The sequence below is a fragment of the Poecilia latipinna genome, unplaced genomic scaffold (assembly GCF_001443285.1).
Source record: "Poecilia latipinna isolate Pla-1442-1.1 unplaced genomic scaffold, P_latipinna-1.0 Scaffold264, whole genome shotgun sequence".
Lineage (NCBI taxonomy): Eukaryota > Metazoa > Chordata > Actinopteri > Cyprinodontiformes > Poeciliidae > Poecilia > Poecilia latipinna.
Genome location: NW_015112880.1, coordinates 205,148 through 271,956, shown reverse-complemented (window position 1 = coordinate 271,956; position 66,809 = coordinate 205,148). Strand labels below are relative to the sequence as shown.

The 66,809-nt window shown below is 37.5% G+C and overlaps 3 protein-coding genes across 9 annotated transcripts in view; 2 read left to right on the top strand and 1 right to left on the bottom strand.

The window, feature by feature from the left end:
- The window catches only part of tox2 (TOX high mobility group box family member 2), a 122,737-nt gene extending 118,555 nt beyond the window's left edge, over positions 1–4,182 (top strand). For all 7 annotated transcript variants that reach the window (XM_015033327.1, XM_015033332.1, XM_015033331.1 and 4 more), the window contains 3 exons: positions 121–525; positions 621–769; positions 2,160–4,182. In XM_015033327.1, the coding sequence (XP_014888813.1) occupies positions 121–525; positions 621–769; positions 2,160–2,202 (597 nt within the window). In that variant the 3' untranslated portion in view covers positions 2,203–4,182. The remainder of the gene's footprint in view (positions 1–120; positions 526–620; positions 770–2,159) is intronic.
- Positions 4,183–16,920: 12,738 nt separating this feature from the next.
- snta1 (syntrophin, alpha 1) lies at positions 16,921–50,680 on the bottom strand. The gene is made up of 8 exons (XM_015033326.1): positions 50,284–50,680; positions 41,879–42,064; positions 22,592–22,787; positions 22,119–22,308; positions 20,921–21,051; positions 19,948–20,144; positions 19,204–19,391; positions 16,921–18,097 (listed from the first exon to the last, which is right to left on the bottom strand). Exons 1-8 carry the CDS (start codon positions 50,564–50,566, stop codon positions 18,005–18,007), a joined length of 1,464 nt encoding a protein of 487 aa, XP_014888812.1. The 5' UTR covers positions 50,567–50,680; the 3' UTR covers positions 16,921–18,004.
- Positions 50,681–61,151: 10,471 nt separating this feature from the next.
- The window catches only part of cbfa2t2 (CBFA2/RUNX1 partner transcriptional co-repressor 2), a 48,449-nt gene continuing 42,791 nt past the window's right edge, over positions 61,152–66,809 (top strand). Inside the window, exon 1 of the mRNA XM_015033322.1 lies at positions 61,152–61,173. Within this exon, the coding sequence (XP_014888808.1) occupies positions 61,155–61,173 (19 nt within the window). The 5' untranslated portion in view covers positions 61,152–61,154. The remainder of the gene's footprint in view (positions 61,174–66,809) is intronic.

The following is a 66,809-nucleotide window of genomic DNA, read 5'->3' as shown; positions in this document are numbered from 1 at the left end:
AAAAAAAAAAATTTTTAAAAAAAAAAAATTTTTTTAATTTTTTAACCTTTTTTTTTTTTTTTTTTTTTTTTTTTACAGTGAGATTAATTACTGTTTTGATTTGTCCTGTTTTGCTTTTAGACGTATAACGACCCCGGGGAGAATAAAACTGCCCAAACCAGCCAGGCCTCTCATATGATGCCAACCAACCCGCTGTACAGTGTGCCACCTGCCCCACAGTCGTCATCGCCATACCTGGGACCCGGGGCCTTCCCTCTAACCGACCTGCAGAGCTACGCAGGCCACGCCCCACGCCACGCTCTGTCACAGACCCTCAGCCAATCCCCAATGCTGCCCAGCATTAGTGCCTCCCCACCTTCCTCCTTCCAGATCAGCCCGCCGCTTCACCCCCACCAGCAGCTCTCCCTGCACCAGAGCTCGCTCCTCAACCAGCCCATCCGCATGCAGCAGGTCCAGTCCCAGCCAATCATCTCCCACCAGATGGGGCTACAGGCCTCTCTTCACTCTCCACCTCCAGGGCAGCAGGTACAGAAATAAACTGAGACAAATCGGATGATGAGAGTGTAATGAGGCTTCTGCTCAGGGGTTTTGCTTATTTTTTCCTGATTTATCTCCTTTAGGGTTTTTCCCACCTCCAGTCAGAGTACCAGAAGAGCATTGGGGGTTCCCAGTCACCAGGAGCTCCTGGCTCTGGGCCCGGTCCTGGAGTGGCTCAGACCCACGAGTGGGATGGAGAATACTGCAATCGGGAGTGCGGCAACCACTGCAGGTCAGTGTATACACGGTAATTGATCAAAGTTATAGTCTTACAACGATCCACTTCACAAACATGTTTTATACTGCGGCTTAACATTGTTTATTGGAAACATTTAAGTTGATTCATGTTTTGTGTCAGATTATTGGACTATAGGACAAGTTGTAAAACCAAGTCTGTTAAAAATATAGATACATTGCAATAACTAAGAACATTATTGAAAAGGTAACGCAATAATTCAACTCAAAAAGTGAAAACTTTCATATTATATAGACTCGTTACACACTGTGAACTACTGCTTACAGCTTAATGAAAACATAAAGTTTAGTTTTTCAGAAAATTAGAATGTTCCATAAAAGCAAATAAGAGAGACATTCAACACTTAGAGCTGCATCCGCCTCAAAAACCAGAATCAAATAATTGAGTAATTTGTAGATTGTAGAAGTAGGTAATGTGCTAATTCAGGCTCCAAGTGCTGATGACTGGAGTTGAACTACACATGGAACTGACTTTACACTCTCCACAAAGAGGATAAGGTGAAATAGGTGAAATTCTCAAAGAACCTGGAACTTCATAAAGGATGATGAAGAATGATTTTAATAGAAAGAACGAAAAAGTATTGTAGAAGGAGGTGCAAACAGCCAGAGCGAGCCCCGAGCTGTTTGAGGATTGAGAAGCAAAGCCTGTTCAAGGATTTGAACAGCAGTCAGGTCTTCAAGAGTCGCCACACACAGACACATCCAAGACGTCGGCCACAAGTGTTTCCGTGTCCAGTCTTGAAACCAGAGCTCTGCCAGGAAAAAAAAAAAATAATCACGACTTCCAGCTTTTCTTTTCTAACAAGACTTATAGAGATTATTTCATTTTCAACAACACTTGGCCTGTTCTCCAACTGCCAAAAGCACCTGTTGACCTTTCTATCACTGGGTTTATTGATCCTAGCTATCAAACAGTGCATTAAGTTTAGCTGATGATTCAATTGGTTTAAAAAGTTTTCTCTCCAAGGAAACCCAGGGGATTGCAGTATAAGTGTGACATGTTTCACTTTTTGAATTGAATTACTGAACTAAATTGATGATATTGTAACTTATAAGACAAAAGAAAAACTAAACACTAATATAAAGAAATATTTATAACCTCAGCATTTGTACTTTGACAGGGTTTGAAGCTCTGCTTCTTCATAGCCAATTTAAAATCCATACTTTCTTATTCTCATGAAATCTGATTTTTTTTTTTTTTTCATCTTAAAGCTTCAACTTAACCAAAAAGTAGAACAACCAAGTCCATGATAACGAGACACAAACATATTTTTACATTCTTTTGATGTTTTATTTTTGTTAATGAAGTCCGCAATTTTTTGTGTGTTTAATTGATCTTCTTCCTTCTTTTGTTCTTATGTTAACAGTGGAAGCATGATAGGCAGGGACAAGCCCCTCTACCTCACCTGAAACTGAAGATTTTCCTCTGCTGACAAATGACGACACCGAGGAGTCTATTCTCATCCCGCTCTGTTCTCCTCACCCAGCCCCGACCTCCTTCCTCTTACATCATGTGTACACTTTACATACAGCCACACACAAACACATTCAGATTCCTGAAACTGTTATCATCGACCTGTTTATTTTTCATTGTTAATGTAATTATTATTTCTTGCAGTTTCTAGAGTTTGTGACCAGTTTTTTGACTAGATGACTACTGTCTGTACCACTTATTGTATTAACAGTCTTCTTGCTGTTTAAATTTGCCAAGCACTTATAAAGTCCCTCCCCCATTTTCCTTCTCTTCCTCCTCCTCCTCTTCTTCCTAGTCATCCTCCTCCTTCTCCTCATCCTCCTCCTTTTCCTCCCTCCATGCCTCCTCAGTTATATGTCTGAGCCCTCTCTGATCTGGGCTGTGGAGTGCTCCTCTTGTGTGTCACCATCAAAAAGACCCCTTAGGGATCCCATTCAGCTTTAAGTAGAAAAAAATAAGTGTTCCTCCTTATTTTTGTAGTTTTCTTTGCTTTTGTTGGTGTTTCTGTCTTATTTATTTCTTGCTGGCTATTTTGTTTCTCTCTCTCTCTTTTTTTTTTTTTTTTTGCATTTTTTTCTAGTAGGCCCTGTATCATAGAGAAATATTAACTCCTAGTATGTTGAGCATAGGCCTTGATGTTATGGTAGCTGTGCTTACGGGCCAGAAGATTAAAGGCTTGGTGGGGAATGAGACAGAAAAACAAAAGCAAATCTTTTTTATTATTAATAAAGACCTGTAGAGGTCTACTGAGCTGTCACAGTGTGATTGTAAATATCACTTTTGTGGAATCAAATTGGGAATTAAAAGTCCAAATAGATTTGTTCCTCTAAAAGTACATGTATGTTAATGCGTGTGTGTGTGTGAGTGCGTCAGGACGTTAGAATGTACCCCATTCATGGCGTGGTATGAGTGTGTGCAAGCAGAGGACTAGTAAGTGTGACTCTCTCGGTGTTTGAGTCTTTCCTGTGAATTTAACAATCCCGTGCAGCTGGATTTCGGAGGAGTATTTCACACTTTCACTCTCGCATTAAATCTGTGCTCACTCGTGTGTTGTTGTCTTATTCAGACAAAATTCAGTCTAAAGCCGATTATACAATATATGTCCTGCAGACCATTAAACAGAAAGAGCAAGGTGAGAGACGGAGAGCACAGAGATGGAAAAAGAAATGCTGTGAGATAAAATGAGATGTAAAATTTCAGATAGGGAAGTAGGGGGTGGGATTAATGCCTCAAAATGCCCACCCCTCCCTTCTTTTGTTTAGCTATCTGACCAATATATCCATGTTGTCTCCTCACCACTCAGGAGGGGGGGAAGGGGGAGACCTGCAACGTGAACATACACATCACAAGTAATTTTTATAAGTTTCTGGTTCGTGTTTGGTTGTGTTTTTAACTCGTGTGATTAACGGAAAATGCATTTTGCTGACAAAGACATCTCGTTTTTATCTCCTTTTGTGTAGCAGAATTTCAGTTCTAGTCGCTGCAACACAATAACATTTTAAGTTGTGTAAAAAAATACAAAACAAACAAAAAAAACTGCCAACTGTAGTTATATTATTTGTAAAACAAGTAATGTTAAATATTTGAAATGGTTATTCCTACATTGTTCCTTTTTTTTTTTTTTTTTTTGCTAGTTACCCATCAGCTGTTTGACAGGTTTTCTTATTTATAAAAGAAATGAGATCAATTTTGCTTCTTACAATGGAGGTGTATTTTTATCCTTATTTTATTATTCTCTGCTTTGGTTTGATAAATAATGATGATGACGATCACAAGGATGATTATTTAGTTATTTTTTTTTATATATTTTGGATGCTGCTTTTTTTTTTTCTTTCCTTGCCAGCAGCATCACTTTCTGTCATAATGCTTCTTTTATTTCAGACCTGCATAATAAAGAAAAAAAGTTCAAAAAGTGAGCTTGACACATGTCATTTCATTTCCCCATGGACATATTTTCATCTTCTGTCGTCTCCTCCAATTAGACGATCACACCTTTTGTTGAAGACTTTATAATAGCTATCGTAAAGACAGAGAAACACCCCCAACTTTCTCTTCTGCACTTTTTATCCACACTTTAGAGGGGTCACATGTTTTGTTTCCCGTATTTATATTTAGCCCCAGTGGCATTAGCTAATTAACCATGGATGGATACAGTGTGCACCAGCCAGCATGGATATTGCCAGTAAACTATCTCAACGAACAGAGGAGCAGATGCAAGGAGACGGTTTGCTTTTGCTTGTGAAAGTAGTGCATCGTAGGCGTCTAGTGTGAGATAAAGAGTACAGGGAAAAAAAAAAAGAAAAAAAAATCCAATGCGCATACAAACTCAGGCAACCGTCCAAGTGCTGATTTTACCCCAATTGCAAACACGTCTTCTTAGAGACTTCATGAAAGAAGTCTAGAAGAGATTGAAATGAAACTGTCACGATCCTCGCATTCGATGTTTTATTCATTTAACGCCTGCCTGCCGTTTCTTCTACGGTGGCATTGAATTGGCAAATAGATCATTATTGGACAATTGGAAAACCTGCCACTTTGTGATATGACACACATTATACGAAAATCACAGTCATACATTCTTAATGCAGTGTCAGATAAGAGGGAGTTTGGGTGCAGCCGCACCGTCTTGGCTCTGTGCCTTTTGTGTACATAAATGAATATCATCCTATATGAATCTGAGTGTGTGTTTTCTGTGCGTAGTGTAATCTCTGTTCCTGAGCTTTGTGCTTACAAAAACAGTATTGTGACAATGAGATCTCCCTTATTTTACAAAAATATAAATCGAGCGCACTCGACCATTAGACCTTTATTGTCTGTAGTAATTCTGTCATAAATACTGCAAGGGGGCAGCATCACTTTGACGCTCCTGTTGGCACCTTTTATCCTATTCCTCATCCCCAAGTTGAAGTCAGGAGGCCAACGGTCATGAAAAAGGGGCAATTTATGGTTGTGGTTTTCGATGTGATCCTGTGAAACACTGACCATTTTAATTTACATAACTTTACGTTGATTGATTTAGTGGATTACAATAATAAAAACATGTCTAAATCTAAACACATGCAACACATATCTGTCCAAGTCCATACATTTTTTTACACACTGGCTTGGATTTATCAGATTTCTAAATGTGTTGATTCTAACTGTTGAGCAGCATTAAGAGCCAAAAACATTGTGTCACTAGACTTTAATTAATATTGACGGAAAACGTAAGTGTTCAGGGACGCATAGCTTGTGGGTGTCATGAGCGCTCAAAAGAAGTTAAATGTCATCAGCCAGTTTTTCTAAACAGGTTTTCTGTTCCTTTTTAGCATGTCTAGTCAGTGGGTGGTGGTTGCATACTGTGCTGTGCATATGCAAGTAATGTAGGAAAATGCTGACACACACTTTAACCAGCTAATGACACTAAAGTTTGTCTCTCAATTTCTGCTTCCAATTTGGCACTAAACTAAAGAACTTTATCACTGTTTCCAAGGCATCTGCACTGCCATTGGTTGTCCCTAGTTTAAAATGTGAAATACCCCCATTAAACCTGAACTGTGTGGTTCAAACTGCACTACGTGACATCTGAACAGGGTACAGAGGTTATTTAAAACAATTTGGGATTCATGGAAGCTTTTATTTCTATTTCTGAGAACTGGAAAACTTGCAAAAAGGACCACTTTAGATTGAGTAGGAGAAACACATTTAGACTGGTCAAACCTGGACATTTCCATTACAAGAGTAGTTAATGCATGCAACATCTATGCACTGGGCAGTAAAATAGGTCTCATGAATTTGTACTGCTTTTGACACACCTCAGTATTGTTGATGATTTAAGAAATTTTTATATTTTATGTGACCAGAGGAAAAAAAAAAAACAGCACATATGATTTCAGATATTGTGAGAAAATAGTTACACATCTAACCCATAATGCATAATGTAAAAATACAAGCGGCCATTAAATTGATCTTGTTGTTATAACCTTTTATAACCTTTTTGGCAATAACTGCCATCAAGCAAAAATACTTTTATAGTGTTAGGAAAGCTATTGCATTACTCTTGAATTGTTTTAAGTCCACCACATTTGAGGATTTTCAAGAATGATCAGACTGTTTAAGACCACAGCAGAGCATATGACTGTGGACATCAGGGCAATGCTAATACAAGAGAAACCGACCAACCCAACTACTTCCTGTTAGGAGTAGTATTTCTATTATCTGTAAGACTTTATTATCCGCGCAGCTAAATGTTGATTTTAGGTGACCAGTGTTAAACCTAACTCAACTACATGCTGTGAACTCTAAATGCACCAAAGCTGCCGCATTCACTCAAAACCTTCCAGTTGCAACTTTGATGGCGCAACAGAGAAACAAACGGCAGGAAATGTGGGCGGTTTTGACAAGAAACGAGTTTCGCTTTGTCTTCAGAATCAGTTAAGGTTTCTTTTTTTCTGCTGACTGTACAGCACTTCATTTATCAATTCCTCACTGAATGGTCCAGATGCTTTCACTCTGATTACATTTAGTACCTTTTTTGCACGGTGTTAACTAAAATACCATAATCATTACAGGATTATGGCATTTCAAAAAAAATATAATAATAATGACAATGAATTGGTGGAAATCCCTTTTATAAAGAACAAACAGCAATTAATTATTTATTGGAATAGTTTTACAGTCCTTGTGCACATGCACCAAATAGTGTAGTAAACAAGCAGAACATAACAAAATATATCCTCAGGGCCGTGCCGTGTGGCAAGCAGCACTGTGGTTTCACACTTGTAGATATTGACGTAATCCAAGGTACCTGCGATGTAAACTTTGAAAACCATTAGTTGCTGCGTGCGGTGGCCAAGCATAACCAATTTCCTGTTTTAGTGATGGAGCTAACAAATAACGTACAAACTTGTTGCTGCACCTTCATGCAACAGTCTGAAGTTGTTCTTCTCTGCTTATAATTCTCCACGTGAATCATTGTGAAACATCAGGTGATGGAGAATTTCTCTCTATGACTCCATTAAACCAAATTTAAATGTCTCAATATCAAACTATCAACAGTGCAAGATGAGTTCAAAGAGTGTATAAAGTAATGTGTTTAGAGTCAGATTTCTGATACAACATGTGTGAAGATTTCTCAGTACAAAAATTGTTAGCCAAACACATCCGAGTTCGGCTATTTTTCTGACATATTTTATAGGATGTTTATATACCATGATGTCAGTTTCCTCTCTAGAAAGACCAAGCTGTAAATAAATTCAAATGTTTTTTGAATTTCTTGTTGACTTGCGAAGGTTGTGGATCTGGGCATTAAAACAATGGTGACACAAAGATAAACTTCTTAATCAGAAGTGAAGCCCCCCCCGCTCCCCTTTACTCACATGACCCCTCAAATTTGCCTGGCGGCTTTATGGGACATGTGTCCTCATCCCCACAGAAAACCTTTTTGACTAAGAGCTAAAATAAAGAAGCCGCACTTTTCTCACACCTCAGCAGTTCTTAAATCTTGACTTGAAGTGCAGATGAGTCAAATCGAGAACCACACATATAACCATTTTCTCATAACCCCCTTCGGTCGTCTGTGAAAGGCAGGTCTCGTTATGCACTGGATCACCTCAGAGTCGAGCCACAGAAACACGACCGGCCATACGTAGTCATTTTAGATGTTTGTTAAACACCACAGCTGCTCTGTTTGAGCAATATCGCCCACACACGCTGCACCTCAGATCCTCTGATAACTGCGTGATGGAGAGAGTTTGTGAAACAAACGGTTCTGTTATTGAAATGAGGTTCTGCTCCAGATGTCTGGGATTTAAGAGTTGTTATGAGATAACATTGTAGTTACTTAGGAAGTTAGGTATTCGTCTCTGTCATGCATGTGGCATGTAACAGTGTTTGAATTAGCCTGAAGATCAGATTGGGAACAGATTCAACTGAATGTAGTGCAGCATGTTGGCATGTTGTATAATAGACAGTCCTACCATTTGGCTGGCAAAAAAGGTCCTTGTTCTTAAAAATCAGTACCATAGCAACCAAGCTGTGGAACAAGCTTTGCCAATATACAGCAAACATAACATATCAGTCGCACTCACATTACTTTTAATTCTAGAGACGCTATTTGAAACAGTGCCGATTAGATGTTCTTCAGTATTTTTTAAAATGGTACACAGTAAATTGTTATTGAAATTGTTTAATTCACCAGATGGAATTTTAGATGTTACACCAACATAACATAGCACATCATTGTGGCATATAATACACCAAGTTCTCCCTTCTTCATTGATAGCCAAACCAAACATAACATGACTTCTACCATAGGCATAGAAAACATGGAAAAATGTAATTACTGGCCAGTGTGTGAAAGGTCCACACTTCTAGAAAAATATATGAAAAAGAGCTCGCAATTTGATAAAGTACCAACATGTCTCACTCATGCCAATGAAAAATGATGTTGTCAAGTGTCTGCTAGAAAGAGCCTGACCTCACTTTTAAAAAGGACAGTATCTGTCAATTGTTTGCGTGTTAACAAAAAACAACCTTTTTTGTCCCTTTTTTTTATTTTCCTGAAAAGAAGGGTAGATTGTCTTTGCTAAAAAAGGGCCAGGATGGGAAATCAAGGCAAGGACTGCTCCTAACTAGTGTAAGACACAAGAGACTACTTGAACGTACAATCAGCATTTTGACCTCTCGGGTCGTCTGCAGCAATTTCTTGATTACTGAAACTAAAAGACCATCTCCAGCAGACGAACATGGGGAAACTTTCCATACATCACAAGTTAGAGATGAGAGAAACATCCTGTTCCACACTTTACAGTTGATAATTGAAAAGTCATTGTTAGTCATTGTCAGTGTTCCTTTTTACCTTTGTTTTCATGTATTAAAACGTATTATGCACATTAATCATAATGAGTTTTGCCACTTTTTTGCAAATGTGCCAGAATAAATATGGAGACTAAATCTCATATTTAGCTCCTTGTAGGCAAACAACATAAAATAACTACTTAAAAAAGAGAAAGAAATATAACATCATTTTGTATAAAAGAATGATGCAGTATCTAGGGAGAATAAACTAGATTGAACTTCTGACAAGCCTACTCCGATAGACTCCAACCATATTTTTCTCTGAAAATTGTTTCATATTTTGTTATTGCTTTGCCAAATATCACAAAAATAAAACCTTTCATTTCTGATTTAGGTTTGAACTCTCCCAAAGTTAAAGTGCAAACAAACAAGATTGTCTTGTTTGGTCATTGTGAGCTCCATTGTTTCTGACACACGGTATGTCATGCTCAAGTAGTTTTCCTTCCTCATCAATTACAGTGTTTATGTACCTGCAGAATCCAGAATGCTCGGTGCATGATTGTAATTTTCATATTTCAAATCCAATAAATTGCTTCATCTTTAAAGCCCCTCATCTTCTATTTAGGTCTTCTTTTTCCCTCCCATGCGACATTTATTTTCGTCAGATGCATCTGCATTCATTAGAATCAAATCTACCTGAGTGTTTTCCCTCTCTTTGGTTTAGTTTTATCCCTGTCTGTGTCTCTTCTAAGTAATGATACTTTCTATCACTCCAAAGTGTTTTCAATCAGTCTCCCTGGTTTTAGAGAAATTGACTTCAAAGGCATGGAGCGAGTGAAAAATGAGGATTGAATTCTAACTTGGGATTAAATTTAAAAAAAAAAAAAATCATCCTGGTGAAAGTCATTCACGGAGAGCTCCAGGTGCCTCCATACAAATCCTGATGAAGGTTACACTGTGAAAACTAGGTTGCAAGAGCGAATGTGATGAAAGTGCTTTACTTGTGTTTTGTCAACGTTGAAGTGGATCCCCTCAGCATGTGACAGGTTGGGCGATCATTTGCAGCAAGAGCAAATGAGAAGATGAATAAGATTTTTTGTTTTGTTTTGTTTTGTTTTGTTTTTATTAAACATTTTTCAATATATTTTGGTTTGGCTGACATCTGAGAGAATTATTTTTGTTTTGGCCTTTTTCTTGTGAGGAAGAGGCTAACGGGTTTAGTAAAGTTACAGTTTGTATTGTTTGTTTGGATTTGAACAAGAAGCAAGTATTTTCTTTTAATATTTACAGGGAGATGTAAAGCTCAAAGTTAAATCCAAATCATGGATTCGTCTAAATATAGTGTTTTATGGCATATAAAGTATGTCCAAATACTGGTTCCATTTATGGCAGTTATGAAAACTAATAAAATCTTGATTTTCTTTTTTCAAATTATTTGTAACGCTGCTCTGCTTTTTGATTTGACATAGGCATTTGTTGAGTTAAAGTCTCAAACAACTTAATACGATTTTATGATTAAGGTTTTGCAAGGTTTTAAACAGTACACAAAGTTTATTTTGAACACTGAACAAGAAGATTAAGTTATTCCGAGTTTTTATGCAAGAAGAAGAATCTTTTCTCCATCGATCTCTGAATGACACATTAATTTGCGATAAACCTTACATTTTCTTCTCCTTCTTTTCACATAGCTTGAGCCCTGGTGAATCCCAACCCTCCCACTGAAATGCATACATAACAGGAACATTACACTTTGTCGAGTAACGTGAACCGAATTACTTTTATGTGCCTTGTCAAAATATGCACACTAACCAGAACAGACAACAATAACAGTTTTTTTTTCTTAATCCATTAAACTGTCTTTTTGTTACTAGAGCAAATCTAATTTGAAAAAAAAAAACAGATAGAAATTACAGAAAAGACTACCGATTTCAGTCATAATAACAGATATTCTGCTAATATGTAATTATTACGGAACTGAGCTCACTTATCCATATGGACTGTTTTAATCTGAAACACTAATTCACATTACTGCTCCATTTTAAATCTTCATTAGTAAGTTTAATTACATTTGTTAATTATGAGCCATGTAATGACTTAAATCCCTTTTTCCCCCAACATCCACATACATGCAGCCTGCGGCCTCTGCATTCCCTGCTTGTCAGCTTCAGATAAAAATACAGGAGAGTTTTCAGGGGATGGGGTGGAAGCCCATTTTTCATCTATTTCTTTTGAAAAATGGATTATAATATTAAAGGAAACTGCTCAATAACCACTGCAGAGAGGAATGCTTCCCACTTAATTGAATTAGGGTTTTTCATTTCTGTGATTTCTGTGTTTGTTTTTTGGCAGCTGCCATCTGTTTGCCCGGGACCAGCTCTATTAATAAGCTATTCAGATTGAGAAAGGGGCTTTATTCCAGCAACTGTTTCTCACCTCCTCTCTCTCTCTCTTTTGCTCTCTGTCTCTCTCCCTTTCTCACTTGCTCACTCACTCAAACGATTGTCATGGAAATCATTAGAGGTGCCAAGCCGCAGACAAAAGAAAGAGCTCTAACACACACCTGAGCCAAAAAGAACAGAATTGTAGTCTAATTATGATGGGAACAATTAAGACTGTGCATATTTATTGACAGGGGACTTCACACAGTAGCATATGCTCATGAATACTAAAAAAAAAAAAAAAAAAAATCAGTCAGGGAGGGGAAGGATGGCTGATGGTGCTGAATCTGAATGCCTATTAAAAACTGTAACAGCATCGCTACGGAGCAAAGTAAATCTATATTTAAAACAAAACTACAGCTTACTTACTTAGGACTGTGAAGACAATTTGGTTAAATGTAATTGAAGTAAACTGAAGAAAGAGGGAAAAAAATTAGGAATAGTTGTCATTAGCCAAAATAAACACAATTTCTTTCTTTCTCTCTTTATCCTCTCCTGTCTCCTTTTCGATGTTCCAAGAAGAAGAAAGTCCAATGTAGTCTTTGTTCTGTATTCTGATCACACGTCTCACTCCCCAAGTAATACAAGTCTACTTTAAAATTCATAACTACATTTGGAAAGAATAAAAGGGTACCCTGATGGAATATTTCCAAGGAGCTTACTTGAGAGGAAATACTATTCGCTTTGGAATATTTAATAACCTTAACCTAGTCTTTAAGACATACAGCAGTAATAACATTTAAAAAAAAAAAAAAAAATTGTGGTGACTGGAAAATAAATAAATAAATCAAACTATGGCTTAGCATGAAATGAGCAGCTATAATTCCTGCCTGCAGGCAGACGATGAGAGAAAAAGTGAGAACGAAAGTAGACAAAAGATGGTGAGAATCCTTGTCAAAGTTAGAGAGTCGGCTCAAGTCGACTCTCATTTTCTGCTTTGCTTTTCCTCTCCCCTCTTCTGCCTAGGAGGGAGTTTGAATTGAATCAAACAACCTAGATTGATTAAGCTTGGAAGAATGACTTTCCAATGACACAGGACTCAGCAGCAGCCTCAGCCCATCCCTTCTGTACAGATTTGACATGGTTCTATTGAGAAAGTGATACAGGAGTGATTGCAGTTTGTTCCTGTGGATTCTGTGTGAGCCTGAAATGTTTTCTCATTGTACTAAGTGTTGTCACCACTGTGCGGTTCCTTAAAGGTCCCATTTGATTCATGTTGAATCCTGCTTCGGCTTGAATGCCTCTCCGGAAAAGGAGCACAATGGATGAGTGTGAGAAAATAGATAACATGCTTCTCCAGTTGGAATATGAATTGCTCTGAGAGCGCCTTGGTATTAATCTCTTGTCCTCTTTCCTTTCTCTTGTTCTTTTGTGTTTGTGGAGAGGGTGTTGGGAAGGCGGGGTACAGTTAGGGATATTGTGGGATGTCCTGCTCGGGATTTAGTCAGAACCAATCAACGCTGTAATGTTCTCAGTCTCTTTTCTCTTTTCAACACCACCACTGTTTAAAAAAAAAAAAAAAATTCATTGTGGAGACACAGAGACCCCTACTGTCTGTAAAACACAGCAGCAGCACTTTTCCTCCCATACCTGATACTCTACTGCCACCTGCCAGCTTTAAACATAATGTGATGCACCAGTTCAGTCTATTGTATGGTCATGATGCTTCAGTTGATGTAAACTTTACATACCTAAACATAAAAAAAAAACGTGAATTATATGAATGGGTGCTCATTAAAAATCTACGCTACACATGAATGGGTTTTCAGCGTGAATTAGACGACTAAATGCTTACAAACTGTGTACTTTTTCTATCACAACAAAACAAAAGGCTTTGTCCCCGTGATTTTATAGCTTGTGGGACTGCATTTATGGGGACATAACTTATGCTGTCGACTGCATGAGATTACTCTGTGGAGACATTTTATCCCACTCGTCCTAAATGAAGTTTAAATGCTGAAGTTTGCAGTTATGCAGAGTGTTATGAATATCCTGCCCACACAAGTTTGGTGAAATAGTCACATTTGTTTTAGCCATTAACAGATCTTTTTTGTTCATGTCTTACTTATTTAAACTGCTGAAAAGGGCTTCACATTTATATTAATTATATTTAATTAATTAGAAAATGTTAGTAATGAAAATGAACTGCTTAATTGTCTTAGAAAAAAAAAAACAGTTAAGCGGTTTTGGCTTAACTGTTTTGGTATGCTTGATGTTTTTAGAATAAGATTAAGAGTAAAACAACAACAAAACATAAAAAAAAACAAAAACAAAACGTGGATATCATGTCATGTCATTTCCAATCTGTAAATTTTGGGTGAATAACCCAAGTGTTATCAAAGTACACACAACCTTTATTTTCTTTTCACACTGCACTGTCTGATATTAGGTCAGTCTAAAACCTTTCCAGTTTTTAATAAATTGGGATTATCAAAATTATTTCAAATACCAAAATAAGAAAAAAAAAATATGTGAAAGGATCTGAGAGATTCTTTTCACTTTATTTTAATTCAAGCTTTGGAAGCTTCTGATAGAAAACTTCACAATATTTAGTTTTCAATCTATGTCTTTGTTTATTTTTAAGCAGTTATGAGAAACGGTGGTGAAACCTGAATCTGCTGCTGTGCAAGTTTCCCATCGGTTGTTGCTAGGTAACCAGACAGCGTGTGAGGCAGTTGATGCCACCCGTCTCGCTTAGCTCATGTGAAAGTTTGAACAACTAAATCCTTTCCGCTGATTACATCTACCAGAGTGTTGCATGGTTCTGGATCGGAGTTCAGTGAATATTCTACATATTGAATATTCCATCACTATTTGTAGTGATCATGTCTAGTACAATACATATTGTTATTGATTTACTGTCCAGCCCTAGGATCTGTGATTAATCCTCGGGAACAATCTTCAAATAACTGAAGATTATATCACAGTTATATCAGGAGACAGTTCTACATCCCAGAGACGAACATGTTTTGGTGTGAGACGCGTCCAATAAGCTCAGAAGAAAAGCGAAAGATCTGCAAATACAGCAGACTTTGATCAGACTTTCATGAGTTAAAGAGATCAAGGATATTTTGTTCATAAACATAATAAGTTACAGCTGATATAATGAAATTGTCTAATCTGATCCCAGGAAAACAAGAAGTGGATCTTAGAAGCATAATTATGAAAATAAACCATAAGTGTTGACAGCAGTCAGAATATTACAGAGAGCTTTGAGGGGCAGATTCTTTCTCTGAGAACTAAAAACAGTCTCAGGTGTTGCCTCAGTCTCTTTTACAATAGAGTGCACTTTATACTGCTTACACTGTGTACTTTACACTTTATTTGCTCATTCATTTCTTGAGATTTTATTTAAATTTATTTACATTTTTGAATGCTTTGGTGGTTCTTTTACAGTGATCTGTTATACACATTTATGTCTTTGTATCCGTTTGAGGATATGTTCAATTTAGGTTTAAGACATGGTGACTGCACTACATCCAGTCATTCACTTTTTTGCACATATATTTACACGCTGGTGGTTGCAAGCTACTGGATAAGCGAATGTTCTTATTGAACACATTTATATAACCATGACATTAACAATGAATATCTAATCTCAATGACAATTCCATGGGAACAATATGCCACACTTTGAAACAATAAATGGGTTGAACAACAAAAGGCAATGCAAGGTCATAAGACACATGGATGCTTTACATTATTGCTAAATATTGACAATATTATATTCAGCCTATAAACATATTTTTAAAATTTCTGTCTGCATGTGAGGTTTTTTCATGCAGAGGTTTTGTTTAAAGTCTGTCATTGCCAATTAGAAAATATATGTTCTCAGTCTTATTTAGTAATATATTATTAGCTTCCCAGAGTTCAACAAAAAAACAGTCCCAGCATTTGTGCAATTTCATGCAACATCTTTGCTCCTTCTCCCACAATGAGCATCATATTTTGCTATATTTTTCTTCCCTTCGTCTCCGTCCAAAGTACCCTTCCACTCCTGTTAATCAAAATATATTCACACTGTCTCCTCCCCTCATACCAAGTGAAGCTGAGGGGCTGATTGGCAATTTCAACAGCAAAACCATAGTTCAGTGAAAAAGAGATGGATGCCGTGAGGATGAGTGTGCCCTGCTGTTACTATGGCAACATTTCAACAAGAGGGTGGGGGAGAAATGAAGAGGGGACATGATCAAATATGAACACAGTATTCTGATTTGTTATCCAGCTTGTGCTGATATTACTAGGCTACCCTGCTCGTATTTGCTGTTGTGGCACACACAAACGGAAACAGGCGTTTTTTGTTTTTTTTGTTTTTTTTTGTTTTCTTTTTTTAAGCACACACAAAGGCTGACACAGCATCTGCTCCTTGCTGATAACACTGCTTAATGACAATAAAAAGCACATGAGAGCATAGTCTTTGTTTGCTCCTTTTTCCACTGGCTAGCAGCAGGTCTAACTGTTCCAATTACCATCCCTGCTGACTTAAGCATCACATCATCACAGTCATCATTGCTGTGCTCTGTCCATTCTACAGATCTGTCTGGACTTTAATGAAATGAACGGAGCACCAACTGGGACTATTAAATAAAGACAGCAGGCATCAAGATCCGCTGCTTGAAGCACCACCGGAGAACCTGATTGAAATATTTTGATGTAAAAACTCACTTCTATAGTACCTTTAAAATGTTTTCATACCCTTCATATATCTTCACATTTTGGCATAATGGAACCACAAAGTTCAGTGTGTCTTAGGGGATTTTAGGTGATAATCTCTTTTTGGCCTGAATGCAGAACGCTGTGCATGTTGGAACACCGCATATCACCCTGAAACAACCAACATGGTGGTGGCAGGATCATGGTATGGGCATATCTTTTAGAGTTAATGGTATGACAAATGGAGCAAAAATACAGTACGATTCTGAAAGAAACTGTGTTTGAAGCCGCAAAAGACTTGAGACTTTAGCGGAGAGTTACCTTCTGGCAGAATAATGACCCTAAACATGCAGTAAGAACTGCAACGGAAAGGTTCACATCAAAGCATATTGTCTGGTTGGAAAGGCCCAGTCATACTCCAGACCTAGATCTAGGAGAACAGTTATAGAGACATTAGAAAATTGACATTCCTAGAAGGTCTCCATCCAATTTGATTAAGCTTGAGTTGCTTTGTAGAGAAAATCTAGCAGACTATAAGTCAGTTGTAAAAAGGTTTTGGAGACATAAACTCCACGCCCCCAAAAAACACACTTTACACACTTTTCTTTCTTCCACTTCACAGTTATGTGCTAATGTGTGATGGTTCGATAAAATCCAAATAAAACACATTTGAAGATTGTGGATGTAATGTGACAAAATACGAGAGTCAGCAAGTAAGAATTATTTTGTAAGAATCTACAAAAAGAGTAGAGGCCTGTAAATTACAAAGGCAAATGCATCGATAAATAAAAGTTAACAAAGTTTATTACATGTTTATATACAAACAACCTTGCAAGGCACACCTTTGTTTAAATAATATACAATACATAAAATTTCTTGAGCAAACAGGTTTTAGAACATATATTACTATATGTGGGTTTAGTGTTCAGATATTTGATATTAGAGAAGACCTCAAACTACAAAAAAGACTTAACATTGATTAATAAAATAATCACACACTTTAGGATGTAAACGCATTTTTATATTTTTAATTCGAACTAATAAAATAAATTTTGAATATGTGACGTAAAATCTGTCTTTCCTGAATATAAATAAAAGTTACTGTGGCATTAATATTAGATTTTTTTTTTTAACCACTGGGATTAAAGGTTGCAATCTCTTTTATTTAAAAAAAGAAATTAGATTTTCAGCTTGTAACATTATAAAGATATACTTATTTCTTTTGATAGGCCATAGCACATTGCTAAAGAAGACAACTAAATCCAATAGGTTGATGAAAAACTTTGAGCAAACAGCATGTCGGTTTAGCTGCTCTGTTCAGCACAGGCTATTGATCACGTTACAATCAGCCACGTCAATCTGTCACTCCTCTGATACTGAAAAAATGTTTGTCCAACATCAATCAAGAAGCAGAGACTGAAAGATGAAAAGATGCTTATGACAAAAGCCTGCTGTGACTCATAAAATCAAACTAAAGAAAAAATGGTTGCGACTGTAAGCTTAAAAACATTAAGAAACAGGCTGTCACATTCTTACAGTTTCCCCATCATGAAGTGGCCTGACCTACTTAGACAGCTTTGACAGATACAGACCCCTTAAATGATTGGTGACCTTAAGTATATGTAAAAACATCTTTTATCTAACTACAAATAAAAAAAATGTCCATCAGTGTTCCAGTTTTCTCTTCATTTTTTTCTTTTTCTTTTTTTAAAAAGACGAGAGAGCCTGACCAAAAACGATAAGGCTTTTTAACGGCTGAAAAATGAGCCTATCAGCTTCACTTCCCCGGCTCTTTTGTTGAAGGTCTTCTGGGGCTGGTGTGTGTTTCACTGAATATTCCTATTTTGATGTTATGGATAGCTGGCCTTTATCATGCCAGGAGGCCAAGTCGCTTGACCTTAGCAGAAAGGAAAGAGTGGATGATGAACACTAAGGTCTTTGGGCAGCAGCGAAGGTCCAGTTTCTAAGAGCAGAGAGAAATGAGAATGAATCAGGATGTTTGTATATCGATAGCTCTTTATAGGACTTCATAAAATACAATGGTTAACATTAATCCTTTATCCATCTACTACATGATGACCTTGCTACCAAAAAACAAACAAAAAAAAAAGTATGTTTAAAGTCACCGCTAAACATAATTTATGATCTCTCTGTTGTTATTGGCACCCTTGGTAAAAGCAAGTTAAAAGTCTATGTAGTCAGCAACCTCTCTGGATCATCCAGAATCTTGGGTCTTCTCTTTTGCTTGTTTATTTTTAACTAACTCCTCTTTTTTTCCGATGACTATTTCTGTGTTGATGTGGCTGCACAGCGGTGCACTTGGTAGCAATGGAGCTAGGAGGCCCTGGTTTGAAATGCCACCCTGGAGTGGGTTCTCTCTAAGTTACGTAGCTTCCTTCCACAGTCCAAACACATGACTGTTAGATTAATTGAGCTCTAAAAATGGTGTGTGTGTGTATGGTTGGTTGTTTGTATGTGTGTTTCTCTGATGGACTGGTGACTGGTGACAAGGCTCTTAGATATAGAACAGATCTTATAGTTGTGATGGTGACTTGATGACTCCAACATGCTCTTTGGTGCAGTTTGTTGAGAGTTTGGAGATAATTTATCTTCTTTAGAATCTCTGCTGACTGAGCAAAGACAAACTTTAATCCTTGTAAACAGCTTTAAACTTTTAGTTGTTACTCTCATTGTAGATATTTTTATTCAAGTAAGATGTTTCTTCTTATATACATATCCTAAATGCTTGTGAATACATTAGTTGGAGAACTTACTAAGACCTGACATATTTTTCTGAGTAATTATGATTAATTTCCAGATATATTTTACAAAAAAAAAAATCTGTCTCTTCTTGTATGTTTTTTTTTTTTTTTTACCTTGTTGCTTCCTTGCACACAAAAGGACAATTCATTTGACATGCACAACTTTTCCATGTCTGTTAATCAATTCAGCAGACTGTCCCCAATCACAGTCCTGCTTTCATGTTTGACACATTCAGTATATCCTCCCACACACAGAACATTTTTTTTGTTAGTAATTATTTAACACAACCTATAAAGTGTTTCTTACAATTTCAGCCTCCGGGCCTCCAAAGTCGAGGAACATCATACGGACTCCATCATCTGAGGACATTCGGAGGCGCTCGAAAGGCTGCTGGAGGAGAATATTTTTCCTGACACCCATTTCATCTGTGAATAGCGTGAAGCCGTTGTCGATGTGCACTCCCAGCATGCACTCTTTTCCATTCCAACTACAGGCTGCACACACACAAAAAGGTGGTTTAAAATCTGACCAAGTCGAGGGAATGTTACTACTGGACAGAGATTTAAATCTTTCCAGTAGTCTTTTTTGACTGTGACGCCTTAATGTGGTGACATGACAAAAGAAGCATTCAAGTTTTTTACTCCCATGAAATCAGAATTTTTCTAAATTTTACCTGATGTAAACATGAATTTACAGATGAATTGAAAATCCATGTCTTAAGGCTTTCTGTTCCACCTAATGTTACCACCAGATGGCAGTGTAATACTACTACTTCATCTGGTGATGGAACGCAATGTGCTGACTGTGCATTAGGGCTCCATTCAATAAGTCAGTATCACACTTAGACTAGAGCAGCGAGGGTGCTTTATGAAACCTTAACCAAAGTAAGAAATATAATTTAACTGTGATATGTTAATGTAAGAACCAAATCAATGAATTTCAAACCCACAGCAGTGTCATACTTTTACTTTAGAAAAGATCAGCGACTGCTCTTTACTTAGCAACTATAAAAACAGACATTGGTGTATAAGGTATTTTGGATCTTTTTACCTGCTGTGACCTCCTTGATGAGTTCTGCAGCATTGTGGCAACCCTCGACCAACAGATGAGTCCACGTGGACAACTCCTTGGCCGTGTCCACTCTGAACACATGAGTCTCTACGCCCTGCTTGGTGCCTGAACGCAAGCCGAATGACAACTCAGAGTCCAACAGAGAGGAACTCTTTCCAGGACCAGAGTACACCAGCCTTTGGGGAGAAAAGAAGAAAATATCACCAGAATGTGGCTGAAAAGATTGTAATTAGGAATTATAGGATAGGCTGTGGCTAAAGATGGAACTGCTACCTATGTGGAAAACAAGGTGCGGAATCCACAGCAGAGAGAGTGGGGGAAACATACATGACTCATAGGTCCTATGAGGACTAATGTTTTCCAACTAAAGCTATGGAAGTTATGACACAAACTGTTCATTGGTTCAGTTATGGAAAGAGTGAGCAGGAGCTCACAAACCACTGGAGAAAAAACAAACTGATCAGGGCGAGGCACAAAGCTTGAAAAGTGAGGATTTGATGTGTGCGATGTATGAAGAGAAGAGTATTCTAAGGTTTCTGCCACATGGGCCAAAATCAGCAAGTGAAGGGGACATTATTGAAGATCTGAAACATAAAAAAAACAACAACTTTTTGTTGGGATATTGGTCTTGGCTCAGAAACCTCTGCTGCGCCCAATTAGTGTACCCAAATATGTTGTTGAATAAAAGCTGCTGGGTGTCTGTGGCTCCATTTACTATGTCATTAAAATGAAAGACGTGTGGTTAATAAAAGACAAACAGTCTGATGGACCCAACATTTTCTATTTAAATATGTGCTTAAATAGAAAATTTAAATTTCACCCTATGGATTAAAAATATGTCTCCATCTCCACCAAACAACTGCATAAGGGCACCAAATTTGAACTAAGAGTCCCGAGTAGCCCCCAGGATGCACTCTGGGCACCTCTGATGTAAAGGAATTCGGTTTTTAACCTGGTTGTGATGAGGGTGTGACTCTTGGAGGGGTTCCTTAGGCTCTCTTTGCTCTCAGGAAAGGAGGAATACAGAAGCAGGTCCTTCTCTGTCAACACTGCAAAAAGAGGTTTCTCTGGACCCTGGAACATCTGCACACACAGACATTTATATCAGAATGAAATTAAATGCCCATCACTCTTTCATGGTACATACAGTAATCCTTAAGTTAAACTGAACACCTATTAAAATCACTTTTACTACCTTCTATTTTTTTTAAACATCACAGAACTTAGTTGCAGATGTTGATCCGTGTGACATATCTAACTCACGAATCACCATTTCCAAGTAACACCCAGAAAGGAGACAAAATATTTGACAGATTTGCGGGGCTGTGGAAACTTAGGGCTGCATGTATTTTTAAATTAAAATATCTTATGCTATTAACTCCGGTAATGAATATTGGTTCCAGTAGTGGCATTACTACTAAATTACAAAAGTTAATTTTTAAATTCATATTGTGGTTAATTGTGCAGGCAACCCAACAGACGCGCTTCTCTGTGAAAAAACGGTGCATCAAAATTACTTGGATGGCAGATTCAGCACCGAGGGTTAAGTTCACACTATCCAAGTTCACCAAGTTCTTTTCTATCAGATCTATTTTGATCAGCTGCAGGGGTGTGAGGTCGTGGAGGAGCTGTAGGTGAACCAACCGCCTCAGTAAACTCTTTAAATGGTAAATGATTCCATCAACAAGCTGTTTTAAAAAAAAACAAACAAAAAAAAACTGCTAATCTGGTTATGTAACCAGTTTTGTCTTTGCCACATGTGAATGGCGTTGCAGTATCAGAGCTGAGGGACATTTCATTATTTACATTATTGTGAATAACCTGAAGGAATTTAATTAGTCTTAAAATGCACTGTATTTATGACATTTGATGAAAACATCAAGTTTTCGAAATGTTTAAACTTATCTTAAAATTTAAGACCGACTATATCTTCTAATTTAAGACTTTAAGATAAGTCTTACATTTTTTTGCTAGCTTGTCTAAAATGTGGAAAATCTAAGAGTTTTCCACAAACAACAACTATATCGAGAAAACTGGAACTAGAGAGTAAAAAGGGCAACTGAGTACAAAAAAATACAATTAAAAGATTTAGAAAAGAAGAGCAAGTCCTTTGACTCTTTTTTCCCATGTACCCCAGCATCCCTCCATACCTGCTCTATAAGCCAGCCCAAATGTTTGACATCCATGCCAGGTTGCATGCTCTTCATCTCCTCCTTCACTTGTGGTAAAAGGCTGGCAGCAGCAGCTTGGATGGCATTGTACCACGACTGAGCCATGGCTGGGTCTTTTGCCCGCAGGAACATTGAGTTCTTTCTGTTGGATGAAATCACCTCGAAATACCTGGCAAGTGTGATTAAAGGAGGCGGGGGAGGGAGGAAAAAAATGGGAAAAAAAGGGTCTTTAAAAAAAAACAAGAAAAACCTCAAAGAGAGCAAAGCTTCAGGCTGAAGAGGAAGTTTCACATATTAAAGAGAATATCAAAGTAAGACATAAAAAAAAATCCCTTTTGCGATAATCTTTCAAAGTAATTTGTAACTTGTCAGTCAGCCTCAGCTTGGTTCTGAGAAATATATTAACTGAATTAAACATGACATTTAACTGATAGATGTTTAACATGTAGTACCTGTTCTCTGTGTCTGGGGGGCACTCTTTCCGTGACACCTGGCACATCTTCAGTGGGATGATGCGAGGCCCATTCACCTCGGCGGGGAAGACCTCATTGGTCCTCTGAGGTGTAGAGGGGGGAGAATCCCAAGGGAGGTTTGCTCCAGGGGAACCGGAGCTTTTAAAAAATGCAGACATTTCCTTGATGTATTTCACTGTAAAAGAGCCAAAGCAGAGAAGGGAGAATTGGGTAGTGAGTAAGATGAAGCACCGTAAAAAGAAACGATAAAGATTTTTATTTTTTTCCCCCCCCCCGAAACGGATCCTTCAGGTTTGTTAAAAACTAAAAAGTACCACACATAGGAGCTGTTTTAAATAGTCCCTAAACCCATTTTTGACCACTCATAACTGCAGTTTCTTTTGTAAAAACAACTTAAACATAATGAAAAGTAGATGGTTTTATCTTAATTTTCTCCTTCTTATAATTCTGGAAGGAGGACATTCCTTGAGCACCAGCTGGAAGCATAAAGGGTACGTAATCCACTTTAGTGGTACACCAGCACAATGCCATGGGTCACCAAGCACAGCTGGTTCTCTTGGGGAAGTCATAGACCATAGGGACAGGAGCAATAACGAGCATCTCAACACTACACCCAAGATTATTCACTCCAGTGGACAGGTGCCAAAAGGCTGCAGTCACTTCACACCTCTTTAGAGTCAGTTAAGCTAAAATCCATATGGGAAAACCAAAGCAGAGAAAACCATAGCAAGCATAGGGGGAAATACAGATCTATGTGCAGTATAGAGTGCTGACAGTAAGTCTTTGATGGCTGACAAATGTCTTCTGTTTTTTTTTTTTTTTTTTTTGCATCTTATGGCCTCATTTAATGCTTTAAATCAGGATATTCAACACCAATCCTCAAGGCCTGGTGTCCAGCAACTTTTAGATGTGTCCCTGGTCCAACACACCTGAATTAAATGGCTTGATTAACTCCTCAGTATTCAGTCAAGTTCTAATTATTTAATTCAGGTGTGCTGAAGTGAAGACTGGGGTTGAATAATCCTGCTTTAGGTCGACAAACATAGATGTGGAGGAGGTTTTGCCCTTCTGCCTCCACAGATTGTTTCCCAAAAGCCACATTAGGATAATCTCGCTCAGGACTTTCTGCTGGACATCCTGAAGCAGCAAAGTAGCCCAATACAACCATAACCATATATATATTTATTTATTTATTTTTTTGTGACACACACCTTCCAAAACAATCCACTTTTGCCTCGTTAGTCTGCATAGCATATCTCCAATAGTTACGGGGATCATCAAGATTGGCAAATGTGGTTCCAAGGCAGTAACTCTGGCCTTGGAAGCATCCCACAGATGCAATTTTTGCCCAGTTTATTGTGAAATCTGCACAGTAATTTCCCGGTTGGGATGAATAAAGTACTTTATCTATCTATGAACACTGCAAGATTTTAGATGTTCAGTAATCATGATAAAATAATTCATAAATTAACAGAAACTGCTTTTTCACATGGGATCAAAGTTAATTGGATAGCTTTTTTTTTTAAGAGTGCCTTTTGTAATTACTCAGGTTCTACTGGCCTATCTGCTGGGAGATGTATATAAAAGGCAGACAAATGAAAAGACCCAACAAACTGTGGGTTAATTAAGTCACCCCTGTATTTGGGGATTTTTTTAAGCTTCCATCTAGAAAGCAAAACAGGGCAGTAAATGCAACCAAGATCACTTATAAAAACCCACTTTTTCCAACGTGCAATAATGCTACTCAACTGTTGACCATTATTGAGATATAAAGCTGTTGTTGGTTTGAAACTTTATGTTGTAGCAATCCGTTTTATCACATATTGTGAGAGTTTTTAACCACAATCTGAAGCCAAAGGACAGTGAAGTTTATTATTATTATTATTATTATTATTATTGCCAATATTAAAATCTGTTTAAAGATATAAAACATGTATTTATGACAAAAAATAAGAAAACTTTAAGCGGGGAAAATATTTTCTCACAGCACTATATACTTCACACTGCAGGTACCTGCATAGTACAACACTTTTTAACACCCCACTGTTGGTTTGACTTTGTTTTGTGATTTTATCTTCTTGCTTGTGTTCCACAGCTGAACAATCAATTACCCTTTGAGAACAGACACAGTCGTTCATTGACTTAATCTGATTTCACCAGCACGGACCACACCACAACAATGTGAGTCCACTGTTTCAATCAAAGAGAAGAGAGGATAAGAGAGGTCTGCTGAATAACTGTTTGACACAGTCAGCAAACGACATGGTAAACCCCTTGAGATGGTGCCTTTGGAAGACAGGAAAGTACGAATTGCAAACAATACACACAATGGACATAATGGGGAACAAGAGAAGACTATTGAAAGAACGGAGTGTTGTTAAAACAAATTTAATTGTCACTTGTGGTTTGGGTACAAGCAGCAGAAAAGAGGCCATAAAAGAGAGATGTGTAGAATGAATAGGATGAAAAGGTTTGTAAAAATCAATTAATGAGATGGAATAAAACCGAGGTGTAGAAAAGAGGCGGTTTGGTGAGGAAATAAGATGAATATGGATGAATTTCAGGAGGGTGGGCTAAAGAACCCCAGTACAAAGTGTGATACATGGGTGAGCCAGCTCTAATAGCTTGCCAAGCGATTAGAGGGGCAGCACAGGATGGTCTTGGTCCTCAACTTAAATCCCCTTTCAGGTCATCTTGACATTCTTTAAATAGATTGCATGAGACCACAGGTTTCAGTCATGCCTTATACCTAAAAGTTGCTATAATTTTGTGACCACCTGATCAGAGGCAAACAATGATGAATCCTCATACCATGTGACCTTTTAGCTGATTCAAGATTTTCACTTCACTATGTTCATTAATACCAACAATTACATTGTTGGTATTAATAAATTAACTGATCAGTCAATTAATCTAAGTTCAATTTTTCTCAATTGAATTGTTGACCTTGAGATCAACAATTGATCAAAGAGGATCAACTGACTGACTGATCAGCATGTTGTTTAGTCAATGTAAGTAAGTTAATTAATATACTTACATAATATATGACTACACTCAGTTTTTGGATGATAACATAATTTGAAAAAATGCTACAGGGTCCTTTAAAATCTTTAATTCGTAGGTATTTTATGTTTCTCATGAGACTATATCTCATGATCACCAAAACCATAAACTAAATCCTTGTAATGTATATATATATATATATATATATATATTTTATAATTAAGTATAAGCAAATTCATTTTAGAAGCAATTCTATAGACACATTTTGTTACAATTAGTTCAGCCATACACCCATGCAGATACACCTACACACCACCACCACCACCACAGTGCAGCTCTGGCTCAGCAGGCTGTGGTATGGGTTCAGCAATTGTAGCCTCTGCTTGAGTAAAAATAGCCCAAAGGACATGGCAAGTCAGGAGGCTGAAGGTAAGGCTCTGGTTTCACTGGGGAAGTGTGAAGTGCTCTCTGTGCACAGTACAAGAGGCAAGCAGCCAGAGGGCAAGCAGAGGAGTCACAGCGCTGGACAAGAGCAGACAGAAGGGGGCTTCCTGTGTTTAAACAGAATGTGTGAGAGCCCACAAGCCAGTTATACATTAATGAGTGTACTGTATCTTTTTTTTTTCTTTTTTATCTCAAACAATTTTGTAATCAATTTTTAAAAAGATCCATCTCTTTGACTTAGATATCATTATGTGGTTATGTTTGATATCACCTTAAATTTAGCTATGATGTGTGATGTTGGCAGATTTGTGGAGTAACAAATTGCAAGTGTCACTATGTTACTTCTGGAATAAGCAGGTATTCAACGTTAAGCGACCTGTGTCTCCGGTGGGGACAGAAACATTATCAGGAAATTCTTACAAAATAATTGAATGAAAACATGATGAGGTTGCTGAAAGCTCTTGGGATCACATCCTTGAATCAACAATGCAGGGGGAAAACGGCTTTTTGCATAATCCAAACAGCTTTCATTTCACCTACTGCTGTGTGTCAATTAGCCTACCTCAGCAGTTTGGGAGGATAATTGTGTTCATTCTCGGTTTTAGACTTGCTTTCATGTAACTCATCAAAGGTATTCTTCCCACTGGATGCTCAAACAATGTACTGCACAAATAAAGGACTGTGAATTACAATAAGGTGGAAAAACTGTGGGAAGAGTTGATCAGTGCAATTCAGTAAGAACAGGCATGGATAGTTTTTGCTTTAAGGTTTATGTCACAGACTGATACCTAACTAAGTCTTTGGTCAGTCAGCTGTGTGCTGTGGCTATAACATTGAAAAATAAACCTCTGCAGTTCCAAAATTATCTATAAAAATGTGGGGTTGTGAAATGTGATTATGAATTGCTCATAATTTCTGAATCTCTTTAAAAAGCCTTTCTGCTCTGTTTGTGATATTCTGGTTCAATAAATTGTATAATGTTTTTTTTTCTTTTTCTTTTAAAGCTCTTTATGTTTTACTGATAATCCGGTTACTTTTATTTCATTGTGCTGCAGTTGCTTATATTTCAGTTGTACGGCAAATGTATTTTTAGATCTGCTCTACGAATGAACAAATAATGTATTTTGGCAATTATCTTAGAATAAAGTTTGTAAATGTATATTAACATTCAAGTCCATTCATTCTGAATGGAGCGATATATCGACTTAACTAGCACAAAATGTCAAAAATGACTTAAAGTTTTCTAATCTTAAAGTGACAAGTAAGAACTTATCCAAAAAATATTTTTAAAACTGATCATAGGAATTCAGACGGTAACTCATATCTGATGATATAAGGAGTAGACTGAGGAGAAAAAACTGTAACTGACAGTAACTCCTCCTCAGACAATGCTCAGTATCATCAAGTCTGAATCTATTATTCCTTAATAATAATGTTCCAGATGCTCATTTTGTCGCTGATCTTAGTTTCTGTCTACCCACTCATAGCTGAGAATTATGTTATAAAAAAGGAAGAAGAAAAAAAAAACATTACTTCCACTAAAATGCACAAAGAATAATTTAAAAAGATTATTCCTGTTCCTCCTTTGGTTGTGGAATAATTTCCTGTCTCACTGATTTTAAAGGATTTTTTTTTTTTTTTTATCAAAAACCTTCTTGCAACATAAAATTCATATAAAATTGTGATTTTTCAATTTTGAAACTCCTCTTTTCAGTGTTTTGTTAAAGGAATAGGTTTCTCAAAGCATAAAACAGTAAAAGTTTGCAAATGATACTTTAATATCCAGCATATTGGAAAAATACTGTGCAGCTCTATAAGTATTTTTCTTGTCATCATTTTGCACTGAAATTATAAGAATTATTTTTTATTATTTTCATGATCTCGAATTCTTCTTAATTATTTACATGACTCAATTAAACTGAGCAAAAGAAACATTTTAAACAGAAAGAGGCATCTCTAGACAAATTCCTACTAATATGGCAAGTGTAGACTGGGAGCATGTACCAAGCACCCAGCAACTAATGTCAACACTTTTTGAAGTAGCTGTCAACTTGCATACATAATACTTCATGGAAATGAGCTTCTGTCCATTAGTTCCTGTGCCAGCACCCTTATGTTTGTACCATGAGAAAGGCAACTGCTTCTTGTTTCTGCACTGAAGTCATTCAATATTTATCTACTCAATCTCATTGCACTAGGCAAAAATATGGAAATAAGAATGAAAAAAAGAAACTGGAATGCTTAAATCTTTGCCTAAAGTTGAATATATCACAGAAGATTATCACAGTCAACACCACCTATCAGTTTGTGACAGTGTATTTCCACTGGTGACATCAATCCTACATCCTCAGATCTGATTAAATGAAGATGGAACTTCTTTGGTCTTTGAGCAGGGAGAATATTTTGCCCGTCCATTGCAGGTTAACATAGGACAAACAATAATTCACTCACACAATCACAACGAATTTGTTTTTTTACAAAAATAAATAAAAAAAAGTGTGTTCTGCATTTGTATTCATCTCCCTATGTAGACCCGTGATCTCACCAAGAAAGGGTCTTAAATTTGAAACTGGGTTTCTCTGCGTGGAATTTGCACCTTCCCCCCCCATATGCATGTATCTGCAAACTTTGTGGACTCACAGTCCAAAAACATAGTAACTCTACACTGACCTTTGGAATAAGTCTGAGCATGCAATGTTATTTGTCCTATTTGTATATTGATAGGGCTTCTGAGTGTGGCCTGCTCCTGGCCAATAACAACTGCAGCAGTGTACAACATGGAGTGGATAAACTAGATTTCCCATTTAAAAAACAAAAACAAACAACAACAAAAAAGCCCTTTTAAACAAGATTTTAACAAAAAGCTGCTAATTCAACATCAAAGTTTGTGTTTTTGTTTTGAACATAATTGAGGCATTGGCTTCTCAAACAACGGATGCATAAATTAAAGGCAGATTTGTTTCTTTGACAAATCTTCACCCCCCCCAAAAAAAACATGTCTCATGATGTTTTTTTACTGTAAAGCATAAGATCAAAAAGTATTTCACAAGTCTCACATGCACACTTAGTTGTAAGAATTACAACTAGGTGCAACAACTTCTTGTTATGTTTAAAAAGTTAGCAAAATTCATTTACCACAGAGAAATACAAGCTATGAAGAAGAATAAAAAACAGAAGAGAAAACTGACATAAGGGTTTCCAGAAACCTATGCATTCTAAAAAGAGCACAAACCAACTGCCATGAAAAGTGGTTTGGGAAAACACTCTCAAGAATTTGGGCAGACCAAGCCAGAGTCCAGACTGTAGCCTAAAATAGCAGCTTAGCTTTGAACTTGAAATAAAATATACAAAAAAAAATAAAAAATAAAAAAATATTCTAAGTGAAGAGATGGAGCAAAGTCCTGTCAAACTTTCAGGGTCAACTTCAAGAAGCATAATGTTAGCTTTTTAACCATCAACAGTGAGGTGAAAGGTCTGCAAATATCTTAGTCTTTGCTGCAAACACATGTAGAATTTTTTTTGGTGTATTTTTAGTTGCTGCAAACAAGAGAAATTAACATAATTCAAGTAGTCTATGAAAACCTTTGCTACAACAAGTTACCCAAAGTTTCCATCCTTATCCACTTGTTTTAATATGAGCTGCTTAAACATCTTTGTCAACCAAACTGAAATAATTTTTGACTCAGGCGAACCAGTTTATCACTCAGAGTTTTCAATTTAGCCTCATAGGAAGGAACAATTTTCCAGTTCCTTCAATACAAGTTTCCAGTTCCCTTAATACACAAACTGTCCACTTTGCATATTAATGCATTAAGGTATATTTGGTGTTTGAACAAATAAATTAGGCATAAGCAATTTTAGGGGGCGTCTCAGGTATTTGGTGGCTTTAGCTATTTGTGGAAGGCTGCGGTCCCTAATCCCCACAAATACTGAGGACTCACTGCACTGCAAAATTGCACAAGTCTTAAAAAAAAAAAAAAAAAAAAAAAAAAAAATTCAAATAACACATATAGTGAAACTATGTACTTAGAATGGCAGCTGAGGATTCAGTAGATTTTCTCTGTAGCTATGTAGCTATTACATTTTACAATGAGAGCTGCAGTAAGCCTAAGTGGCAGTACTTAAGCTGTAGTAGACCCAAGCATTCAGAGCAGTGAATATCTGCAGACTGTCTTGACAGACAATGGTAGGCAGGTGCAGATGGCCATATTTCCATCAGGCAAGCTTGGCTCTCGAGAGGCCATTAAAAATGTGATCTTAAACTGAGTCAGTGGAAGCTAAATGGTGTCACAGTTGTCATTAGTTCTTAAATTGATGGTAAAAACACTGCAGAAGAAACAAGTGTTTCCAATATTTGTAAAAGACTTAAGGTGACATTTATTTCTATCAAGTGTTTGGTATTAAACTAAAAAGAAATTCCTTGAGTTGTAGAAATCCTACATGATATGCATTAACTATGGTCATCTGCAAAAAAATTGAGTAAAGACGTACTATACACAAAAAGAAACAGAGAAATGTAATGATTCCAAGATTAAGGTAGTATAATGAACCAAAAAAAATTAAGAATGGAAAAAAATATATATATATATTAAATCAGAATGTGAAAACTAAGATGGAAAAAGCAGGCATGCAGAATACCCAGCCAAACTCAGCCAGAAATGTTGCAGTGAATACCAGTGGTGACACATTCAATACAGAGCTAAAATTAGCAGAGATGGACCTGTTATTACTTAGCTTATCTGGCAGCCAACGAAACTACTTTTGTACTGTGTGAGAGTCAAGGGATTTCTTGCCTTCCTATGCAAGGTATGTTGCTAATCTTTTCCTGCTCAGTTCTCCACTATTACAGTTAACATCAAAAACATTATAAAGATTTATTTTCTAGCAATGTAAGTTTGAAAACAATACACCAAACTACCAGATGTTTTTTTGTGGCTTGGTTCATTTTAAAAGTCTGGTTTCTATTGGACAACCAAAAATACATATAGTTTTTTTTCTAATGCAATCAAACATATTGACTTGTACCAAAATCCATAATTTTGTAGTTAGTCCCCAATCAGCAACATCAAGTACCAAATAGACTAAAACCACTAAAACCCTTAAGCTAAAATTCCTAAAACATGTGCATATTTGGTACTATTACAGCTATTACGGCTATGCAACATTTTGCAAACCAAAACAAATCTTTTTCAATCTCAAGGATGGACTCTTCTTCATTGGCTGCATAATTTCCGCAGTCTTTAAGCCCTCTGCTACCTAACCAGAACAACATCAACTTGTTGGACGATTTCTTTTTACACATTTCTTATTTCCACGGTCAAAAAGAGGTGCTGGCTTCTTGTATAGCAGCCAGTCCAATAAAGATGAACACCAGCCGTTCCTGCTCCCACCACTGGTTACTGTGGGAGTGGATGGAATTTCAAAGTCCAGCCAATGACCTCAGAAACATGTTGTTGGCTCTGTAATGTATGTCAGGAACAGAATGACCCAATGTCACATCGCTAAGTCAAGAAGTCTGGGGCCAAAACAAGAACATAAATAACTGTATAAAACAAGACCATACTTGTTGTCAACTGAGGTCAGTAGAAAAACAGCATCTATATAATCTATATATTAACTCTGTAAGCCAATTATAAACATATATTTTGATCTTTTTTTTTTCTTGCTTTGTATTGGACAGATTGAAAGCCAGTAACAAAAAGCATTTAAGTGTGTAAATACAAATGTTTGTTTGCTGAGAAAGTCTGATGCAACATGGATATTTAATTAATCTGACACCTTCAGTACGAAGCTACTTTTGTTGCAGTTACTTTTAGAGTTCAAGCACAACACACAACCATTATGAAATGGCTATGGCTTATTTCATAAAATGTTATGGAATAAGGAACAACAAAAGGCCATTTTGATTATTTAAAAACTTTAGCCTATAGTGGTATATGACAATTTTAATCAGCAAAACTCAGTGCACATGCAAACAGAATCACCTTTATTGGCAATGCAAGAAATGAAACTATTATTGGTGCTTATCGTATTTATTATGGCATGGTGAAATTTCACTAAAGTTTAGGGTTCACAGATGAGTCCATGACAAAGGTTCACAAGACAGAAGCTCACGCCATTATTGGAAAATGGGACAAATGCTGAAACTTCTAAAAAATGTATATATCTAAAACAAGACAAACCAGACAAATGGTTGCTTTTATCTGCCAAATTCTCAATCCTACTTGCTCACAGTTAATACTGGGGACTGGGGTAAATAATGTAAATGAGCAGCCTTTGTTAAGATCCCCAGGGAGCTCATCAGGTAAGGGGACAACCTTTGAAGACTGTTTTTTTCACAAAGCTTGTTTGTAGAATCTTAGCATTCAAATGAATCTTCATCTTTGTTTTTCTATTTGTTTGGCATCATTAGAAAGCTTGGAATCCACACTTTCAAAATCCGTAAATAACTCAATTCATGCTGCTTATCTGAGAAGTTTGGGCGTTTGGGCATATGCCAGCTGTAGGTATCCCCTTTTGTTTTCCTTATGAATATATATCTCTTTGGGTGTCTTTCTGCCAGTCATCCAGTGGAGATTTCCTCTTTTCTGTCTGATTTAGATAAGAACATCATACATCAATCCTGCAGACCAACTAATTAGAATTGGGGATAAATGCCAACCTTTGGGAGGGAAGGAGTTGGGGGGGGCATTGTGGAGGTGTGGTGTGAGAGAGAAAAAGAGGGCAGAGACCAGTGAATCAGACTTTTAAGCTAATTCATATAGTGCCAAAGCAGATATTTGATTGCTTTGCATAGAGTGTCAGGAGAGTTAATTATCCTAATTCAACAAAGTGAAAATGAAGGAAACTTGGACAGGATCTGGCAGAGTACAAGAACAGAGTGAAAAAAAAAAAGATTCAGCTTCAGACAGTTTCACTTTACTTTGCAGCTTTCTCTTTCCATTTGGTTCCGAAAATGAAGAAAAACTATTCTCCTTTTGTACATTTGTAAGTGTTTCTCAGTGCGACACAAAAGAAGTAATATTGATTGCGAATTAGGAACATCATTCCCATATCAACTTTAAATTGTATAGAAGAACAGGTGAGCAGTTAACCAGTTACAAAGTAAAGTTTGAAGAAGGTACAGCAAAGGAAAGCTGCCTTCTATCTCCAGTGTTTGCACATGGTGCTGCAGAATACCGAGACGGCTGAGTTGAATGTGAGTCAGAGTGGAAGTAACCGTCGGCCACCAGTTTATGAGAGGCCCAGGGTTGGGGCAGAGGAGTTCAGTTGGGGCCTTATTAAGATAACTAACAGCCAGACACTGCAGAATGGCCTGAGGGGAAAATTGTGATTTAATAAGCTGTGGTATTTTATGGGTTAATTGATCCTCAGCTGAATATGAGCACACTGGGTTTGTTGTTCTACAAAAACAAAGAAACAAAGCTTTGTGTGAATAAGGTGGACAATTTCACAGCAGGGATTCCTATAGTTATTGCTCTTGTCACATCAAACTATATTTTAAACAAAGAAACATGCAAAAGATCATTTAAAAAATGCCCTTAAATATTTCTGAAGGAGTAATAAACACTGTCAGTAAGTTTGAAACAAAACACGTTCCCCTGGCATGATTCTGTCAATTTTAACACAACCAAAACAGCTTCATATATTTATTTAAATAATATTTAAATAATTTGATAGAGAAATAAGAAGTTTCCACCAAGAAATTGAATCTAGACTAGATGACCATCATGACAGGTGAAAATTACTTCTAGGAAATTGTTAGATTGATTTTTAAAAGCACACACCATATTGTACCCAGGCAACAGTCACATATTAAAGTCTATAGCATGGTTTACCTAATTAAAGAGATCCCGATATATTCTGATGCCACACAGATTAAAGTGGAAATGTCCCGCATCAAATAATCATCACACGTTTTTTATAACACAAGTTTCCCTAATGCTTTACAAAGCCGACAATTTGTAGTTACATTTTTGGAGTTTTGATGGTCTTTCCAAGCCCACATTACACATCAATGAATTCATAAAAATGTAATTCATTAAAAACATGAAAGCTCATTCAGTTCTTTAAACATAATCATGACAAGTATAACAAAATTTGGATTTTTCAAAATGAATTCAAGCCAGTTGGTTCACTGGACTGGTCTACTGGCACTTCAACAAAAAAGACTACAATACACCTTAAATCACACACACACACATGCATGCACGCACACACACACACACACACACACACGCACACACAAGAAAAACAACTTTAATCTCTCTCCTGTTATGTATGTCAGTCAAAGAGCCGAGGAAGGAGCAAAGAGAATGCAAGGAAAAATATCCAACCATTTCAGGTTCTCAGATGTGGAAAAGAGGATTGAGGAGAGTTTTAAAGGTAATAATTATATTGTCACAAAAGGAAGAGCCAGAAAGACTAATAATCGTCTAAAATACATGCATGAATCTGGTTCTGCTTTTCCACAGGACAGCAGTCATACTGTTATTTTAATGCAAAAGGCAGAGCTTACACAGAGCAATTATGAAGGTCTTGTTTTCAGCACTGACTGGGTTCATACATTACCATTTTGCTTCTTTATCCACAAAGGAAATAATTTTAAAAACATACAATTTACTCAGTTTTGCTGCATTTATTTACCAACTAGTCCTTTATGGCTTTCCAAGGTCCAACCTTAACACTAAAGCTCCTTGCTAAAATTTTCATAACTCTTGAACTTTTTCTAATTTATTCACTTTACAACCATAAACTTCAGTCGATTTTATTGAAAGTTTGTGTAATAGATCAATTTAGGCCAATAAAATATTATGAAGAGGGAGCAAAACAATACATTCAAATGTTTTATCCACAAAAGCCTTTTAAAGTCACCCGACAGGTAAACATTCAAATGTGTGCAGTTTATTGTCTGCAGAAAGGTCAGGAATTAAGTTGTTAAAACGTTTAAGCATCAAGTACCACTCTACATATTCTTTGCATCTGTAAATGCAAAGAATATGGCACAATTGCAAGCTTGCCAACTTAAACAATGCCATAAAAAAAGTAATTGTAAAAAGCTGTAAGTCATGTTTGCAACTTTAAACAAGCAATATAGAGGACACTCTACTTAGTTGAGACAAATAATTTAGCTTTCACTACCCCTGCAACAAAAGTGGACACTGGAGATCATCCTAAGAACAGCATTCCAACAATACAACTACAAAAAGAAGAGTTTAGATCAAAGTATATCCTTGGCCGAGACAAGGTCCAGATCTAAATCAAGTTGAAATCTGTGGCAAGAGTTAAAGATAAATCTTCACAGATGCGCTCCAATAATGTGACCCTGAGCCATTTTGTAAAGAAAAAAAGGGAAAAGAAACGAATGTGCACAGCAGGCAGACATGCACCTAAAGACTTTCTGCCATGAATGCAGAAAAAGCTGGATCTGCAAAGTATTGATACAGTAAGGTTTTATGCATGCCATACTTTTAAGATTCTTTACTCATTATCAGTCTAGAAAACCAAGCATCATCATCTTTTCACAAAGTAAGAAAAAGGTCAAGACGTCTAGATGCTTTTGTAAGCCACTGTACTACACATGGTGTCGTTCATATAAGTTACATTGTATTGGTTTTGGCATGCGCTGTTTAGTTTTATTTTGTTTTCGTCAATGTTTTTCTTTTATACCAAGAAATTATTGAAGTTGTTTTACTGTTCTGCAATCAGCTTGCCTCTCCTGCCTGCGTCTGGAGTCTTCCAAAACAGTCTTTAACAAGAAAGGCTATCAGACTTGATTAAATCACGCATTCATTTGAAGAAAATGTACAGAATACGGTTTGCATTCCTGAACCTACCAGCAGCAAGAGATAAAGAAACTACAGGGCATCTGGGAATGTAATTTCAAACATCAGGGCGATGCTGCTTCTACCTCCACCCACCAGATCAACAGATAAACTAATTTACACAAACATACTCTGCAGATCTTCTAAAAAAAAAAAACAACCACCTGAGAGTTTCCAGTAAAAAACTGTAAATTAAGAAAATCTCACTTGTGCTGTATTCACTACTTCTCTGGCAGGTCAGACAAACAGAAATCCTCTGGATCTGAACCACAGCATGAAGCAAAATGTAAGAGTGCAAATGAATATGCAACCGAATATGTTAACATACATGAGCACAGTCTTTTTTACAGATATGTGTGAACAGATAGCAGGAGTGAGGTATATGTTGCTGCTGTAAGAAAATTTGAATTTATATAAAATGAACTTTTGACAAAAAACGAATACTTACAAACTTAGCCAGCAGCATACTGTACGTCTCCCTGTCTGTAGCTTCAAACTCGGCTCCCTGAATTCATTATATTCCATAAATCACTCACTTAACCATATTTGAATCAGTACAGGAAGATAGGGTGAGAATATATATCTCTGCTGGCCTTATTTTAAAAAGACTCTAAAGTATGCATCTTCTTTTTAAGGGCTATATTCACACATGTCCTTGAAGAGCCTGATTTGTAGATAACAAATAGGAGTTCTGGTCCTCAAAGTAAAAAAGTAATTCACACTCTGCCAGCACTCTGAAGCTGCCAGAAATATTTAGTTGTTCTTCTCTTAACAGAAACAAAGGTTTATTATTAAAATGTCTGTATTTTTAAATGTTTATTTTCCTAGTTAATTTTAAAGTAGGTATAATGGATTCGTCATACTGCTTTCTATTTTATTCTGCCAGGATAAACAATCCCCACCTCGATAGAGAAGGCTTTCACTTTTATTAGATAAAGGATCACGAATCAATACCATTGTGCATTTATTCAATTATCGTACACAACACATTACACAAAATCCCACTTCAACTGTTATAGAGGCACGAGTTTTCATAATAGAGCCAGGTAAGGAATTAGATGAAGACATGAAACTGTATGTGAGGCAGAGAGGCAGAATATGCCTTACTGGTTAGCTGACAAAGCATCCCAGACCAACACAAGTGAAACCATTTAAATGAAATCTCACTACAGATGAGGAGCGAACATCATGGGTGCCACAGAGCTTATTTTCAATTAACTCACATCAACTGGTGCCTCTAACACACATTGGACAAGTCAAGCTGAAATACGTCGACCCAGGACATGATGGCGGATTCCAGCCTCAGAGAGGTTTAATAGAAGAGTGAACTCTTCTCAGTGGAAGAGGTTCAAAAAAGATTGCTCAGTCTTGGTAAGTTGGATGCCAACCAGACAGGTTGTACATTTCTTAAGGTGTATCTGACAAAACTAATGTGTGTTGCCCTTAAGTGCTCACATTTGGTTGGTTTCAACACAATATTACTATTCTAGGGATGATTGACGATTATATTTAATATGATATTAAACATAAAATTGCATATTTTATGTCACCTGAGATTTCATGTTAAGAGATGCAATTTAATGATTCACAAATTGATCATACTGAGAGAGCACAATTTAAATAGAACATCCACAGATGACGTGACAGAGGTTGACCCCAACAAAACTCTATCTTTTTGGTTACTGAAATAACTGCTACAGTTGAATCTATATCTCTAAAAATTGTCAACTGAAAAAATAACAATCTTTAATATGTTGGTTGCATGTTAAAGACTGAGAATCCTTGAGATGAGAAACTAGCTTTAAGGCACAGCTGACTTCAGCCTTGAAATTTGTATTTTTCTTTAAATCAGTGTGTTTTCAAAAAAAGTACAGTCAATTTTGGAACAAACCCCTTTTAGCCAATTTTACTATTTAAAGGTGACATTGTGGACAATTGATGTATCTTACAAATCACTCCCTCCCCAAATATGCTAAGCAAGAGGAACACTGTGGCTAAAGAGTTTCCTTAGCTAAATCTAGCTAATCCTTGTGTGTGTGTGTGTGTGTGTGTGTGTGTGTGTGTGTGTGTACCCAGAGCCTGAACACAAGGAATTTAATGAACATGACAGTATGTACCAGAAAAGTTCATAAAGGTCTTGTCAGGGGAAACTTGCTCTTTCTCACAGTTTACCAATTGCTCTCTCTTGTGCAAACCTCATAGTTGTACAGACAAACTATGTTTCTCCAAAGGTTCATGTAAATTCTTCTGTGAAGAGCACTGGATTTAGGATAATATCTGCACCATGTGCTAATACGATTCTAAACCCAGCAATAACATCAAAGTCAATGTGTGATTTGCAAAGAGAAGTAAACCTCTTTACTGTCAAACAGTGTTAAACCATTTATAACCACCATTTCTCATTCACTCTGGCTGAGCTGGGTCACAACAGTGGTGGAAAACTAATACTGACCATTACTAGAGAAGGCATTTATGTATAAAAATTAACACAATGTGTTCAATTATGCACTACTTTGTATTGCAGTACACAAAGTGTGCAATTAAGTTTGTTTTAACATGTTAAAATGTGAAATGTTTCAAGTAATATGAATATTTTTTCAAGGTGCTACGATCAAACTTACGAAAAAGTCATTGTTTGTGCTGACTCAGTTCTGATGCTTTCTCCACTTGATCTCTGACTCAGCAGTACAACAAGCACGGAAAAGGCCAATGATTTAGAGGGGAAAATAACATTTGGCATGACTTGCCCCATTTTCTTCCTGGCTGTCCTTTTAGATTTGTTATAATAGCTAAGGTCACTTTACTAAGTAGGTGCCCTTCATTTTGTTCATTAATTTGGCAAGAGAATGCTAAATTATTCATATGTGCTACAAAATATTGTGTTCCAGAAGGTGGAATGATGGGACACATGGACATCAATCAAGGACAAACATTAAAGAGTGCATAGGAAAACTCAACTTGGACCCTGATATTCACACTTACTACAGTCTTCCAGTCCTCTTTTTTTATTGTATATTTCCCTCCTGGGAATGTTCAGTGCCTTAGAAATCTTTTTGTATCCATCCCCTAACATATACTTTTCAATAACATTTTCTCTGATTTTCTTGGCGGTTTCTTCTGTCTTCATGTTGTAATAGTCGCTAGCAATACTGATTACTTGCAGACACCAATGTCTTTTGTACTGCAATTACTTTAGACACACTTACTGCAATTAGGTTATGTCTATTTCACTAATTGTGAAGCTATTAGCACAAATTGGCTAGATTTCTATATCACTTTAAAAAAGCCAAAGTCACAAAATCCAAATTTTGTTTATCATCAATGATTTGTAAAAGCAGCAAAAAGGGTCAAATGTACAAGGAGGTGAATATTCCCTATGGACACTGTACAACAACTATTCTAGAGCTCCCTTCTATGCATTTCATGCACACACGGGCACATGCACAGTTTTATTGCTTTGTCACTGTGGATTTAAGTGTGTGCACAAGACAAACAAGTTTTGTCTTGTCTGGCGAACTGATTACATGAACTCCTCAATAGGTTAGATGAAAAATTGTGAGATGTGAAGCTGTTCTCCCTATAGTTTTCTCAACTGAAGAAAAAGTTCAATAAAGGCAAAAAGTTGAACTAGAAGCAAAAGCACACAAACATAGCATGGACACAAAACATGTGTTCTCACAGTCACATATAACCACACACACACACGCGCGCACGCACACGCAGAGCAGGGCAGTAAATATTGCTGGGAGGAAATGGAGGCAGCTGTGTTTTTATGGTTTCATTTGGTCTGTTATATTTATCTGACCCTTGCATGTCCCCTCTCTTACACACACATTGATTATTTCATCTCCATTTTGATAAAAGGTGTGACATTAAGGTCAAAAGGGATGCTCGCTGTTTTCCTTTCGAACCAAAACAAATGTAAATGGTAAAAAAGTTCACAAACATTCACATTACATCTGAGAGCTGGTCAGCACTGCCCTTTCCCTGCTCTTCCGGCTGCTAAGCAACCACGAGGCACATTGAAATCACATGATTTAGAAAAACTCAATAGTGCACAATGGTTAAACTACTTCCAGCTGTGTCACATATGTGGCGTTGGGGAAACCTGAAACCTCACAAAATATCTCCCTGCAATATTTCAAAGTGATGCAAACAGACAGCTCAGACCCTATGAATGTAACATGGTGACAGAATGAAACATTTACTAGGAAAATATCACAATTCACAAAACATGAGAGAGTCAGAAAGCTCAACTTCTTTCCACTGCATGAATTGCTGTAAAAGTTGAATTAATATATGTTTATTGCATTTTCTGTCGCCTGCCAAAAGCGCCAAACCAGCCAGGCTAATTTATCTTCCTGAAAGCACTTACCAGACATGTTTAAGTGCTACTGTTCACACTTCCCAGATATTTTAATGTGATGGAAGAAGTTTCACCTTCAACTCAGTCAAGGCCGTCTGGGTTCGGAATTTCGCAGAACACTGACAATTGCCTTGAGGGCAGCAGTAGTAGTTGTTTGTTGCTGGACACATAAAAAAAAAAAAAAAAAAGATCTGACCTTTAACACTGCAGCCATGCCAAGAATGAGTTAGATTCAGAAAATCTTGATAAAATGCCAAAGAGCAAAGTAGAACACTGAATCTGAACTTTTTCTCATCTGTATTTATACATATTTTTGTGATTGTCTGGTAGAGATAAAATAGTAACCAAATCTTCAAAGTTGCACTTGGAAAGGTCATACACCTACAAGGTATAAAGTAAAGAATGTTATTTCTGTAATTCTTATACTATGCCAAAAAAAAAATAAAAAATCCACCCAAATCTCAGTTTACTGATAGGCATCGGGTAAACCCGTCATCTCCAGGTCAGACAGACATGTCAACACATCAAAGAAGAAGAAGAAAAAAAATGGATCTGGGTTCAAACACTCCTACACAGCACTGCCTCAGTTAGCCTCCAAGCTTCTTTTCTCTCTTCACTACACTATCAGGTCCTCTGGGGGGTCGGGGGGGGGCATGAAATGATTCCTGACACTACGGATCAGAGAGCAGTGCCAGGTGAGACGTCTGATATCAACACTTTTCTGCCTGACTGTGAACATGTAACGTAGGAGGATTTCCACTGATTTCTGCTGACAGGAGCTCTAACTGTGTCTTGTCTGCACACTAATGCTGGCCCACAATAAAAGTTCACCTACCGAAAACGCTGTGACATGGTAAACTGATAGCTCTCCATTCTTAGATACTGAGTTGAACTAGACTGACATCACTACAGTGCAGGACTGTATAAATTGCACATTTATTGCTACCGTAATCACTGTACGCAATGCGCGAGTTGCGAGGAACTACTTGGACTTCAATAAATCTTAGCTAATCGTTTAGGTGACATGCATTCAGATTCTGACTGCCACTAATGTATTTCTGGACCCTTGTTGCAGATTTTTTTTTAGAAGGTAAAGAGGTGGAGCTGGAAAATGTATTAAGAATGAGTAATAATGTTCCGGATAAGGGTCGGGACATTTTACATGCAGCGGAAAATCTCTTGTGGCCTTCATTTAGTATAAATCTAGATTACTTGACCCTGCAGGCTGAAGCTATAGGCTATATAAGTTAGGCCAAAGTAGACTTCTAGTGTGCTGGTTGTGTAGTCATGGCTTTTCATCAGGTAGTTATTCTGACCGGAAAACTTTTTTGAGATTGGAGGGGCTTTAAGACCATAGAAGTGTGCTTTGGTCTTTCAATTAAGTGAAGACATTTCTGGAAGGAATAATATAGGGATCTTTCTAAAAATGACTAAAAGAATTGTCTCTGAAAATTCAGTTTTCTGATGGATAAGGCCCTACTCAAAAATGTGTTGCAGTTATGTCAGAGTACTCTTTTGTCTCTTCTCAGCATGCTTCAAAGCAAAAGAAGTGGCAAAGCAAAAAAGAAGCAGAGTCAAAGACTTTTTTTTTTTACATTTGTGTCTGTCTGCGAATGAAAAATATGTTACCTTCAAGGATGACTTCTTTGCCAGTTTTTTTTAGCGCCTGCACAGCCTCGTCGTGCGTGGCCTCTCGTAAGTCAAAACCATTGACAGACAATATGGCATCCCCGACGTAAAGCGCCTCTGTCTGGTCAGCTGCAAGGCCTTTAAAAATTTTTGAAATGAGGATGGGCATTTTGTTTTCCTTTCCACCTGTGTGAGAGAAGAGAGAATATATTGTTACTTCGTTTTGAAAATAATCCAGGAATACTTTGAGTAACTACACATTAACTTTGGCACAGTGCAACTAATACAAACTAGAACAGAACCCTTTCATATTACGCGATCTAGTTAAAAAAAAAGTGAACATACAAATTTCAAGATGTCCTTAGCAATTAACAGTGAAGGTGACAAAATGTCAGAGGGCTTAGTTGTTAAGTCACAAAACAAGGATCATGAGTGCCAAGTTAGAAGCTGAAATTCTAAATTAAGCCCCGTCCCACAACTGCTATTACACTGACTGCTGTACTCCTCATATTTAAGCCTCTAAATTAAGGGTATGTACGTGAGCTGCGGTTAAAAGCACACAAAGACAGACATTTAGTAGCAATTACTCCCAATGTACTAATCTCAGCAGCTTCCTATCGCTCCCTCTCCCTCTTTTTCTCTCTTTGTCGTTAAGCGAAGGTCAGGTAGTACGTCAGTGCATCTACTTGTTGCTGTGGGCTGCCACTCTTCACGAGAAATGTCACTATTAATGTGAGATGGCAGTCCAGCCTTCCAGCTAGTAAGAAATAATCTAAAAAGGGGATTAGATTCCATAAATTTTTTAATACATCTTGAAGAGGTTGTGTCTTCAGGGTTATTCCTTTCGATTTATTCCACAGACTGCAGTGCAAAAGTTTTAAATCATCCCTTCTGTCTATAGATTTTGCTTCAACAAAGACAATCTTTCATATACTATAGTGTGATTTTTTTTTTTTTTTGATGGAATCATAAATTGTGATACAAAAAAAAATACTAAATGATCATGTTCAGCCATTGAGTCATGACATCAAACACTTGGGTTTTTCAACAAAACAATGGTCCAAACAACACCACCAAATCTGCCTCTGAATGCCTCAAGGAAGTCAAAATAATGGTTTGACGTACTCAAAGAATGATCCATCCTTAAACTGATTACTCAAACACCTTTAGTGTTGATGAATAAAACCAAATCTGCAAGAGAATAGCCAAGATTTCTCCATGTAAAAGACTCACTGCCTGTTATGGCACATGCTTTACTGCAGTTACTGCCACCAACAGAGGCACAACCAGTTATCAGGGCTACGGGGCAATTACTTTTACCACCTCGGGCAAAGTTGGTTTAGATCACTTTTCTTTTTTAAAAAGTAACCTAATGTTTTCAAAACTGCTTTTTATATTTATGTTTTACATTGACTGATAATTATAACATAATTGACTATCTTAAACTTGAAGTTGTGAAAAGAAGCTAAAACGGAGCGAAATCGCAGAGGGCAAATAGTCATAGCACTGTAATCTTAACAGGCCTCCCGTCAAATCTCTTTGCGTTTTCTTAATTTTTCTTTTTTTCATCCTCGTACTTGACCCTTTTTTATTGCTTTGTTCAACCACAATACTCAGTGGAATGAAGCTGAAGCTGATGTAGATGAGTGGGTAGTTAACAGCTGGGGAGGGCACAGCTCCTTCACACAAGCTCAAATCCACAATAAACCAGAATCGAAATCAAAAGAGAAAATGCATTTTAAAATTAAATATTGCAATACATAAAAACCTTGACGCACACCACCAGAATAGGCTGCGGTAAATTCCTTGTATTTTGTTCTTACTGGATTAAAGCATGAAGCCGTGTCACAAAAACAGGGAGACACAAACAAAAACCTATGGACAGCAGGACTAGATAGACAGGTTAAGATAATATCAGAACTAAAAAAAGACCAACACTCATATCTACAGCTAGATTACGACTCGAGGCACATACTGATGCATGTCATAGAACTGTTGTAGGAAACTGGGGCGAACAAAGAAGACTTGCAAGTATGCATTCACATCCCCCCGACCCCCCCCCAGAACAGTTCTTCCCTTTGACTGCCTCACCCCAACAGCAAAAGTATGAAACAATACTGTTGGACCAGATGGTCCATGTTTAAAAGAAGCACTTCACAGCTGCAGTGTGGGAACATTTTGGGCTAGTGCCAAATGAGAGGGGAGAGTAGCACAGTCCTAAGCCAACTAAAAATAAAGATAAAAAACCCTGCTTTCTTATTCTGCTTAAAGGATATTTCGTTGCTTGAAAGTGACTGTATCATCGTACCATTTGAAAACTGAAATCACAGCAACAAAACAGGTTGAAATTCACAAAAAAAAACAAAAAAAAAAACACAACAACTGAAAACACAGTAAGGAAAACGTCTCGCCAGAATGTTTAAATCTTAAATACAACTTCAAGGTAATCTAACAGATTAAACCCACAACTATAGCACATACGTCCATAATGACAATGGAAATGTTACATGCAAGGCTTTAAAATTTAAACTGCCTGGCACCCACATTTCTGACCTTTCACCCCAATCAAAGCTGTCTCGGCCAACTGAAATATTAAAATTTGAACACGTTCCTTTCATAAGAAGCTTCACTTACCTCAGAATTGCCTTTGACCCTTTTTGCACCACATATATTTTCTAAATTATAAAACCCCATAATCTCCTATCGTTACTTGGAAACATTTAGGAATCAGAGGACCACTGCACAAAACTGTAAATATATAAGGAATTTAAAGCTTTTAATACTATTTAATACTAGCAATAGACTAGCATGAGCATTGGTTTAATAGAATTTTCTTCATTGTTTTCATTGTCTTCTGTGAATAAACATGCTTATGTGACGCACAGTTTGTAAATATTACCTACTAGCAAAATGTCACCCTGACATAATTTGATAATCTCCCATATTTTATATTAGTCAACTGGTTAAATAAGAAACTGGAAAGAGTGTGCTGCAAAATTTGAAGACAGTTCATTTAAATTATGTTTAACTTAACTATGCATGAATTTTGAAAATTTTTATGATGTACCTATCTTTTTATATATATTTAGCTATGAAAATAAGCAGGCATAGTTTTGATTTGTTTGTTTTTTCTGGTTCAAAATGGAAGTAACCTTACATAAAATGGCATTGTATAAGTGCAAAAAGACAGACAAACTGACTCTGTTTCTGAGAACTTTCACATTCATTAAAGCTGACAAAACTTTGGATCATCTCATGCCACTAGAGTGTTAATCACAGCACTTTGCCAGTTGCACTTCTCCTTTCTTCTGCACAAGTAGGAAAACGGAGTCTTGCTCCTTTGAGTCACCAAGAAGATAACAGTGTCAGAGGTATCAGAGTGACAAGGCAGTGTCATTTGTGTCAAAATAATTTTACAACAGCTTCAAAATGAAGGCGTTGTAAAATTTATCTACCTTAGCTTTATCTACAGTAGCAAAGGTAGATAAAGGTGAAAGGCAGCATGAGGTAAAGTGTAAAGTATTCTCAGAAATTTTATTTTGTTTTGGTCAAGATTTAGATTTCAAAAGGAAAAAAAAAAAAACTCCCACACTAACCTTGCGCCAAGTGAAAAAGTAATTGCCTCTAAATGTAATAACAGGTAGTGCCACTCTTTGGCATAAAATACTTTTGTGACATCCTTGATAAGTTGTCAGTGTGCTTTTGGAGAAAATTTGTTAGGCTGACCCGTCCTGGAAAAGCTTCAACAGCTTTACATTATATTTTCAGCATTTTAGGCAAAGGCTCTTCCTGTTCCTTGCTGTAGTCCTAAAACCTTAAAACTAGCAGTGCACACCTTCAAGCGTATGAAAATCCATCAATTTATTTGACATTAGTCCATGAATTAAATCAGGCTATGATGACTAATATGTCCATGTCCACTTCATCTGTGTGTGGCTACTGACATTTAACTCAGCTGTCCAAAACAAAATGTTGGTAATCAGTTAATAGTTTTGATTAGGGTCAATTACTTTTTTTTGTATATGATCAGGTTTGATAACCTTTTTCTATTATTCGATTTTGTTTGACTATCTGAAACATACAAGTGTGCCAAAGAAATCTGTGAGAAATCTTCTGTTTTAATGGCACTGCTTACACTTTAACCTTTCCCTAGCTTTGTCATTCATTTGTATCCTCTTGTCATCTACTTTGATGTTTTTCTCTAGTCTTAAATATAATTGACTGACATGACTGGTGAATAAACATCTTTGATATATTTCAGTGAAAATAACCATTATTATGAGCACCTCATTTATCCACTTTGCATTTTATTGCTTTCCTTTCTACAATTTTTCCCTATCAAATACTTGAGCGCCTTCCGGCTGGCGACCTGTCAGTCAGCTGACAGGTGGGTGGCAGTTGTGGAGATAAGGTGGAGCTACTGGAGCTACTCATGACAGGTAATTGAACTGTACTGACATGCACAGTACTGACATGGGCCTAATTAGGTAATTTTGTGCTAACGGCGCGCTTGTTGGGAGAGTACTCCTGTCACAACTGTTGCATAGTCAGCACTTTCAACTTTATTGGACAAGTTTCTTACAGTGCTAATGAAAAGCAAAGCAAACATCAAACAATGGGTGTAAGACAATACATCCAAATATTATGAAGCAGCCATTGTTTTCTTCAAGGTCACTAAAACAATGACTAGGATAGTTATTTTTTTCATGTTTACGACTTTGGCTTAGTTTTTATGTTTTGTTGCATCTTATTTTGGGAAAGCCCTCATCCTGAACATGAGAAGCTTACAACAACAGAAAAAAATCCCTTAAAAGGTCAGCAGAAACATTTTTCTCACTAAGAAAAGTGGTCTGATCCAGAGACCAGAAGTCTAGCTTCCCAGCCTCCCCTCTTAAATTTAGACATGCGAGTAAAGGTTGCCTCAGTTCTCTTCTGCAAACTGGGGTGGGCTCCCTAAAATTAACACCAGTGGAGTACTCCACTCCCAGCCACATAGCTTTCATCTTAGGCCAATGACAACTGACTGCTGCGGACCGCTCCACTCAGCTGTTCACAATGTGGTGTCAGCTAACCCACAACAACTTCTGCCCTCTTTCATTTGCATTTCCCTGCTTCAGTCTGACACCTTTCCCGACGTTTTTCTTCCTTCCGTTCTTTCTCATTTCACTTCTTTAGCTTATTCCATGCCCCATCTAATCTGCAGCAGGCTCTTTGTGCAACTATTACTTTTTTTTTCTTCTTCTTTGCGTTGGAGCAGCCAGCATCACAACAATGTCAAGCCAACAGGCTGCCAGCTCTGACTTCATCTTAATAACATGCTGTCTCATTTTCATAACCACCCATTTCTGAAAAGACGGACATTGCATTTATGTCATTAGGGCCCAGCTTTGTTCCATTGTTGCTGACAAAAGTAGAGGGGAATGAATGAGCATTTTCACAACGATGAACTATTTCTGCAGCATGACAATAGCGCAAGTTTGCAACAGTCCATCAAGCGGACCCTGCGCATCATCCGACACTCAGCAGTCAAATGATTACCTGTGAGCATAAAGTTTGCAAGAGGAAGAAGCAGTAGCTTTCTCCAAAGCAAGTTCAAACACATACTGCGCACAGTGCACAGTCAAGATAAAAGTAAAACATTTCTTATCACACATTTACTGCATTTACTGCACACACCACTACTTAAAGTTTCCTGGCACAAACAAATCACAGACAAAGACACTGAATATATGAAACTGTTATTTAGCGCAAAATAACAGTTTTGTGCTAAACAGCACAAAGTTGCAACAAAACACATCTATTAAACTCCTGGTCCTTTATTTATTCTGATTGTTTTTGAGAGTGTTACAATTATAAGATTCTAACTTCCAGGAAATACAATTCAAATTAGGTCTGTCACAATAAGTGACAATAAGTGGGACAATTTATTGCTGAACAATACATTGTTAATGGCATAATAATGCAAGAACAGATTAACAAAGATCAATAAACTTTAAAAACTAATTAATATTTAACACTGGAACTGGAAGACTTTTTAAATATCCAAAATTGTTGAGCTTGTTTTAATTTATCATGCTATTAATCGATTTATTTAGTCTATTATTTGATTATTTACATTGTCTTCCAAAGTTCACTCCCTCATTCTTCTTCTCTTAGTGATCTTGTATCAAAGATAATGCAGATCGAAGAAAAAAGGATGATTAAAAGGTTTTTATGGGCAGCACAGCACTACAAGAGAGAAGAATGCTAGCTTGACTTGCAAGATATAAAGAGGTCAGTCTTACCTGACAGAAAAGTTAAAGATGCAACATTGATGTAACTGTGATGTGCAACAGTAGTCTGTGCAGCTGCTTCTGTCTTTTTGTTCATTTAAAGGAAAAAAAAAAATCTGCAAAAGGCCAAGAATGGTTGTCTGTTTTTTATGGAGATCGCTGTTTATGTCATACTGTTAACCAGAACTTAAAAAGGTGACACATTTATATGCAACTGCTTTAACAATTTCCTACACAGTAAAGCGGTGCAAATGGGAAGAAAAGGGAAATCACTGTGTTCTGTTTACAAAAAATGAGAAAGCCACAAGACTTTATAGGTTTCCTTTTTTGCATCTGCTTAAGGGAAATGATTTCCATTTTTAGCATTTACAGTTAAACAAGTGAAGGCTTTCAAAACATCAATGGAAAAAATAAAGGTGTATTTTTATAGGTTTTTGCACTGGTTAAAAAAAAAAAAAAAACATATCTCCAGCATCCATTTTGTGGGAGGGGCCAAAATCTGGAATGCTGCTGCCAACTTTCTGTTATCTCTTGTTTTTTTTTTTTCCCTTTCAACAGAAGATTCACTTGGACCAGAGATTATGTGCTTGTCTTTGTCTCTTTTTGAACAAAGCTCTCAAAGAAGCTACTTCACCCAATACATAAACATATTCTCTAATGTTGAATGATATTTAATAGTGTTTTTTTAAGAAGAAACTTGAAGCAGTGTCCCTATTGGCAACAACTTAGTGCATTCTTTGTTTCCCATTAAAAGCACTTTAAGACTTTTAATGGGTGCTTCTGTATACTGTACAAGTTAATTTATCTGAAAATGAGTTTGTCATTATGACTGAGTTGTGAATTATGTGTGCTTAATTGTCTTAATCACAGTGTTAACTACAAACCATTACAAATGCAAAGTGCAAACAGCTTCCCAGCATTTACCTTACAGTCTTGGTTGAATTTAACTGCCAATGCCTTCTATTTATCTTATTTATTTTGTTATAAAATGTTATCCAAGACTGGCCCACAAGTAAGCTTAGGAGCTGTTTAAAGCTACCACACAAGCAGAGGACCCCTAAGAACACCACAGTTATCCCTGCGATCAGGTTTGCAAAAGTGTGTCTCATCACCACACACTCATATAAAGAACATTTTGTTTGAAAAAGTTCATCCTCTCCTTTGCAAGTATAAAATTCTAACATCCAGAAGACTTTTTTTTTTTGTAAAAGCGACAAAAAAAATATTTTAATTTTCTTAAACATATTCAAAAACATAATTTCCCAAGTGCCATGACTGAGTTTGAAAGCAGGAAAATGTGAAATAACTTGTGAGTCCTTTGCAATGCGGGTACAGAATGAAGTCAAATAATTGATTACTTGTTTTGTTTACTTATTAGCGTTTCCTTTGCAGGGAACCACAGCTGCCCAGGAATAGCAATAATCCTTGAACACTTAAGAGGGCTTGTAGCTGCCTGTTTTTATAGTTCATATATTAAATACTTCAATATGCATTAATTAATTTTTGATTAGAATACCTTCAACATTTTACAAATTGCAGACAGAAAAGCAGGGGCGACACTGCTCAAGTATTTGGAAAAAAACTAGGCTTTTGAGGCAAAAAAAAAAAAAAAAAATCAACTCATTCTGAAAAAATGGACAAGCAAAGAACATGCTTATAAAAAAAAATGATGCTGGGGGTGTGTTTAGATTTCATAGCTGATAGCAGCTGATCCAACCTGCACAACCCTGCATTTGTTTTACCTCAAAGACTAAGTCATTGGAAAATTAGGGAATACATGTATCCTCAGATTGTATGGGTTGCGGATCCCTGAACCAGCCAGACGTTACAGGACTTGCTCCCATGTGACTCTGGGATACTGAAATGGTTCCTCTGTCTAGGTGAGTCACGGCTTAAGAAAAATCACTGCTGTCATATTTCTCCGCACACGAATACTTGCAAATAAAGTTTAACTTGTAATGCAAAAGAGTAGCTGTGCTCGAAAACTCCCAAAAGTGTGACTTGTGTATGTCTTTTGGAGTTAAGGCTGGCTGCTGTGTTCTTCGTCGTTCCTGAATGCTCTCAAACTCCAAGTCAAACTTACTGACAGTAATTCACCGCCTATTTCGAAGTCTTCTCTTAAAATCACCCTACCTTTGATACTAATTCCAAGTCCTCCCACATCTTGTTTGGTCACTCGCACGGTGCGCTTCACGTTGGTGATGGTTTCCGGGACCGGGGACGAGCTGAGGTTCGGAGGGTCTCCGTTGACAGCACCTGCGGGACTCGGGTTGGGCTTGGCGGGCTCCTCGGCTCCCTCACCGGGGTTTACGGTGAGAGTGTCCTCGGTAAGAGTGGCCAGCACACGGATCCAGCGGTCCACGGTCAATCGAAGTTCCAGCAGTCCCGTTTTCTGCGCCTTCATCGCGGCAGCCATGTTCAACGCATTCCTGGAATAACTCTAGACGGGCTGGCAGTCCTGTAAAGAGGGGGGTGGAGGGCTGGGGTAGGGGGCATGAAGACACACACACACTACCGTAAAAAAACACTGATTCCACCTCCTCCTTCTCTATTAGTAAGGAGTTATCTCACACTGCTACAATTGCAAAAAGAGTAAACAAAGTTCGAAGACCTGTTTGGTTTGATAACCTCAATTAAATGTGAAGCCATTCTGTGGTTAATTTATTTGATCTATTTAGCCTCTTTTTTTTTTTTTACTGTTTTAGTTAAATGTGTGCCATTTGAGCGCAAAGGTGTTGGATTCACATAAAGAGTTATTGGCTTATGGCTCACTACCCAGCCATAAGCTGGATACAGTCTAGAGAGCGCCACAAGTCAATTGCGTAAACAGGTTTATTGCCTATTTGCATGTGCGCCCCAGTGTGATGCCTAAACTATAAGCAACTTTGGTTTACAGCTGCATTGTAAACCAACTGTAATTGTCGCTTTACTGTGCAGCTGGCTACTCATGCTGAAGTTAATTTTTATTTTGAAGGTTTTAAGTCAGAGCTTAATTAATTGTTTGTGTTTTATCATCACCAGTTTAAAAATCAAATGACATCAACTGATCAAACCTGACCTGGATTATTCTGCATTGAACAGATGTTCTTTAACATACTGTCCTAGATTTACTGATTATTATTATTCCATCCAAGGGCAAATTTATTGGGATTTTGTTAAATGGTCAGCAGTGTTTTCAGTTAGAAAAGCTCGTATCATGAAAAATAACCAAGAATAATGAAAACATAGGAGTGAACGGTTGTGTTTAATGTGAATCATCAACTGCTGCGTTAAAAAAAAAAAAAAATTGGTTGTTTTAGCCGTTTGCGTTAGTCATTTTTAATGCCTCCATACTCAGTGACATTGAGCCAACCAATGCTCTTGTATTGGTGTTTTGTGAGTAAGAAGCAGAAAAGATGGTGAGCAGTTGTTTAGTGAAAGGTTGTTTGAACTGTGAAGTATAAAAGATTTTGGTCACAATCAACAAAATGAATGGAATCCATGTGGCCAACATGTTTTCTGAACAGCAGTAAACAACAGTCAAGAGTCTATGTGATTGGTTAAAAAAGGCATGCCTATGGAAAACATTTTTCATTGAAAATCCCTTAAAAGTTCAAAAACTGTCACAAACAAAGGTTTGTTTTGTGATTAGTTATCTAAAAACAATATGTAGTAAACATAAAAAAAAAAATAGGATTCATTTAGATGAGGGGTGGGCAACTCCAGACCTCGAGGACCGGTCTCCTGCAACTTTTAGATGTGTCTCAACTTCAACACACCTGAGTCAAATAATGAGGTCGTTAGCAGGACTCTGGAGAACTTAACTGTACTTAGGAGGTGATTCAGCTGTTGGATTCAAGTGTGTTGGACCAGGGAGACATCTGAGAGTTGGAGTGCACCGGCCCTCGAGGACCAGGATTGCCCACCCCTGATTTAGATGCTAAAACTCAGTCTTTAATAAGCCAATAAGTCAATTGTCCTGGGTTCTAGAGTCTTACTTCACACTGATAAGTCTCGCAACATTGCAGTGATTCAGCAGAGGCCCACTTAATTGTGCACATTTGAAAACAAACAGGAGTCACTGATACAAACTGATGAAGCGGCCCACTGTTTCAATACTCTTTTGCATCTGCAAGTGATCTCCCTAGCTCTTCAGCTGAGTTTGTGTACATGTGTGGCAGCCTGAGTTGCAAATGCTTCACAGCAGGTGAAACGGCAATGAGGTTCCAGTAACTAATATTAGAAAGCACACTTCTGGGTGGGCCGGTTTGAAGTCAATTGCTCACTAAAAGAAAGCAAGTTTGGCTCACTCGATTGCTTTAAACATTTGCAGATGGTTTACAGGAGCCCATCTGTTCGAATGATAACTTCACAATCAGGTTGACCTTTACGATTTTTATTTTATTTATTTTAACTGAATAGTTCCTTAAATATTTTTGAGACAGACCAGGCTGTACACATTTTTCTCAATCTATTGTCTCCCTCTAGTGGTTAAAGGACCATATTATTTTAACAAAAGGGTGCACTGAAGTGTTGACTTGTGGCGCTTTGAATTGTTGGGTTTTATGACAGCCAAAAACAAGAACAAAGGTAACATTAGTTAACAGAATGCTAAATTAATTGAATTTTTGCAATCCAAGACTGTTGTAATACAATATTACTTTTTAAACTTAATGAAAGCAACGAGAAGAACCCTACCAAAGAAAACACTTTTTGCTGAACTGAACATAGCAGTCATTCAGATTAAAAGGAGACATTCTTGTCCATTACGAGAATGTCAGACAAAGACAGAAATAGTATTATTTATGATGAAGCCTGTAAATAATCACTTTAATGCAAATGTCAGTGAAATGTGAGTTATATATCTAAGTTTTTTTTTTTTATTTAAAGGTGATGAAGCTTTGTTGGGGCTAGAGCAACTCAAAACAGGAATTAGACAAAGTGTTTGGAACTTACAAAAAAAGTAGTATACAAATTGCAAATATATCTTTGTAATAATAATTGATAGAAGTATTTTAGAACTCACGTCTTTAATTAAATCTAGACTTAATCTTGACTATTATTCGCAGTAATAAGAGTATTTAATAATGTGTTCAACATAGGTTAGACTGCTGTTATGCCCTCTAGCGGCCATATAACATAAGTCAAAAAGTTCCAAACAGTTGCTATTATTTACTGATTTTAATATACACCATTAAATTGTGTTGTTTTTTTTTCCTGTTTTTTTTTCATCATTTGTATGTACCCTCACAAACCTTAAACATGCAATAAATAGATCAGTAGCAAAGAAAACAGGCATTGACACCAGCGCTTGACTTTAGCAGTGCATCTATCTATCTTTCACATTCTGACAAACGGTTTGACCATCTGACCTGTTGTCTATGCATCTGTCAGTCTATTACTTTGTGATGTGAGTGGCAGGTGGCCGGCTTGTCTTTCACACTGGCTTGGCTTGAAGTGCTTTAAAAACCTTTGTGAGAATTAAAAAACAAATAAAAATGTGTGCATAAAAAAGTCGCCCTATCATTCGGTCATGCTGGAATGTGTTTTTTTGTTTTTTTGTTTGTTTGTTTTTTGCTAAAAAGATTGGCGGTCCTCTCGAAGGAAAGCATGGTCACATTTTTGATTGATATGTTATTTTAGTTTTGCTAAACATCACCTGCCTTGAGCCTAAGTATTGTGCAGGTATTTAGGCTTTAAGGGGTTTTCTTGAGGTGTTTGGTAGCGGTAGGGTAAGGTTATTAAATATACACCTAAGTGCTTATCATCATTTGTAGATAACTGGAATTCTGTCCCGCTTCTTGAAGACAATCTATTCTACATATTGTGATTGTTCTAGTTCTGACTTTTAAATTGGGAACTTTTCAGAACTAAGAAAAATGTTTTGGATGACAGGGGAAAAACATTTTTAAGAAAGAGATAAGTTATTTGCTCTTAGTTCTTCTAAATAAGCACTTGAAAACATTTAAATTAAAATATTTATTATTGAAAATTTTAACTTGACTTAAACACCCTTATGTTATTCTAATATCAGAGTTAGCTTTCTCATACCTCATTACAAATGCTTTTTTATATAGATGGGAGTCAAAACACGAACTTTTCAGGGATAACGAAAGTGTAATGTATTTCTATCAGAATATTTCACAATACTTCACAGTTTAACATAATTTTGCCTTCTCAAAAAAATCTATATTTGTGCTAATAAGCATTCTTGTATTTGAATTTTTTTTTTTTAATCCTTTGAACCTACCTGCAAAAAAATTGCCTTGATGTCAAAGCTCAGCCTTTGATAGTGTAAGAAGAGCATAAATGCAACATGCACAAAATTATAGAGAACAACACTGGAAATACAATTAACATAGGACTAAGAAAACGTTTTCATTTTAAAAATTCCTTTAATAAATTAATACATTGGTATATAAAACAAATATATTTATTTCATATATATATTTTTCTTCTGAAGAACAGTCATTAGAGATAATCTTAGACTTTACATATGCTTTAGTTATCTGTTCACACTTCCTAGCTTATTGAGTCTGAAATAATTAAAGAAAGACTGAAGAACCTATGTTCTGCATTCAATCATAGATACTTATTTGCGAATAAAACAGGAGTATAATGTATTTTTGCAACAATAGAAGAAATTAGGACAGTCAATCTGAAAACAGTATGGTTGGGTACAACCCCCCCACTTGGTTTTTTCCACACTCAGAGTTCAATCAGCCACATATATGCATGTCTATCTCCCCAAAGACAGTGGACAGTTGGGGTGGCCTGCTGATTAGTTTCAACCTCCCCTCCTGCTTCCCAAACATCTCTGCTCCATCCATCCTTCCCTTATCTGTGAAGGCAACAAGCTCCAGAGGTCCACCATATGGGGCAGTGTCTGAGCAGCTGACTGCCTGCCACCCGCCCTCCCTTTCCCCCTTCCTTCCTCTCCATAGCTTGCGTGTGTGTGTGTGTGTGTGTGTGTGTGTGTGTGTGTGTGTGTGTGTGTGTGTGTCAAGCCTGTCCTGACTGTTTAGCCTGCCCCACCTGTTCTTCTGTAACAACAGACCAGACCTCTCATCCTCAGGCCTGCTGGCTAGATGGATGAGCTGATAACGAATAAAAGGAAAACAGACTAGCGGAGATGCGATAGCAAGGTTCCACAAAACTTCAGAGTTTGGCTTTTTTATTCATTTCTAATGAAAGAAATTAGTGAAAAAGGAAATGAAAGTGACGGCTGGAGGCTGAAGTTTCAAAATGTTGATGTAATTGTAAATCATGTTGAGGGTAATCATTTGAAACATTGTGATAGATTTGAAAAAGCTTGGAAAACAAGGAAGAAGGATGCATTAAGCAGGACCAAAAACAAATAGATGGAAAAATTGGAAACAGAAAAACAGATAGGTATCGCAATAAGTGAATGAAACAATTGCAGAATTAATTCTAAAAACATGAATGACAGTTTTCAGGGAACAGACTGCCTCCCGGACACTCGGGGACACTGGGTAATAATGAAGGAGAACTTGAGGGGAGATAATGAGAGGTCAAACTGACGAATCAGTCTCAGACGTGTACACCTGTGGCCCACCTTCTGCCGTCCAAACCGCCCTGTGACTACGTTTTTAACCGCAGCAGTCTTTGGTTACTCATTATACCCTTCTGAATAATGTAAAGGTATATATGCATGAGGGATCCAAGCGGCGGAGAGGGGACAGGGATGAGGGTGGAAGGATCTACATAATAGAGCAATCTCTCCCTCCATCTGCTCATGTCTTCATAATCTTCCCCTCCTCCTACTTTATGCTGATCTATCTGTTTGACACAGACGCCCCATCCTCCAACAATTTAGCCCTCTCTAATAATATCGCTCCTGATCCGCGGTCCCGCTTGAGGAAAACTGGGCATATGCGTTGACGCGATTGCAGGCGGGTTCATCTTTATCTGTACGATTTCAGTGTCCGTTTGCATGAGCTGACGTGAGCGTTTGCAGCCCCAGGAGAATTAACCAGGCGTCTGCCACCTGACCCCGTTGACTCTGACCGTCCTGCGCTCAGCTGATACGCGTGCCTTGTGGCCCTGACATGAGGAAGACAAAAAAGCATGAGGAGTGGGAGGAGTACAGGGACAGAAAGAACAGCAGGCAATGAATTATTATGATGACTAGGGCCATCTTGCTGGCCACAGTATCGAACCCCCCTCTTCCCAATCTCATCCTCCACCCTGGCCTTGGCCCTGGCTCTGGCTCCCACATGGACGAGTGATCTGGCTCAGGTCGGCGTGTGTCAGTGTGGGTGAAGTGTCACCACCAGGCAGGGTCTGGTCTGTCAGCTGTTGGGGATGACTGAGAGAGAGAACAGGACAGAAGAGGAGAGATGTGAAGGGGATGGAGGGAGGAGAGGAGTATCTAATTGAGAAATTACAGAAATGTGAAAGCTGTAAAAGTAGACAGACAATGAAGAGATGATTGTTGAGAACCTGGAAACTTTCAAAAAACAGCAGAAGGGACAGTAAGGAAGGCACACAGAGAAAAGGGATAATATTAGAAAGAAAGAAACAATGGCTAAAAAGAAACAGGTTTTGCGGAGGTGTCATATCTGCCAGGCCTTATGCAACCTACAGAGCACTCGCAGATGGCATGACTGCTGGGAAAGTAGGGTAAACAGTCCTGGCTAATGACTTGCCCTCTCTTGACTTTGTACGGTGAAGTGAAAGAATAAACAATTGGAGAAAACATTCCCACATGGGGATATAAAATCTGTCAGGTCATCCAGTGTGCAGCGATGATGTGAGCACCGTCGTGCAACATAAATGAGTGACACTGGTTCATTTATTCATGGTTTCTTTGCGAGGTATTGCTTGTCATTGCACACTAAGGCAGCTTTTGCTAAAGGTGAGTTTTATATATGTGGGGATAATGTTGGAGCTTGTTCTCTACAATGTGTCTAAATGGTTGAGAAAACATCACATGATTTAACATTGACTCTAGATGCAAATCAATTTAACAAAAAAAAAAAAATCCTTCCCACATTGTCTATCTCCATGTATCTTTCTCAGCTAATATCAAACTTGTTATTAAACAACTCTTACACTCAACCACCAGAATTTGCATTCAAAGGGGCCGCAATTCCTCATGGCATAGATTCAACAAGATGTCAGAAATGAGTCACACAAATTTTAGTTGTGAATTGCTCTTAACCACAAAAAAAAAAAAAAAAACAAAGAAAAAAAACTAACCTAAGCCAACCATGGGCTGCTGACTGGCACTTAGATGGTGCGTTGTCCTCCTGTATCCAGTGAATGAACCCTTGGGCTTCGTATGATTACAGAGCATCTTGCACTCTACAACTCAATGAGATTTTTAACATTGCACACCTTAAGACTCGTATTTCAGTACAACCACAAGGCTCAACAAATTGTAACAACAATTGTGGCAATAATCAGAAACAAAAGAACATTCAGTTCACTTGTTGAATGATTCCATTTATTTGCACGTATCACCCACTGTGACTTTCAGGTATTACACCAAAACTCAGAAATCCCCAAAATGTGGACCAGATATTCTGTATGAACATGATAACGTCATAGAGTTGTGGCAAATTATACACCCAATGTGTAAAATTAAAATCTTAAAACATAAATAAATAAAATAAAATAATAAAAATACAATAAAAATAATAAAATAAATACAAATAAATAAAATCTTTAGAGTTGCTTATGGTTAAATTAGGATTAGAGTGTGGGTTTTGATGTCTTCAATGTATTTGATGTTTTTTTTAATGTTTTTATCTTTTCTTTTTATCTTTTATTTCTCTTTCTCACTGTTTGCGTCACATGCTGTTTTTATTTTAATTATGTAAAACACTTTGAAATGCCTTGATGCTGAAATGTGCTATACAAATAAAATTTGATTTGATTTTGATTTTGATTTAGAGTCGGTGTCCCTTCTGCTTCAAGGTTTAACATGTGTGTTCAGAGATGGTATTCCACATACGTTGGTTGTATGTTGTGGCTATTCGAGCTACAGTTGGCCTTCTGTCATCTCAAACCAGTTTGCCTGTTCCTGTTTGACTTCAAATACAAACAAGGCATTTTCCTTGAAACAACTGCCACTCACAGGATCTTTTCATGTTTTCATTCAGTCTCTATCAACCAAAGAGATGGTTGTTCATGGAAATCCCAGTTAACAACAGTTGCCAACATATTCAAACCAGACTATCTGGTTATTATGTCACTTAAATCACTATTATTTATTATTCCTCTGCTTGTTTTGGTTCTTCAACAAGCCATCCTCATTGCACTTAAATGCCCAAATGTCTCCCATGTGACTTACAAATTCAATATTTGCCTCTGCCAGCAATAGAACAGGTACAGCTCATAAAAAGATCTGCAGGTATACAAAGGTAAATGATAAATGACCTGTACACGTATAGTGCTTTATCTAGTTCATAGGACCCCAAAGTGTTTACACTACATTCAGTCATTAACTCATTCATGCACACATTCACACGGATTATGACAAGCGACTATATTGTAGTCACATCTGCATCAAGAATCTAGAAGTTTCCAAAGCTTTGTGATCTCTTTAGAAGTCTCAAAAGCTATTTCCTTACAGACATGCAGGTTGAAAAACCACAGTCTGGAGAATGTAAGAAGCTGGTAAAGCTTTGACATGGTAAAGGATCTTACACATGAAAAGCTACTTGAGGAGTGATTCCAGCTAATAATTGAAATTATTAGGTCAAAGAGAATTGGTTTGGTACACGTAAGAAATTTTGTGACACCTCGGTGGATTACATTTTGATTGTCATTCAATCATCTCGTAGGTCAGGTCAGCTTATTTGCTATGTAACAGCCCTGCTGGTGTGATTAAAGAGACTGGGACAAAGACGCTGAAAGGCAACAAAGGGGGGCAATGGCCAGCTGTCACACAGAGGGACCATAATGGCCACTGAAAATCCCACCATCATCTGAGCCTGTTACTTCGTTGACTTTAGCCTCCTGCTAACTGACAAGTCATTTCTTTGTTAACCTGTCAAAGAGCTACTTGACAAAAGGAGTTATGTTGTTACAAAGAGTTTTTCCAATAAATTGCTTTGCCTATACCTCACTCTTCGTGCTGTCAAGTTAAATTAGAAAAGTTATAGGAACTAAAAGGCAAAACAATTTTTTTAAAAGATTTCCTGTAAAACATAACTGGGGTGAAGTGTCTTAACAAAAATATTGCCTGTTTAGGTTATTATTAATTATTTACATGAAAGATTATTGTCTTCATTTTGTATTATTTGAAATTTTCAGCAATCCTCTATTAAATGGATGCACCTGCTAGTTGACATCTCATTGGACACAGTCCCTATTTCCACTTCCTCTGGAAACATATAGTTGTCAAAATGCAAAAATTTCAATTTCATCAATAAAGGAAGCTTAATTTATTTCATGGTATATACTTAACATTCCTAAAACAAGGAAACTACTTTAAAAAAAAAAAAAAAAAAAACTGACACGTTTGGGGTATTTTAACAAGAACATGACAACACAAGCAATGGCAACATTTGCTTTTTTATCTATTTTATTCAACAATTTTTAACTCTCATGAGGACCGTAATAAGAACAGCCATATTAGATGAAGTTTTATTTGTTGAAATAATCTCAAGACCCCCAACTTGGTGTCTGATGACCCACAGTGGGACTTGGATTTTAACTCTAGAATATGACTGGCCAAAGCTAAGCAAACCAGACCTATTAAATATTATGACTTTCAAAACATTTTTTTTTTGACAGTCTCTTTAAACATACTTTAGAAACAATCATTTTGAAAGTGCTCATCATTCTCTGCAAGAACTACAACTTCCATAAGGGAAACTTATCTTCAATTTATGCTATAAATTTTTAATTTTTGAATACAGTCATCTAAAGGGATGAAATGGATGCTTAAGAGTAATGAAGAGAAGAAATATACATGCCAATTGCATACACTCATATTGACTGACACATCCCATTGAACTCTGGCTGATTTTTAGGAGGGAGACATACAAAGGTGGTAGCTGATAGCTCCTCATTTCTTCCCTTGCAGGAGTGTTAGGTAATGACTTCTGCCTGCCACGGTGGACCTTAATTTGTTATTGTAGCAGAGCAGCTGTGCGGCATGCTGCAGATAGCAGGTGGCAGCCTGGCAGGAGTGGAGGATGGGGGGAACTGGAGGGAAGAGGAGGAGGGGGAGGACAGGAGCATGTGGCATATGTGGGTGGCTGTAGGAGGGGAGGATGGAGAGATAGCACTGTGGACGGGTGTTTGTGTGCGTGTGTATTGGGGGTGCTACAGCTCACAGTGTTCTTTGCCAGCATCCAAATATTATGCTTGTAAAGAAGAATAACACGTGAGACTCTGGATGGAATCCAGATCCAGTCCGACTGTGTGGGCTTTAGGGTTCTGGCTCATTGTCAGGAGCAACAGATGATACACCACTTTTTTGTCTCTCTCTCTTTTGGTTAAACTTAATTATTAAGCAGTTAACAATTTAAAGTGGTAACACTGATTTTTTTCTGTATGGGGTTTGACAACTTTTAGCACAACAGTTGCAGTAAAATGGACAGTTTGTTGAGGAATTTTTAGTCATAGTTTTAGACCACGAAGAGTAAAATCAATATAACAACAAGTTAAGGTTATAAATGATTTTGCTGATGGCAGTCTGATGGGAGGATTATTGAGCTGCTGCCATGCTGAGGGAATCATGACAGACACACCATTGGTCTGCTGTCTAAGGGCATTATAAGCTGTCATCAAAACTGGTTACAGTTCATTTTCGACCACACAAATGTTATCTTTTGCTTTTGAATAAAAATGTATGTATAGCTATCTAAAGCCTAATCATTAATAGAACTAAAATGTCTCTGTTAGACTGGGGTGGGGCTCTATCTGTTACTTTAAAGAAAAAGTGCTTCGGAGACTGTTTATGCCAGGGCAGCCCAGCCAAAGAGAGAAAGCGAGAAGAGAAAAAGCACTGAACAAGAGCTTCACAAACAAACAAAGGCATGGTTGGAATGCAGAGCGCCACAACTTGTGAGTAACGTTTCATTATTTCCTTTGATTTAGAACAAACTGAAGCATTTAGATGACCATTTAATAATTATTTGCTACAGATTTGATGTGTAGAATTTCAGTCAATGATATATGTTCTTATTCTCAGCTTTTCCAGGAATCAGGAGCCACCATCTGTGTTTAAGAGATACATTTTCCAGCTCGGTAATGAAAATATAGCATAATTAGAATAAATTTCATATTGTGTTCGGAAAGGTATATTATTTCCAGAAATATCTCCCACAGGGAAGTCTATCAAAAAAGAAACAAAAACGTTTTAATATGTTGCATTCATCCCATATCAAGTGAGTATAATGGGCAAAAAAAACCTCAGATATCCCTTTGTCTGCAAAGATCTTACGCTCATTACGACCTATTAAGTACCAAGAATAAACTATGCATAACACATACTCTATTATAAGCATTATCCCTTATATAGCCCTCACACAACAGCTATTGTGCTCCTATTTGACTGAATAGCAGCTTGTGGTCTATGTGTCTCTTCAATTGAGGATTTGGAGCCCTTAATCCACCGGGCTAAGTTTTTTTTTTTTTTTTCCTTTCCACCATCTGGAGTTTACAGCCTTTCAAGACAAAAACACCAGGCGGTGTGAAACCAGGCTGGAGCTGAAGCTCGATGCCAGGGGATTTTTTTTTTTTCTCAGTTTTTGCCTGTTTTCCATCAAGGGTCAATAGTACAGTCCTGGGACACAAGTGAGGTCAGCAAGGCCTGGGGGCTTGAAGTCGGTGTGAGCATATTACTGTCAGCTAAGTGTAAGTTTTGATGGGCTAAATATGTTTAGCAAAAATAATTTTGTGGTGTGTACAAATGGGAAGTGCAGCAAAAATGTTACAATCTTTGTTTAACTAGCAACAGGGGATAAAATCATAATTTAAAAAGTTGTGAATTTTTCAGTTTTAGTGGGGTCAAAGACTTAAGTGGCCAATGCTGCAGATAAAACCTCTTACTGAACCAGTTTTTTTAAACTTTAGAGAGATGATGATGATGATGATGATGATGATGATGATGATGATGATGATGATGACAACACAATGGCCAGCAGGGAGCAGCAATGTGAGCTGCAAAATAGAACTGTAAACATCAACTCCAGTCATTGGCTCCAACTATGAATCACAACAGATCAAATATGCGTATTCTTCTCTTTTACTATAATTTTGATTTTGCCTGAGTAATTCAACGCAGAAAGCCTAATAGACTGCTGGGAAGCACAGATCCTCTGCGCTCACGAGGAGAAAATGTGTTAGAGGGCCTCGCAGTCTCAACATTGCTACACAAGTCAATCAGTTCCATTCCCCCTTGATTCAATTAGCTCTACTCAAAAACATGTGGACAATTTGGAAGCCCCAATAATTTTTCCTTTTGCCTTCTTCTCTTCTTTGGGGTGGGTTGTAGACTTGGATTCCAATCTGCTGACATTAAATGGGGAAATAAACGACAAAAGGGCCCCTGCAGGTTTGCATTAGAGTCTTAATTGGTTTTGGCTTGAGAGGGCTGCTATCGTTGCCAGACGTGGGCCTTTTTGTGTTTTGCCATGTGGGAGAATTTCCCCATCAGAGGTAGAGAGGTGCTTTCAGATCTATTCTGAGTCACTGTTGCACTGTTTTTTGTCTTCGCCGGCTGTTTGTAAGGAGGAGTATGTGTTTGTATGCATGTGAACAATGTGCAGTTAAGTTGAATTTGTTTTCCTTGTTCGCCTTTATGTATGGCTATGTGTCATGCATGAGTTTGGCCGTGTTTTCATAAAATGTGTGCCTTTGGCTGTGAGTTTGTGCGTGTCAGGCTGGGAGCCCAGTCTCCTTCTCACTCCCTCTGGTCTATGCGTGGGTCTTTTCCACCATCACTACCACCTGTTAGTGTTTTACTCAAGCCCCAGGGCTACAATGACTGCAGAGCCTTCCAGATTTGCTCATCAAGCTCATCAGATCGGCTCTTCTACCTAAAATCTGGCTCCCATTTTCTACTGTGGGACTGATTTGAGACGAATTTCATTCTGCAGTTTAGCTGAGTCAAGAGTATGTGTGGATGGACAAGTTGAAGCATATATTTTTATTTAGAACTCAAGTAAAGTTTTGTTCGGTGTGCTGAATGACTGGATCGGGCTTAAGTAGTTTTGGTTAAAAGTTTTTAAGTCCTTATTTAGCCATTCATGTTGTTGTTTGTTCCTTTGCAGTTCCAGTAATGCCTTTTGCCTCATCTAGTGTAGGAGTGGGGCTATAAAATTAAACTTGCCCTGCCTAATGCTTCAGCTAGAGCAAAGATTTTAGTTCCATTTTAAATCACACCTCAATGAATATTTTTAATCTTGAGCAGTAAATACTGGTGGGACTCATGAATTCATAGGAAATTAGAGTTGCACATGATATTGAATTGCAGTCTTCATCAATTCATGCAATATTGCAACTGTATCCTGGATGCAACATTTAGTATAGTACTATGTTTCAAGTAACATCATTGCAAATGCTGCATGCCAATACTATATTTTTGCCTAGAGGCTATTTATATTCCTACACTTGATGTATATTTTTAGTGACTAAAGCTTCGGTAAGTGGACTACACATTGTGATGGGAAAAAGAAAGAAAAGAGTGTGGAAAATTGTTGTCACAATATACAGCAATGGTATCCATGCAGTAACTTTGCCTGACCTTGTTCAATCCTGTGGTAAAGTTAAAATGTACAGCATAATTCAAGCATTGCTGATTGGATCTGGTTTGAATTTGCCCCTTTGCCAAATGTGTAATTATTTTAGAGCTTTGACTTGCTATTATCATATTTAGCCTATTCTAAATTATCCTTAAGAAGCATAATGCATAGCTTTTTAGATATGTTTAGCTTTCCAGCTTTGAGAAGTGTGTAACCTGTAGAACAATTTTAAAACAAAGGCAACATGATTTGGAATAGAGAAAATATAACAGTCTTTATTACCCAATAGCTGATGTTAATAACAGTTAAAAGCAGTGTCCTTACCTATTTCTTTGCCTTAACTTTTGAGATTTCCTTGAGTTAACACTGAATGTCGTGACATTTCACTGTATTTAGGGGAGATTTGTTGCCATGTGCTATTGTCAACGGAAAAAGTTTGTGTGGCTGCACAATTCTTTTATTGCAGGCAAAAACTTTCATGCCACATTCATTTTTATCCATGCTGACTTGTGCATGAAACATTGCACCATGATGGTGTTGTGTGTACATGAGGACTTAGGTGTCAAATCAGGTATGAAACATCCTCAATTCACAGACAATTGGTACAAAATGTCCTGTGAAGGCTTGTTTCTTTTGCCATCCAAAGAAAGTCTGATAAAAACATTTTAAAACGTATGATATGTTGAAGATGATGCAATGACCAGATCTCATGTTGTTCAATACTCATCCAAAAGTGCTTCACACAGCAGAATGCATGTTTTAAAATAGATAATATTCTCTTTTATGTTGAATATTTTTTAAGACTTGCTGTCCAAGTGTCTGTTTCTAATGTAATATACTCTGCTCTCCTGTGTGTTCTACTTTGACTGTATATCAAGCTAAAACAAAGCCTAAATTTGAAAAAAGAAAGAAGTGACCAAACAGTCAAAGGAACAAAACAATGAAAGAATGAGAGTGAAGGGATTAACTGTCAGTAGAAATGTGAGGCTAATTGAAGGCAGTTTTGCACAGCTGTTTCTTGTTGCTTTGCAGTACTGTGCAGAGCGGCTGCAAGGATAGGATCCAGATGTGATCGCCCTGCGATCGCAAAGTTCAGAAACACCAGTCATGCAGGAGACAGATGACATTAGAGCGCTCCCTGCTCGTCTGCCCCCTCTGAAAGATAACCCAGCTGTGCTTTTCACACTGGTTTGCAGATCTCAGCGTGGCTTCTGAGAGTTGTTAACACTGTCATTTTGTTATACTGTCTGCCGCGACCCCTTGCATTCAGGTGTCTCTGAGCAGCGTAAACATTGCTTTGACACATTTGAATGTTCCGAAAAGGCGGCCTGCAAGATTTGAGAGTGGTTTTGCATATTTGTCATATGGCTTTTGAAGCATTCGACAAAGAGGGATTAAAGCTTCTTTTGTGTGTTCATCTGTTAAAAGTGTTTCATTTCGATCATCATGGAAAAAGAAAGCATGTATATTTGTTGGGATTGGCTGGTGGCAGATCTGTTGGCTGTGTGCAGGCATTTATTCGCTCATGTTGTTTAAGGGAAAATGAAAAAAAAGTGTTTCAAAGAAACCTGCTCTTTAAATGCCCGTTCCTCTGTTCCAATTTCTCACGCCTTTCACCCCTTTCTATCATTTCCCATTTGGCCCAGACAAAGAGGAGTTAGCATTGGTTATCTTTTTCTGCACGCCTTCCAGGGTTACTCCAGTGCTTCTTTCTCCCCTCCTGTTTCTGTCTCATGTTTCTGCCTCCCTCCATCCATTTTTCTTCTTTGTCCCTAGTACTCCCATTTTATATTTCTCTTCCCTCTCCTTTTCCTTGTCCCTTTATTCATCTTTCCACATCTATACTTGTCTGTCTTGGCGGCCACACTAGTATGACTGCAGCTGGCCTGTCATCGAGGAGAGGAAAGCCGACTTCCAGCTGTGTATGAGTTATTATTGAAGAGTCAGTGCGAGAAGTCTCAGAGCCATGTCGGACAAGATGTAGACAATATGACACCATTTCGAAAGAGCTGTCCTTGTTCAGTTTTCTGCTTCCCTTTATGCTTTTATAGAATTGTTATTGAGATATATGTAAAAAAAAGCAACTGAAATTATCACCAATTATGAATTCTAACATATGTAGCTGTTATGGAAAGCACATGCAACAAGCACTCCAGGATTATGCCTGACAGAAAAGTCCTCCACATCATAACAAATAAGTACATGGAGATGATGTTTGGTCTTGTTGATAAATTTGACACCCAAACAAACATTTTTCAGAGACTTCTGACTTCTTCTTCCTCTCTTATGTCACTTGTGAGTTTTATGACTTTAGTCAAGTTCACCTCATCTGTCCCCTCTCTGATTTCACCCCTGCTGGGCTTTTGCTGTCAGAGACAAGAGAGTCTGCTCTCTTCTCTTTCCACAAACAAACATGCATTGCACACACTGGCTGCTCTTGCTCTCAGCATGGATGGTGTTCTAGGTGCTGTTGTTTATGTGTCTTGTTCCCAGCTGGTCTCTCAGCTTGTTGTCTTTACTTGTTTGTCCAAGGAGAGTGCTATAGCAAGATGTCATGCCAGCAGTGAGTATGCAAAGTACCAAAAAAGGCAGGTGCTTCCAAAGTGCTTTGTTGTTCACTCTGAAGGACTGACTCCGTGACAATAAGCAGGTGAAAGATTGCTTCTTTGACAAGGTTTGTTGTGTCTCCAGATGACACAAGAACAAGTAAAATTGCAAATACCTACACACTCTGCCACCATTTCTGTATAGCTGCTGTTTAAGGATTGTTCTGTGACACACTGACAAGTCCAAACATCCCTGAGGCCTAACCTTGGGAAATGCCAACACATGTCCCTGAATGTGTGTGTGTGTGTGTGTGTGTGTGTGTGTGTGTGTGTGTGTGTGTGGGCGTGTGTGGGTGTGGGTGTTAGGGAGACAAGACCTCCGCTATCTTCCCTCTGCTTTAATTTTAAC

What these genes read in the sequence shown, in the direction of transcription:
- snta1 (XM_015033326.1), bottom strand. Translation starts at nt 50,566, where the DNA reads ATGGCTGCCGCGATGAAGGCGCAGAAAACGGGACTGCTGGAACTTCGA. An exon ending in CACACCCTCATCACAACCAG is followed by an intron (nt 20,145 to 20,920) that starts GTTAAAAACCGA and finishes TTCTCCCCAAAG; the next exon opens with GCTGGTGTACTCTGGTCCTG. An exon ending in CATCAAGGAGGTCACAGCAG is followed by an intron (nt 19,392 to 19,947) that starts GTAAAAAGATCC and finishes GTGTGTGTGCAG; the next exon opens with CCTGTAGTTGGAATGGAAAA.